General features: G+C 43.2%; 1 pseudogene across 1 annotated transcript; it reads left to right on the top strand.

The window, feature by feature from the left end:
- Positions 1–64,790: 64,790 nt before the first annotated feature.
- On the top strand, positions 64,791–65,884 carry LOC307112514 (mitochondrial 2-oxoglutarate/malate carrier protein-like; annotated as a pseudogene). Its single transcript has one exon. The product of its transcript is annotated as a mitochondrial 2-oxoglutarate/malate carrier protein-like (transcript).
- Positions 65,885–72,089: the final 6,205 nt, after the last annotated feature.

The raw sequence follows: 72,089 nt of genomic DNA, 5'->3' as shown, positions 1-72,089 counted from the left end.
GCAAGTTAAGATTCAAGACCTCAGAACACATGGTAGACAAGAGGCAGCCAATCAATGAGTCTCATTATTGATGTTTCTCTCTCCCTCTCCGTTCCTCTCTGTGAAATGAATAAAAATGTATTTTTAAAAAATATTCAAAAAGACCAAGAAATTTGCTCAAAGTCCCTAAGCTAAGTAAGTGTCTGACTCAAACAAAGCATATCTATTCTTGTATCTAGTCATCTGTTGAACATTTATTAGGTGCCTAGCAGGTGCCAGATACTGTGGGATTTAAAAGGTACTAGAATCAAAGAGATACCTGGGACAGAATAAATGCTGAGTAAACGTGAGTCAATATCATTATTCATATTTGAGGAGCTAATGGCCTAGTGGAGAAGAAAAAGCATAAACATAATTATGGAAATCTTTGGAAGGGTAACATTAGAAATCGCACAGAACATCGTGACAGTACCAAGGAAAGGTGCCTACCCCCAGCCAGAGGCTCTGTGCATCTCTGACACCAGTTCATGCTCTCTCTGTCCACTATGTCTGTAATTGGGCCCAGGGCACCCAGCTCAGCTATGGCAGAACTGAAGCCATATCTCAGTTAGATGAGTCCCTACTGGGACTTTATGCACTGGTGACATTGCTGTACTAGAACCAGGTCGTCACATATTTGGGGCAGCCCCAGAGCTATTTCTGTGACCTATGTTCTCCATTTAAAAATTCCATATTTCAGGATCTAGTCCAGTTCATAGGCAGAAATTTTTAAAAACTCAAAATACAATGAACAGCAGTAGAATCCAATATCCACAAAGGTCTATTATGGTTTCTACCAAAACAATTTTTCTCTCTGAAAGCACCCCCATCTTTACCAAAGATAACCAAGTCAAGACTAATTTATTTGCAAAATAAGTCTAATTTCAATAAACTTGGCCTGAATATTTGTATCAGTTCAGCAAGAATAGTAATTAACCACATAGATTCTTTTCCATCTGGTTTGCTAGAATTTTTCATAAGGAATCTTCATATTGAACTTAAAAAGGCCTCTCAAGGCTAAGAAGCCAAGCCACATACTCGCCATCAGACTTCACCCGCATTACCTATAACTTGGGTTAAATCCTCTCTTCTTAACATCCCCAACGTATCCTGAGGTTCTTTGCATCTCCCAGGAAGCAACCTTTGTTTCTTACCTGGAAAGACGGCTGGGAACCATGTAAGCAAGGTACCAGGCTGTTTTACAGAGGAACTTTTCTTGGCTTCCAACGTCAATCTTAATTCCTTAAAGCAAGCATGTCAAACTCAAAAGCTAACATGGGCCAAATAAACGAGGCATGTGGCCTGCAGGCCACGAGTTTGACATGCTTGCCTTAAAGCTTTCTGGTCATATCTGAGTCTATGCATGTCTCTCTTAAATGTGACCTTCAGTCAAAACCTTATGTCCTGTTATAAAAACAACACATTTTTATTGAACTTATGCAAAGAAACAAGTTGCTATTATCTTCCTTTATCCTTATAACAAGCATGGGAGGTAAGTGAAATTATTAGTCCCTTTTACACATGAGGGAGGAGCCACGATCATCTGGGGTCCAAGGTGGTTAATCCAGGACAGGAACCTGGCAGTGCAATGCAGAGCCGGCATTCTTGATCACGACGCTGACCACTGTGCTCTGCTAAATGGACACCAGGAAGAGGCATCATGTTCACCCTCATGGCTGGTGTCCTTTCGCATACCAGCACTGACACCCAAGACAGAGTCTTCCCTGAGGAGCACATCTCCCACCTGCCGACCACTGCTCAGCCCACCTTCCGCCTCACCACCACTCCCTCTGCCCTCTGCAGGCACTCCCCAGCAAGGCGTCCCAACTCACACAATGGCTTGGCTTCTCTGCACAGACCTGATTTATACTGTCCAGAAACCTGCATAAAATAATGGATTCTTCATAGATACTAGGAGCCCTTTCTGTTCTGCTGCCAGTTTTATGCCATTAAACTGCCCACCCATCTGCTGATAAAATACAATAATGTGATTTATCTCCAAGCACAGAAACATCTCAACAAATTGGATTTACTTTATCTTCTAAAAAAATGTTGTTTGTGGATGTCCTATGTACAGCATTGTCCTCATGATAAGTTGAGATGACTTTGAGAAAAAGAAAAAAAAACTTCATTTATACTCACTCTCCCATCTGATTCCAAGAAAGATGTGTCTGCCCCATACTCTCCCTGGAGCCTTTGCACAGCTCCCAGAGAGCAATATTTCATCCCCTTCCACTTCTATCCTAACCACGGTTCTGCTTCCTAGAAGAGGGACTCAAGGGCCAAGTGAGAAAGTGGGCCATTTCCTCATTCCTAACCTGTGCCCATCATCCCTAGGACTGTAAAGGCAATAATGGCCCAGGGTCTTTATGTCACTTATTCCCAGTCTCTCTCACTCTGCTCTCATCCTCCTGCAGTTCAGAACCTCACCCATTTGCCCAGATCTTAATCCTTTCTCAACAGCCCATTGAAGCTCATAAGTTATTTCAGCCAAACACTCCTTCACTCTTTTTTTTTTTCTGAATGGTTCCCAAACTGCCCTCACTTAGCTAATCCTGTCCAGTAGAGCTCTCTTCGTAACTCTGTCTCCAGGAAGGATGCTCTTCCGGCAGCTCTGCTTATTATTTTAGGGCATATTTTATAGTTTGCTTACAGGACTATAGACAGATGGTAGTCGATGTAGGTAGAGAGAATTACTGTTCTCTTCATGCTGCTTTGTCTACTCTTAGACTCTTCCATTACAATCAAAATCCCCTCCTCCTGGGCCTCCAGCTAGAATCAGTCCTGCCCTTCATCCATTATTGTTGTAGCCTGATTATTCTGTTGCATTTAAGGAGAACTTTGAAGCATGCTTTCCTGTATCCACCCCACCCCAAACACACCACATCCTGGACAACTTCATCAAGAAAGAAAAAAATTTACTTTCTTCCCATATGAGGGATTCCTTCCCATGTCCACATATTACTTTTTTTTTTCATCTAGAACTGTGCTAGCTCTGATTCTTGAATTCAGAGATCATAACCTTCTTGCTTAATTTAGTCCTTCTCTCTCACTAAACAAGATTTATTCCAGATATTTCCTCCACAGTCACTTCCTTTTTGCCTTGTTTCTCTGTTGACCACTACATTTCCCCCTTCATTTCCTTTGTCCATGGCCCTGGATCATGGAGCCAATAATATCAGTGTAATTCTTCCTCATATCCTCATTCTTACTCTCTCCTGTCCTCCTACTGTATCCTTCAGGCTAACAGCATGGTCCCAGAGATGATGGATATAGGCTATTGGGGAAGGGATGATAAGTTGAGCTCCATATAACTTGACTATATAATCATAAGGGTTACTAAATGATTGGGCCTTTCTACAGGAAACTGTTCTACTCACAACTTTTGCAAATGAAGCCATCGACCTTCTCCCCGAAACCCCAGCCATGGTCTATTATACTAAGTTGGGCACCTGACCAAATATCAATAAATTCCTAGTCAATGAGTCCAATACCCAGTAGATGACCCATGAGGTGACCTGGTACAAACCACACTGCCAAAACCAGGACAAGCTAAGCTAATCAGATTTGTATTCTCAGAAAAGTGAGTTGAGAAATCAAGTACCTCATAATTGGAAATAAAACCAGATGTATAATAAAGAGAATAAAACTGATTCTGAGAAGTCCTAAAGTATGAGGGCAATGAGGAACCCTGAGAGACCAAGAGCAAGCTAACAGTGTAGGAAATTGAAGTTATAACCAAACAGAAACTCTAAATATGCTATGAATTTCTTACACTAGAAAATTCAAACTCATTGATAACCCTTCTCTCTTTATGCCTCATATCCAGGGTACCAAATCCAGTCAGTTTTGCCTGTAAATTCAACCTCTTTTCTTTCAACTGCCATTATTCTACCAAGGCTTCTCTGCTTTCAGATGAACTTTTATTCTCACCCATCTCCAATAAGTCTCCCAGCCATTAATCTCTTCTCCATACCCTCCACACTTGCCACTAGAGATATTTCTTAGAAAATAAATCTAATACACCTCAGTTGGTTCTCCTTTGCTTTCCTGACAGTGTTCAGCTTTCCTAACACAGAATAGTTGTTGAAAGTCAGACATAGCAAATGCACAATGTACAGGCAATTATACTTATGTCATCATCACCTTTACCACACTACTATTATATCAGCACCATGGTCATCATCATCTCCCATCCCTTCTTCCATGCACCTTCCAATTAACACATGTAATTTTTGTCTTTTTAGTATTCTTTTTTTTTACTTAATTAAGTGTATTTTAATTTATTGTATTTTATTAAATATGGTTGGCATTCAATATTATTTTATATTAGTTTCAAGTGTACAGCATAGTCATTAAACAACACACATAATTTCTTATTTCCCAAACATGGCAGATTCATTTGTGGCACCATGACTTAATTCTTTGCCCTCTTAAATGCCTGACAAACTTACCTTCTACTTGAATTGAGTATAACTCTAAGTAAAAATGGTTCTTGCCTTCTCTAGGCTTACATAGAACATGTTCCCTCCCCTTGAATCAAGATGGGCTTGAGTCAGCTTTCTTAGATAGAACATGACGGAAGTAATTGCAGGACTTCTGGTAGCGTCTACTTTCTGTTCACTTAGGACGCTGTCTGTAGAGTCCTGAGCAGCAATATAAGAAGTTTGTCTACTCTCGGGCCTTTGTGCTAGAGAAACCGTGTGTAGGTGCTCTGGCTGAAGCTAAGCCCAGCCTTCCAGGCCTCGCAGCAAGGCACAGCTACCTGTGCCAGCCAAGACAGTCCGTCCAGCAACCAGTGTCCACTGAGTGACCTCCATGGACACCACTAATTGTCCCTGCTCAAATTCCTCACCCACAAAATTGAGATATATAATAAAATGATTGTTGGATTAAGCTGCTAAATTTTGGAGTGCTTATTACATAGCAGTAGCAATTATTACATACCTGGAATAGTCTCATACACTAGAGTGGAAGCATCAAGACTAATTCTTTTTAACTGCAGAATTCTGTAAACTACCTGTGAACAATTTTTGTTTGTTGAATACACAGATCACCCAAACTACTCTACTCTGTGATGTGCCTTTCATGGCCAAAAAGGCTTTAAGACACATGCTTATATACTACAAACTCCACTTCTGATACACTTGGTCAGCAGTATGAGTCAACTGAGTCAGGCGAACACTACAATTACACAAATCTTCTTTCACATGTTTTAGATGGCTCCCAATACAGATATCTCAGGCATGGGACTGTCAGTCAGAACACTTCGTTTCAAGTCCTGACTTACTTCGTTCACCAAATCTCTATGTGACCAGGCACATGATGTATGAGGTGGCACTGAGTCTGCGTCCCGGAGAAATCTGCAGGCTTGCTCCTAAAGACCAAATTTGAAAGAGTATTTAAAGTCCCATTTCCTGAGCGTGAGTTCAGATTTGGTTTATTGCTTTTCAGAGTATAACGACCAGGATGCAGTTTTCAAGACTAGGTTAAAACATCTTGTGCAAAAAAGTTTTAGGTAAGGTCCTAGCTGGTTTGGCTCAGTAGACAGGATGCCTGCAGACTAAGGGGTCCCAGGTTTGATTTCGGGGGTGTGCAGGAGGCAGCTGATCAATGATTCTCTCTCATCATTGATGTTTCTATATCTCTCCCCCTCTCCCTTCCTCTCTGAAATCACTAAAAATATACTTTTTAAAACATAAAGTTTTAGGTAAGGAATTCTCATAGCTCTATTCTTTTAGTAATCAACAAAAAATACTGACATGTCAGGCACTGTTCCAGAGGGTCGTGGATACAGAAATGAGTAAGATGTTATCTTAATTGAAGTTCACGGTCTAGCAAGGAAAGCACACTTGTATAAAAATAGCAAAATGTGAAGATGGTTTTTTAAGAATAGACTCAGTGGAACTCTGTCATTCATGCTGCCCATATCTCTTAAACATTTTACAAACTTTTTTATAGTTCTCCACATTTTGAATTCTACCTTCTCAATGCAGAATCAAAAATGAAAATGTTCCAAGTTTCCCTACTGCTAGAGTGTAGGCAGGCGGTTTTGTTTCTACCAAACAAAGCCTGGGTGTGTACATGAGCTTCCTAAGGAAACAGAGGAGAGTGCTGGCCACCACTCAGAGGGTATGAGAGGCAGCAAAGGTAGAATGGTACCTAAGGAGACTCTGGGAACAGAGGCAGAAGTAGCTGCTTGGCCAGGACTAGACCACGGTATGGTTCTAGAAGCTACTGCTGAAAAGTAAGCATTTCAACAATTCAGGAAGCTTTCTAATTTCCTCAATTAATCCATTCCTGCTTAAGCTAGCTAGAGGGATTCTATTGTCTTCCACTAAGCACCTGGCCGATGCATGGGAATATTCAGGGTTACCTAGGATTAAATGATGCAAAAATACTTCTCAGAGGCAGTGATATTAAAGATGAGTTGTTCTAGAAGGACCTTCTAGACTGAGTAAACTCCATCTGCAAAGGCCTTGGAACATAGGAGAGCATACTTTGTTCTGGGATGATCGTGAATGTAGCTGAAATATTTGGAGCATAAGAAAAAGTGATGGTGTTGAAAATGTAGGCAGGGACCATGCAGGTTTTTCTATGCCTTGATGAGGCATTTGTATACTGAGTAAATGAAGCACCATTAAATGAATTTAAGCAAGGGGTTGTCAATATCATGTTTGCATTTTAGGAAGATCCCTCGGCAGCAGTGCGGAGAATTGAATGCAGAGATGGGAAGAGACCAGAACCGTGAGTACTACTAGGAGACTGTTGCAGTCCTCCAGGTGAGAGGTAATAAGATGGAAGTGGAAGCTGGTGGTAGGAATGAGGGAAAAGAGATTGATTTGTTCTGCTGAGATTGTTATTTAATCAGGAAAGAAGAAACACAGCAGATTCACCAATAGGTTGCCCCTCTAGTAGAGAAGATAATATTTCTTTAAAAACAACTAAATGACGACCTTGGACCTCTATTTCCCCAGGGCAACACCACAAGGAGCCAGCGTGTGCGAAGCCCTGTGGACACTGTGGTGAATGTCTGTGCGTCAGTAGAAGTAGACTGGAGTGGTGAGATAAAAAAGCTTTATTTTTTGACTACTGCCCAGAGCATCTCTTTCAGGAGGAGAGGTACATCTGGGATTAGCTGTGAGATAAATCTTAGAAAGGTGACATGGTTATTCATTTTCTCAGGGTCCCATTTTTCATTGGGTTTCTATATCCAACTTCCATTCCCTTATCTAGGGCAACTCATCAAGAAATTCCCCTTTCTACGGAAGGAGAAGTTATCAACCATATATGCCTCCCAGCACAAGGATTTCTGAGCAGTTTTCTTCTTGGAGTAGAGGAAGAAGGAACAGGAGCATGGGGTTCCAGGAACAGGAGGGTGAGAGAAAGTAAGCAGGAGAAAGAAACAACAAAGACATCCTCAGGTAGCCCTCCCTGCCACACCCTTGCAATGCCTTTCTCCCCTCACTCTCCCTGTATTCATTCCTTCCTGTACTTTAACTTGTAAATTAATGCAACTTTCTTCCACTTACTAGGTGTGTGTGTGTGTGTGTGTGTGTGTGTGTGTGTGTGTGTGTGTGTTAATATATCTTTATTGATTTCAGAGAGAGGAAGGGAGAGAGAGATAGAAATATCAATGATGAGAGAGAATCATTGGTGGGCTGCCTCCTGCATGCCCCTGACTAGGGATCAAGCCCGCAACCTGGGCATGTGCATGACCCCCAAAATAATTGGCACAAGACCTGCTCTGCCTCTTTTCATTGCCTTGAGTTTGTTTCTCCTTGGAAGGGAAGCTGTTCTGTCATAAAATGGACTTTGTAATGTCACTAGTCACAACAATCTTGGCTCAAAATCTTTCAAGACAGCGGCAGTAGCCAGAGCCCAATTACAACCTGGTGCTATTTTCACCCCAAGGCCATCAGGCCTCTGCGAAGATGTCCACAGGAACACTCAGGGAAGCCTTCTCCTCGTGGGGACCAGCCTCTCCCGATGCCCACAGCACAATGACCTGCTGCAGTTTCTGAGAACTTAAACTGAGAACTAAGTCCATTGCTTTGTTAATAGAAAACTTGATTGAAATGGAAATTCCATGTACCTTTCCACTTACCTAATCGCTGCTGCATTTTCCCCCTTCTATTTCCTTTGTGTTAAGGAAAATTCACACACGCACACAAAAAATACATTTAAACTAAATAAGCATGGGGGAAGGCTCAGCCAAATTCAAGCGGGAAATTTTGCAATCTAAATAGCAAAGGAGTGCAGGGCCTTAACCTGACAGCCATCTAATCAACTCCACTTTCAAATGTACAAAAAAATGGAAAACACATTACACTGCATGCTCTTCATTTTGCATTTGATAACTTACGAAGACTCTCAGCACGGCTCATTCCTGCTCCTCACGGAAAAGGAAAATGGGAGCCACACTAACCAAGGAGCTGATCAGCACAAAGGCAAGATCACAATGCAAATCACTCTTGCCAATTCCCTCGGTAGGCACTGAGTCAGAGACCCGCAGGCCGTCTTCCAGTAATTCCAGCCTTGTCCGTTGTCCCTCCAGCTTTGCAAGAAATGGCTGTTTCTTCCATTGAACTCGAAGGTGAAGCACTTGGCTGGCATGTAAGGGCCATGTTGTGCAAAAACCCTGTGTATTTATAAAATGCTGGAATCACACTGAATGCACGAGAGTCTTCCCCCACGAGGAGCCCTGAGAAAAGGGGCCCACCAAGGGAACATCTGCTCTCATAAGGACTTTCAAATATATAATACAGGATTGCTAACTGTGGTCACCATGAAGTGTGACTAATAGCCCTCGTACGGTGTCTCCCTTTCTGCAGACCTTACATAGAATTCACATGCACACCCTTCCTTTCTCAAAGCCTGACCTTAGCTTCCATGGTTGAACCCTACTTGTCCAGGATGGACGTGTCTGCTGCGTTGCTGTCCAGCTGCCCCTAGGACTTGGAAAGAGGTGTGTGCACAACCTGCCATGTCTTATGAGCTCCTTGGAAGACACCAGGTTATTGAGTACCAGCCAGCTCTTCCATTGCTTTAGACATAGTGATATTCTTTTCACACTGGTACACAGACAACATCAAAAATTATAAATTTGTATTAAACATCGGGCCCATTTACAGAGGTTTCAACAAGAGATATATCTCATTCAGCCTTTATTTCAACTGGCAGTCTGGAAAACGTTTTATATGACTATTTAAAGGGTATGTTTAAAATGTACCCTAACATGTTGAGATTGGAATGATTCCGTTTAAGTTCTAACTATAATATGCAAATAGTTAAAGCATACCTTTAAGATGAAGATACAAAATTACCATCATTTTCTCAGCACAGTACCAGTTACTTCACGCTGGGTAGAATCTAATCCAAAATCAATTCTCATCATCTAAGAATCATCAAGCACATTGACATAAAAACTGTCATCAGGAGGACAAATAATTTGGAGTGCGAAAAAAAATACATTGAAATAATACAGCTTCTCTGGGAGAAAGATAAACCCATGTTTCCAGTTGAACAGGTCTGCCTGGAATCTCCCAGAGTTTGGACGAAGATGCCAAGCACCATCTCAGCTCAGTAGACACTTACAATAACAGTAATAAAACATTACAATCAGAAAGCTCTTCACCTGGGAACTGAGAGGAAATAAGTTGATAATTAGCCCAAAAGTATAGTCTAATTCCTAGAGATTCCACTAAAAATCAATGCAAATAATAGAGCTTAAAAGCCAATAGATAAAAATTAAAATAGAATTCTAATAAACATTTAAATAATCCAAAGACAGGATTAAAAGAACAAAGAAACAAGAAATAGACTAGATAAGCAAAAATGAATTGTAGACTTAAATAATCTCCAAATCATTATGCTAAGTGAAAAGTGTCAGACACAAAAGAGTGCCTACTAGATGATTTCATTTATATAAATTTCTAGAAAATAACACCTAATATATAATGACAAAAATGGATATGTGGTTATCTGGGTGGGACTGTAAGTGGAGGGGGTGATGGACTACAAAATGACATGGGAAACTTTGGGAGCAGTGAGAAGAGGGGCCTTGTCTCCTTTATACTAGTGCCACCAGGGAACTGGATGACCATAGAGGGACACCACAGGAACACGGAGCCTTCCAGAGGCGAAGAAAATTGTCAGCATCTGTGTGACAGAGATGGTCTTCAGAACAGCCTGCTGGATGGCCCAGAAGTTCACAAGAAGGTGCAGGCAGGCTGGAGTTGGTCTACAGGATGCAGCCAGCTGGAATGGTGGTAGGCCTGAGCTCATCAGCAGGAAGAGCCTCCTGAGTGGCAGAAATGATCTGAAGAGTGAGCACCGCCTGGATCTTCCTCGTGCTGGTAGGCTGGCAGCTATGCCATAGGAGGAAAAAGAACTCAAGAAGCAGAAAAGGAAACCCTCTCCTTGGCCATAGACTTGCAGCCCTCTAGTGCCCTCTATTGGCAAAGCCTAACATTGCATCAGCAGGCATAGAAGAAATACTGCTGTATATACAGGTTCCAGCTCCAGTATCATATTATGGGGGGAGAGGGGGGAAGAACAGGCAGGGGAGAGAGGTACATTGGGAACTGAGAGGAAATAAGTTTATAATTAGCCCAAAAGTATAGTCTAATTCCTAGAGATTCAACTAAAATCAATGCAAATAATAGAGCTTAAAAGCCAATAGATAAAAATTAAAATAGAATTCTAATAAACATATTTAAATAATCCAAAGACAGGATTAAAAGAACAAAGAAACAAGAAATATACTAGATAAGCAAAAATGAATTGTAGGTTTAAATAATCTCCAAATCATTATGCTAAGTGAAAGGTGTCAGACACAAAAGAGTGCCTACTAGATGATTTCATTTATATAAATTTCTAGAAAATAACACGTAATATATAATGACAAAAATGGATATGTGGTTATCTGGGTGGGACTAGAAGTGGAGGGGGTGATGGACTACAAAATGACATGGGAAACTTTGGGAGCAGTGAGATGTTCTCTATGTTCTGTGTAGTGGTGGTTTCATAGGTATACACATTTGTCAAACTCATTAAATTATAGCCCAGCCGGTGTAGCTCAGTGGTTGAGCATCAACCCATGCACCAAGAGGTCACTGGTTTGATTCCCGGTCAGGGCATGTGCCCAGGTTGCAAGCTCGATCCCCAGTGGGGGGCCTGCAGGAGGCAGACAATCATTAACGTTTCTATCTCTCTCCCCCTCTCCCTTTCTCTCTCTCTCTCTCTCCTCAATAAAAACACATTTTAAACATTTTTTAAATCATTAAATTGTACACTCTAAATGGATGCAGTTTTTTGTACATGATTTTTACCTCACTAAAGTTGAGTTTCTAAAAGGCAATAGACAATATATTCCAACAGGGACATTTTGAAGAGGGTGGGGACTTAGAAAATTGGGGAAAGAGCTGAATGGCCATCCAGTGGACCCAGTGCCCACTCTGTGCTGAGCAGGTTTCTGCATCACCAGTGGGGCCCGATGTTTTATGAAGCTCACTCCTACCTAGAGTGATAGCCTCAAAGATTTGGCTTCCAGACCCAGGCACAGTGGAGCTAAGGTGGAGTACTGGTTCGCTGTCCAAGGTACCTGCTGTTTGACACAGCTGCCTGCAGTAAAATGAGAGAAACAGTGTAAGCAGGGCCTAGATAGAGACATCTCCTGGACAGGCCTGGGCTCGGGCTCAGCCTCCCGGAGCTGGTTTCTGCTTTGATGGACAGATAGCTCCAGGGGCCCAACAGCCCCCTCAGAGGGGCGCTGAAACGTGAAGGCACAGTCAGCAAAGACAGGCTGCTGAAGCCAGAAACCACACTGAGAGTTAGGACTGTAATAAATAACCAAACATTCACTTTCCTTCTCCCCCTTGGATGTCGTTTAAAATCAAAGCAAATAAATTTTTCCGTGTGTGATTCACCAGTGTGGCAAAGGCTTCTCTCATGCCTGCCAGCTTCCGAGAGCTTGAAATTGGGTAATTTGAGGAAAGAATGAGCAGGGGTTTTCTGAGCCTAATAAAACAGACAATGAGGATTTCTTTAGAGGAAACAAAAAGGGAAATACTTCATAACAAAAATACTCATTTTAAAACAAAACAGGAATAAAATTAAAAAAAACAAAACATTTTATTTTGCACATATAATGCACTGAACTAATTGCTAAGTGTAATGGAAGTCTTTTGAAAAGACTAACCTTTTAAAGCACAGTGATCTGCTTACAATAATACAAATAGAAGTATGCAAACTGAAGCCACAAAAATGTTTTCCTTTTAGTGGATAAAATGTTAAAAGATCTAAATGAGAACCATGTTCTTCAAAGTCACCAAGTGGCGAAGCTGTGCACTTATTCCCAAGTCTGTTCAGAAATTCTATTTGACATTGAATTATCCAATCATCACCTTGAATGTATTTCAATTAATTTTTAATTACAGTTGACATACAATATTATCTTAATTTCAGGTGTACAACATAGTGATTAGGCATTTTTATATCTTACAAAGTAATATTCACAGGGCTACCTGCAATCTGAACACAGCTACTCTATATTAAAATGTGTACATATAATGTCATTGTTTGGATACTAGCAACTGTACAGATTTTAACCACAGCCCTGTCTCTTATTAGCTCTGTGTCATTCAGCAGCTTTTCAATTTTTCTCAACCTCAATATTCCTCCTCTTTAAAAACAGAAATAAGAACACTCATATAAGAATAAGAGATTTTTTTAAGTCCATGAAAGTATTGATAGTCAATAAATGTTTGAGTTCTATATCTTTCCTCAGTAGTAATAAACTTTTTTCAGAAGATACTATTTTGGGAAATAAACAGAATTAATTTTGAATCAAAAACCATTTGCTGGTGAATGCTTCATTAACTCTGTGCTCCAGGCACTGGTCTAGATCTGGGCAAGGTACAAGGGCCTGATGTTTTCGAGTGAGTTCCAGAACCTGTCCTGGCAATGTGACCTTGGGAAAGTTACTGAGCCTTTCTGGGTCCTAGCTTCTTCATCTGTGATAAGAGAATAATAAGAATAATGACCTGAAAATAGTCCCCTTAGGATACTATGTATTTATGGCAAAATGAAAGATATTGGGGACTGAATTACATTCCCCCAAAATTCATTCACCCTTAGGTACTGAAATCCTAACCCCCATACCTCTGAATGTGACTATATTTAGAGATAGGTCATTTAAAGAGGTGATAATGATAAAATGAGGTCACATGGGTGGGCCCTCAGCCCATATGACTCCCGTCCTCGTAAGAAGAGGAGACTGGGACACAGACATGCACAGACCAATGGAAAGCCATATGAAGACACATCAAGAAGACAACCATCTGCAAGATAAGGAGCGAGGCTTCAGATGAAACCAACCCTGCAGACACCTTGATCTTGGACTTCCAGCCTCCAGAACTCCTTTCCCTTGTTTAAGACATCCAATTTGTGGTATTTTGTTATGGTAACCCTAGCAAACTAATACAAAAGGGGAAAATATTTATTTTGGTCCTGCATTCTCCATGTAAGACTACTCATCCCAAGTTTCCCTAATACTATTCTCAGGAGGGAAGAGGAAATCCTGGGATGGATATATATATATCACACCAACTCCTCTCCCTCCCTCATCCTCCAGACCTTCCCAAACAGTCTGTCTTGCTTCCAGCAAAACTGATTCCTTTTGCCATTTCTCTGGTTATTTCAAAAAGCCACAGATGTTCAGATATCTCATCACGCTGATTATCTCCTTCCAGGGTTCTGTTTATACCTACTTTATCCAATTCCTGAGCCTTTTCCTCTATGACCTGTAAATCATAATGCATCGCCAGCAAAATCCGCATTTCAATATTCTTCTTCCTCAAAGTTTCCTTTGTTTTTCTGTTACTGAAACCTGGTTCCCCCTGAGAACACTGCTTCCCCTGCAACCCACTCAGTGCTGGTTATTTTCTCAACCACTGAGCTTAGCAAAGGGTAGGTATCCTCTTTGTTCTTGGTTGCAAATTCCAAACCAATTTTTCTTTCTCTTCCCTAAAAACTACACTCCTGGAGCCCACACCATCAGACAACACATCATTTCCTCCGGTTGCCTCATCAATAGGTGTTGTCACTCCTAAATTCAGTCTCCTCTTTCTTTGTCATTCTCTCCACCATAATCCCTAGTGATTTTGAAATTCTTGGGAGTCATCCTTCCAGGCTCCATAGTTTCTTCACCTCTTCTCCAATGACTCTGACCTTACCATCTACCATCTCCTCTCAGGGTCATGCACTAGACTTTGGCATGCATTATCTATAACTGCTCTTCCTTTCTAAGCTTGGGTTCAAGTTTTACACTTTCTGTTCACCATCCCCTATATTTCATTCACTCATTCAACAGATTACTGTGTACCAGGTACAGTTCAAGTGGTGGGTGACATGGAACTGATTAAAAAGTAAAAATTTCAGCCACCATGGAACTTACATGAGGTTGATGGAAGACAATAAACCAAATATAAAATATTTAGTTTGTGATAAGGGCTATAAAGAAAAATAAAGCAATAAGGGGGTTAGGGAGTAATACAGAGGGCAACCTTTTTTAAAAAAAGTGTGGCCAAAAATAGACACACACACACACACACACAGAGAGAGAGAGAGAGAGAGAGAGAGAGAGAGAGAGAGAGAGAGAGATTTGAGCAAAGATTTCAATGTCATGAGACTGAGCCATTAAATATATGACTTAGATAGATATTTGGCCTGAGCCATGTAGAAAAAAGAACATTCTTCAAAGAGATAACAATATGTGCAAAGGACACAAGATGGGAGGTTATCTGGGTGTTCAAGGAACAGAGAGTTGACTCCTGTGTCTGGAGGGGATGGAGGGAGATAGCAGTAGAAAATGAAGCTGAAGAAGTGGAAAGGAGAGGAGGAAGCAAGTCTTGTAGGGCACCTTTATAAGTCATAGTAAGGGTTTTCTCTATCATTCAGACGCAGTGCCATTGTGAACAGAGAAAGGATGTGACCTTTCCAATGTTTCTCATAGTACCCCAATTCTCAGACCCTTTTAATCCCACTAATTATTGTTCCCTGCCCATTGTCATTGTCTCTAAGTCCTTATCTCCTCTTTTACCAAGCTTGGACTCTATGGCTTCATCCTCTAATCACTCACTTGTAAATTCCCTCAACTCCTTTACCTCTCTCACTCTGTGCTATTCACATGGCAAAAACAACCCCTAGTTAAGTCCAACTCTATACCTACTCTATACCTGCATCCACACAGTTAACCACAGCTGAAGCCAAGCCACAGAAAACCAACTAATCATGCTTCAAATTCACAGCTATGAATCTCAAACAAGCCTTTAGTAGTGTGCCCAGCAATCCTACTACATTTCATTATCTCATTATCCTATAAGACCATTTCATACCTTCTCCTCCCTTGGCAACCCTTCACCATCTCCTATCAGGTGATAGTCTTGCTTCCATGTCCTGGCAAAACAGAAGCAAATAAAAGAACACTTCCACATCATCCCATTGCTGTGTTTACCAACCAACTCCACATGAACCAGTATATCTGCCTTCCCTCTGTTACTATGGATACTGTGTCCTCACTCATCTCTCAGACCCAGGCTTCTACTTAGGCAATGGATCTTTCACCCTTTTGCCCACTCAAGGACATCTCTCAAGCAATTGTCCCTGTGTATCATGAATCACAATTCTTCCCTTTTCTACTGGGTCACTAAAATTAATATACAACATGATCCTCATTATCCCATCTTTTAGATAGATGGTAGATAGGTAGATAGATAGATGATAGATAGATAGATAGATGATAGATAGATAGATAGATAGATAGATAGATAGATAGATAGATGATAGATAGATAGACAGGTTGATAGATAGATAATAGATAGACAGATAGCTTCAATATCTTTTTGTAGCAACTTTTATTTATTTGTACACTTTATACCTTGCCTATATTTGCTGTTATGGGTTGACTTTTGTCCTCCAAATATTTATATGTTGATGTGCTGACCCTTACTGATTTAGAATGTGACCTTATCTAGAAATAAGCAATTTATGTGTAAGTTCCTAATGGCATCCATGCTACTGAATTCAGACATTGATATTCAATCTTTGTGTTAAATTATTTATCAACAGCATATGACACAGTTGTTCATTCATCTTCCTTGACATATTTTCTGTAGTTGTCTTCCAAGACACTATTTCTTTATGTTTTCCTCCTACCACACCAGTCCCATGTTCTCAATTATTATGCAGGGTGCTCAGGTTTCTGATTTTTATTTGTTTATTTAATACTAGAGGCCTGGTGCATGAATTCCTGCAGAGGTGGGGTCCCTCGGCCTGGCCGGCAATTGAGGCTGATCAAGGACCATCTCTCTCAGTCCGGGGGGAGGGACCGCGGGAGGTTGGCCAGCCATGGAAGGTTGGCTGTGGGAGCGCACTGACCACCAGAGGGCATCTCCTGCATTGAGCGTCTGTCCCCTGGTGGTCAGTGCGTGTCATAATGACCGGTCGACCGGTCGTTAGGTCGACCACTCATAAGGTTGCTAAGGTTTCTACAGTATATAGATTTATATATTAAATGTAATGCATGCAGGAAAGTAACACCTATATGCTTAGTTCAATAAATAATTGTAAAGTCTATGTGTGGTCATCACTTAAACTAAGATTTATAACATTCTGGAACTCCACTTCCTCTCCCTCTCTTCACATGCCACTTCCTCTCCCTCTCTCCCAGAGGTACTGATACTCCTAAATTTATAGTAACAATCTTCCTCCCTGAGAGAGACACCAACATGGTTGTATATTTAAACCTCCCAATATAGTTGTATATTTTTCTATTCTCCTGTAGGTCTATCAACTTTTACTTTGTATATTTTGAAACTATATTATTAGAACCATCACAAATTTAAAATTTCATATTATCATGGTGAACAAAGCCTTATATATTTTGAAGTGATTCCCATTACCTATAGTAACTTTTAGGATTAAAGTCCATTTTTGTTCTAATAATAATTTCGTTATACTAACCTTCTTTTACTTAAAGTTCTTTTTTTCATTTAAAACCTTCCTAACCTTTACATTTTAGGTATAGCTCATGTAAATATATGCTATTAGACAGAATTTTTAAATGCAGTCTAATAATCTTTGTATTTTAACTGGAACATTCAGTATATTTACATTTAATATTATCACTAATACTGTAAAGTTTAAATTTATCATCACATTTTTAAAATCTGTTCTTAATTATTTCAGACAGAGGAAGGGAGAGATAGAAACATAGATGAGAGAGAATCATTGATCAGCTGCCTCCTGCATGTCCCCTACTATGAATCGAACCAGGAATTGAATTAGCAATCTCTCAGTGCATGGGATAATGCTCAATTAACTCAACCAAAAGAGCCATACCAACCAGGGCCCCTTTCATCATATTTTTAGAATTGTATTTGTTCAACCCATTTATTTTTTGCTTTCTTTTGCTCCTTTCTCACATCCAATTGGATTAACAATATTTTTTTAAATTTTATTCCTTTGCACCTTCCATGAGTTTAGAGATTATATTCTATTTCTTCAGTGATTGTCTTAGTCTGGTCAGGTTGCCATAACAAAATACCATAGAGTGGATGGCTTTAAGAACATAAATTTATATCTCACAGTTCTGGAGGCTTGGAAGTCCAGGATCAAGTAGTTGGCAGGGTTGGTGTTTGGTGGGAACTCTTTCCTTAGATTATAGTCATCTGCCTTTTCATTGTGTACTCATATGGCCTTTCCTAGATACATGCACTTGTGTGAAATCTTTCTCTTCTTAAAGGCCACTGACCCCTCCCAGAGGGCCCCAGCCTCATAACCGATTCTAACTCTAATTACCTCTCAAGGTCCCATCTTTAAATACCATCAGAGTGGGGATCAGTGCTTCAATATACAAAATTCAGGAGTGACACAAACATTCAATGCATAATAGTGATTACGCTAGAAATTACACCCTGCACACTTAAATTATCAAAGTCTAGAGTTAATAAAAATATTTGTAAAATATTCTTCCAACTAAAATAAAAACCTGAGAATTATAATATTTTAATTCTCTTTCTTAACACCGCCATGTATTATCATTACTACATCATACACCTGACATTTCTTTACATTTACTCACATATTTTACACTTGCTTTGTACTTAATTCCTTCTTCTCCTGTGAGATCACTTTCTTCCACTTGAAGTACATCCTGCAATATCTACCAGTGATGAAAACCTCAGTTCTTATTTATCTGAAAATGCCTTTATTTTGTTTCCATTCTTGAAATATATTTCTGCTGGGCATAGCTACATTAGCAATTGTTGTATCTGCACATTCAACATATCTTCTGCTCTTGAAAAACCAATTGCCAACTTAATTGCCACTTCTTTGAAAACAATTTGATTTTTTTTTTCCCTCTGGCTGCTTTTAATATTTTTCTTCTTATTTAGTTTTTACATTTTTTTCACTCTGATGTGTTTATATGTGTTTTATTTTTATTTATCATGCTATTTCAATGAATTCTGAAAAATTATCAGTCTTATATTTAAATAATACTTCTACCCTATTCTCTCTATTCTTCTGGAATTCTAACCTCCAACTCCATCCTCCATGTCTCTTCCGTAGTTTCCATCTTTTTCCCCCTCTTTATATGCTACATTATGGATAATTTTTTCTGACATATATGTAGCTTGCTAGTTATCTAATAAGTCTAACCTGGCCAAACCTCTCCACTGAATTTGTAATGTTAATTTTTGAACTTATCACTTTTGGAAGTTCTATGTATTTCTTTTGCAAATCTTCTCTGTAATTTTTATAGATTCCTGTTCTCTGTTAATTTTTTAAGCTTGTCGTTTAGTTTTTTTAAAATAGGAAGCATAATTGTTTTAGACTCTGTGTCTGATAATTTTGTTGCCTTGGGTATTTGTGGTTTATTTCTAGCATTTATTTATTTATTTATTTATTCATTCATTCATTCATTCATTTTGGCTGATCTCACTATGTTGCCTTATTACTTACCTACCTTTGTGCACTGGACATTGCCTTTGAGAACTTTTTTGTAAAGACTGTCCGAGGCCTGGGATGAAACACTCTCCTCCAGAGATGATTTGAGTTTCCTCTGTCAGATGTCTTGGTGAGAGGGTTAACTTGACACGCAGGCAGACAGGCCAGGGGTCCATTGGGGAACAAAGGCAGGTGGAACATAGGCAGGAGCAGACACGGCAGTTTGAGCAGCCTAACCACAGGAACCAACCAAGCAGAAATAATAAAATGTTTCTGGACTCAACATGAGAGGCATGGGAAACCAAGGGAGGACCTGCAGCAACAAAGTGTAGGAATGCATAGAAACAGAAAAGGTCCAGCATGGGAACAGAGAACACATAGAGACAGGGAAAGTTCAGGTCTATTGCTGGGCAAGAACAATTGAGGGAATCAATCAGGTGACGACACAGGTAGACATAGAGCAGGCTTGTAGCAAATACATACCTGTGGACTACAAGGCTTGAGGAGGGGGGCAGTCCATTATTGGGTCCTCCTCCCCCTGAGGGGAGTCTGAATCTGCTTGTAATAAATTTTCCACACTTTTGCTTAAATCTTCTGGTCTCATTCTTCGGCGTCGCGAGACACAACCCAGGGAAAATGCCTTGGCTCACTGTTCAGGTCATCATTGGGAAGAGGACCACTTCCAACCAGCTTCACAGCTTTAGGTGGCCAGCCCTCAGCATGCGTGTGGACTCAGGGTGCATGTCCACACAAAGACCAATCTATTGTCACAACCTCTCATGAATAATGGTGTTTTTTTCTTTACTTTTGGGCTTTTGTTTCCCAATGTCCCCTGTCATTGGGTAACAGGGAGGCCATGGGTTTAGTTATACTTTATCCCTACCTCTGATTTAACCCTTGGAAATCTCAGCTTAATGTGGAGGACTTCTTTGAAACATCCCACCTGAGGTGGGCCCTGCACATCTGTCGTCTTTGCTTTTGAAGCCACTTAACTGAAGCCGTCCAATGCAGTAGCAGCAAAAGCCCTCCAAATTTTGGCATTGCAATCATCTATTTACCTAACTTGAGGCTTTCTCCCAGAATTTAGACTACGTTTTCATTACTGGAAATGATCATCTCTCTTGTCTTTACCTCTTCATCTCCAAGTGCCCCAGGCCCCATCTTTGGATCCCTCCTTTTCTCTATTTACACTCAGTCCCCAGTTCATCTTATCCAGATTCATGGTTGTAAACATCTATGAGGTGGTTTATGAATAGCTCTAGAACCCTCCCTAAACTCCACACATACATATATTATGCATCCAAATAAAGATGTAGAGTTGATTTACAAGTACACATATATGTGTAAGTTGACTTACACCTCCATTTGGATGTCTGACAGATCCCTCAAACCTGGCATAGCCCCATCCTTCCACTCCCCATATTCTCTCCATCTTGAATGCACACTCCTCCCATGCAAATGACTTGTTGATCTCCAAGTCTGCCATACTTCCCTCTAGATCTTTGTACGTCTCCCTCCTCTACTTGTTCACATACTTCTATTTGCTTTCTTCAAAGTTCATTTGAAGAACCACTGCTTCAAGTTAATTTGGGTTGGGTGCCCCTCCTATTTTTCCCCATAGCACTCTGTGTGTATGTCTACCGCTGCATTCACCAAACCCCAAATAAAACACCGGTTTACTCTCTAATCCCCCAACAGCTGGTAAAAATCTTGGGGGAGCTAAGACCAACACACTCATCATTACTTCCCATGTTCTAGCACTGTACTTGAAAGACACTTGACACCATATTTGACATAAATGTTTTAAGTGAATACATGGATAAATTGTATCTAAAGAATATTTGAAAAACAAAATTTTTAAAGCAGTTCTAAAAGTCTTCAACACAGAAATTCCATTTGATTACATGTACTATCTCTCCAGGAGATTCCTTTGAAAGGGGAAATTAGACTGTTGTTTGCAGATGGTTGCAAGTATGTTGTTTGTATAGTTTCCCCCTCTTCCACAAACTTCCACTAAGGTTTAATCTTTAGTGCAGAAGAAAAATCAAAGCCAAACCTACAGGACAGCAGGGAGTTTAAATAGCTCGTTTATAACTGGGCAGTGGGAAAGGTATTATTTATGACTTCCACTCTTCATCCTATCATTTTCCAAAGACAGACAATTGGATTACCAAATAGAATAATTGCTGTCCTTCCTCTGGCCCTTCAGATACTGCATAAGCCTCAGGACCTTATCTCCCCATCATTGCTTTTTATCAACTTTGACATTGCCTCTGCTCCCCTTCAAATAGAAGCCTCAATGGACATCATAGATCATAAGACTTTCACAAAATGCTCAAACATAAACAAGTACACTAAAAACATTGATAAATGGCTTTCTTTATGGGAAAGAATATGTCACTTCACATGGGATGTTTGTTCTAGTTAAATGAAGTGCCTTCAAACACAACTTTTGTGACCTACAGAGGAGGGATAAGCAAGCAGTGATAGGAGAGTCAGGACTGTGCACCTAAAAGACATCACATCTAGGCGGAAAGTAAATAAATCATTTCATCATTAAGGAGCAGCTTTTCAGTGCCCTGCTCTGCTCTGTTTCCAAATTTCTATGTCCAGGATCCACATCTACTGCATCCTAGAAAAATATTATCCAATAAAGAGATGATAGGACAACCAAAAGCAAATTCTTTCCTGTCAACAGAGGCTCTCAGGTCAGCCAAAATACCCCATCCAACACCTTCGGGATATGCCTCAAAGATTTGAAATGTGATTCCATCAAATTACCTTTAGGATGACTTGAAATGTATAACTCTAGCTAACCTGATTTTTAGTGACTAGATCAGTCAGGATAAGCTGCAGTAATAAGCCCAAAACTCCAGGGCTGACACACAACTTTGTTCCTCACTCACACTGCTTTTCTAACACCAGACAAGGGCAGAGGGAGCTGGGATTGTTTTCGTCACTCCAGGACCCAGGCTAATGGAGAATTCCTCTCCACATGTGTTTCTCCAACACTGCAGCAGGTGGGAAGGAATGTGGTGGACACGTGCTGAATGTCAAGCTTCTGCAGGAAGTGATGCACATCATTCCTATTCACAGCTGTCATTGAATAAAGCACACCTATCTTTGAAGCAGATGAAGAAACTCCATGTTCCAAGAGAGAGAGGGGGACTGGGATATCTGTGAGCAGCATAATATTCAACCACAGCGACCCCCTTCATACTTTCACACGCTCTGCTCTAAACCCTTTTAGTGAATACTATCTTCAGCAGACCGCCCCCCGCAAAGCCAAAGATGACCAGTGAGCCACCTTGAAAGGGAAGTGGCGGACTTGTCTACTGCAAAAGACTACCAAACAAGGATACGACATAGGGGATTAAAGCACTGGAGTGAATACTGAGCTTGATCATCCTACAAGTCCTTCAAAAAAACAGTCTATGGTTCCAGGATACATACCGATGCCAACTGAGGCCATTTGGTCAATTTAGGCTAAAGATAAAGCAAGTAAAACCAATGTAAAGAATGAAGTACTTACTATATGTTATAAGAAAGGAATATATTACAGGGAAAAGAATTATTAGGTAGTTACTTATAATCTGTGATTTGTAAGGAGAGTGGATACTGAGAAGGATCTTTGATTTTGTTGATCTAGGGTTAAAAGTAGGGATGAACACTGTAAAAGAGAAGACTAAATTGAAACATAAGAAAAGTGATAAAGAAATATGGAGGGAAAGTTCCATATAATGGCGAAGACACTGAAACCCTTGTGCCCAAGAGCGGGCTGGAGATGGAGAGAAGAAAAGAGGGGTTGGGAAAGGAGGAGGAAGAGCAGCAAGCAGGGCAATTTCCCAGGGTTGAGACATTTGGAAAGAACCCAAGACATTAGAAGAGGCTGAAGGGACAACTTTTGCTGTGCAGGATGCAATATAAGCCTGTCCTCACAAAGCCCTGCTCTGTGAGTCATCGCTGTATTTCAATATATAATTGTATTTAGAGAGGAATTGATGATATAACTAAACTGGCCCCATAGGTTGCCCAAGGAGATGTAGGCCTTTGTAGGTTACCCTGTAACAGCAGCATGGATAAAATAAGGCAAAAACACAGGTGCAGGGAAATCCAACTCTGTTGAAGAAGAGGAGTAGAGAACAATTTAGAGAGGAGATGGAATGGGATGAGACTTTTAGGCGCCTTGAGATGGAATGACCACATTTTGCATATGGGAGAATGTGAATCATTGGAAACCATAGAGTGAACTTCGGGCAGACACACCCTTAGGGAACTTCCAGTGAGTTACACCCATGTAATCCCAGCCCTCAGGTGAGTGTGGAATCTGTGACTTCTACCCACTAGAATGTGGTGAAGGTGATGAGATAGTTACTCCCCTGGTTGTATTATGCTATACTAGAGGCCCAGTGCACAAAATTTGTGCATGGGTGGGGGGGGTCCCTCAGTCCAACCTGCACCCTCTTCAATCTGGGAGCCCTCAGGGGATGTCCTACTGACGGCTTAGGCCCGTTCCCCGTGGTTCTCTTCTCTCTGCGGACCTGCCTGCTCCACGCCGCCACAGGCCCTGGTGTCTGCTCTCTGTGGGCGCCTGCTTGCACCTCACCGCGGGAAGCACTAAAAGACTGGGGGACTCTGGTGGAGCTGAGGGGACAGGGCACCACCATCTTTGTGGTGCAGTGACAGTCAATTTGCATATTCCCTCTTTATTATATAGGATAAGACTGCATATTAGCAGATCAAAGTGAGTGAGCCTCCTGCTGACCTTGAGAAATAAGCTGCCGTGTTGTGAGGGGACACATGGCAGGGAACTGCAGGGGCCTCAAGGATCTTCAGTGGCCCTGGCTGACACCCAGCCAGAAAGCAGGAACCTCTGAGCTACAACCACAAAGAACTGAATTCTGACAGTAACCCCCTGAGCTCAGGAAAAGGCCCTGAGTTCTAGAAATGAATGACTCCCAGCCAATATCTTGACTGGAGCCAACCAAGTTATGTGCATTGTTTTAAGCTACTAAGATTGTGGTAACTTGTTGTGCAGCAATTGTAAACCAATACAAGAGATGAGCTTCAAGGACTGAATATGAGCTCACCAACTGGGAGAAGGAAAAGCACTACAGGCAGAGAAAATAACTCAGGGGCAAAGAAAATACCAGCTTGCCTGGGGGACCATGAGAAGTTAGCTGTGGCTAGACTAGAGGAAGGCCTGCCAGAAAAGAGGGGGCAGTGGCCACAGAGAGGGACTTGGACAGGAACATGGAGAGTCTGCTCTTTTGCCACAGGAGGAGCTTAGGCCTTATTAGGTTATAGGGGACTTTTAACAGACATTTTTTAACCTGTTTTCAGATTTCTAGGACTTACCTGAGATAGCGGACAATAGATAGCACTATGGAGCATAGGTACCATTATTCCTTCATGTCAGCCTACTGCCACATTCCACTGAGTCCCTATTCAGTGGAGCGAGGACACATGGTGAGAAATTGTTCCTTATTCCTCAAGAGTACACAACATTTTCTTGTTTCTGAGCCCAACACCTGAAATTGATTTACTATCCATCTATCCACTCATTTAACATATATTTATTGAATATTATATGAATCCAGCACTTTTGCAGATGCTGGAACACAACTGTGAATAAGACAGTGAAGCATAGATATAAGAATGTGTGATACTGTGGGGACATTGAGAAGGCAGGGAGAGTAACTGGTAACTAGAATTGTTCCTTGCTCGATTCTGCTTCCATTTCATGCATGTATGTATAATTCACCTCTAATTTCCTTGGGATAGCTTGAATTAAGTGTTGATTTAAAAACAAAAGAACCCAATTATAGTATCTGGAGTAGTTAAAATTATTTTTGTTTACAAGCAACAGGAAACTGAACCTAAACTGGCTGAGGTTAAAGGGGTCACATTGCCAGAAGCCAGTTCCAGCATGTCATAATTGCAAGAGTTTCATCAAAAGGTTGAGTCACATATGTTATCGCCTGTTGGGAATGGCTAAAGGCATTCCCCAAAACCTGAAAAGGATGATTGTTTACTGCCAGACAGCTCAGGGCATCTTAATCTACATGTTATTGCCTCCTCCTGGCCAAACACCTGAACAGCCGGAAAGTAACTCTTCCAATCTGACAATGGACTCTGTACCTAACCCTACCCTTTGATGTGTATATCTCCACCTTGCCTTAGGTCAAATTGTGTTAATAAAAAGCAAGGGGTCCTGAGACATGAAGAACTTGGTTTCTTCAGCCAAGCTCCTCTGCACCACCACCGCCCTCCCCCCCCCCCCCCCCAGCCCGTGCCAAATGCCTTTCAAAATTATGTTTCGTCTCTGGACTCTTATTTAATTTATGAACAGCCCCTTCTCCAGATTCCAGAACCCTTCTAGATGCTGGATCAAGACCACCGGCGTTATCACATGACTAATTATACAACCTGGTTTCAACCAGGCCTGACCTCCTTGCTCCGCTTCATCTGGACATGCTCCACACTCAAGCTCCTCACCATGTTTCCCAATAATCCAAGCTCTCTCCTCATGGGAATAGCAACTCTAAACCCATATCAACACCCCAGTGTACAGAGTGTGTGTCCTAGCATTCTCTCTACATGTCCTGAGGTTCACTTTGATAGAATTAGCAAAGATCACTTCCCCAACTCTGATCACAATGATGTCCAAAGAGATGATATACGCTGATTGATCTAAACCACACAGGGATTTCCTCTGGAACCCTGGGTTGGGTCAATCCATTTAATCTCATGACACAGACTCTGCCTAATTGTCTACCAAAGTGCTTCCCTTTTCCTCAGCGACACAGTTTCCCCTGAGACCAAGTGACTGAGTTCTAGTCAGAATGCAGAAGTGAAGTGTACCCTCTCCCAGCCTGGCCCTTACAACTTCCCACACAATCCTCCAAGGTCTAAGCATACTTAAAAGTTCTTTAATAACTGAGTTAAATATTCTCAAAATTTAAATTTAAATAAACTAAAATTTGAAATGTAGTTCATTGATTGCACTAGCCATGTATCAAGTTTTCAAAAGCCACACATGGCTAATGCTGCTCAATTGGACAGTAACAGTCTCTAGATTTCCTCCCTTCAAATTCTTCACTTTGCTTTGACTGTGATAATGAAAAAAAAATTGGCTGAGTTTCCTGTTTAATTGTCTCAATTCTCCTAGTACTTCTTTGGCAGTGAACAATTAGCGCCAAGTGTATTGTGCTAAATTTTGATCATTACACTAAGTACTCACATCAGAGAATGTACTAAAATTAGAGTAAGTTCTAGATTTTACAATTCCCTTTTTGTTCATCAACATGTACCATAATTGTTGTTTCTTGGTGTACAGTGAAATAAAGGAGAAAAACAATGATCATTAAGGGCATGCCCCATAATGTAGTAAAAGGATGAGTGCACTAGAAGGTAAAGGAACTAAGTCCCAGTGTTCTCTGTGCTAGCTAACACTTCCTGCCTCTCGGCTCCAAATCCACTCTCCCACTGCCTGGAATGCAGGAATATTTCTCCGCTGCCTGCTGGCACAATGCTAACCTTTGTCAGTAGAGGGCACTGGAGGGACATTGGCATTAGAGCAGCCTTGCCTTGATGCTGTATGTTGTTCCCCTCCTGCTCTTGGCAGTGTTGGGCTGGTGTGAGGACACCAAATGAAGTTCCCTCCCAACAAATTCAAGTGGCACTTGTGCAGATGGAATCCCATTAGATTCCTGGGTGCTCCAGCTAGCTTCCTTGCAGCAAGTTCCGCAACGGCCTCCACCGGGAGCTTTCTAGGCAGATTTGAAGGAGGTTTTAGCTGCACTCCGGCCCAGCAGGTGGATTCCCAGCAAGTTCCATGGTTTCCTGGTGCTGAGTTCAGCAGCATGTCTCCAGACGTAGCTTCCCAGGAAATTTCCCCAGGACGCCAGCAGGCGTTTCCTGTCAGTCTAGGACTGCTGGCTCCCTGGGGGTTAATTCCAGGCCCCAGCCCCAAACCACAGCTTAGAATCGATTATAGACCAGCTCTGACCAGGCAACCCAGGGAGCTCTTCTCCCATCCAGTGGGCTATAACCACACCCCTCTAATGGGGTCCGAATCCCAGGCATGGGAAGCTCCCCACACCACCCCCTTCCAGGTTAGTCCTTCCTTGGGTACTCTCTCAGAGCCAAGTAAAGTTCCTGAAAATAGTAATTCTTTATTTGTAGCACCCTTATTGAAATTACTGTTTGGTTTCTGCCTCCTGACTGGAACCTAACTGATACATCTCCTATGCAATTCCTTGCCCAGGTGATGTGTGTGAGACATGTCACTTCTCCAGACTTTGAGAGTCTTTGCTGTAAAATAGGAATATCTGATTCGCTCAAGGCTAGGGAGAGAGCTTACCATCCTCAGCACCCCTGAAATGCCAGTTGATACCTATTAAACAGCAACTTCACCACTGTTCACGCAATTATTAAAACCACCTTCCTCACTTTGAGAGAAAGAAAAACACAAAAACTATCACAACTCAAGGTTTGCTGTAACCTGCGGAGAAATATCTTGCTGAAGTAAATAGTAAATGAAACTCTTACATTCCCCCACTCACTATCCCTTTGGCAGCTTTTCCCATATTTAACACGGCTGAGTGTCATTTCCTCCGGAATGGTCTCCAGAGACCGTGAGTAGGCAGTGTGGGAGGCACTCCATGCAGGACTAAAACTACCCTGAGTCTTGTCCTGCTAACAGGCATCAGGCCAGACAAGTGTCTTCAGTCACTCATGCTGGCTGCCCTGCAAGACAAACCTCACGTAGGCGTAGGCGGTGAGCCTGCCCTCCTGGAAGGCCCAAGCGGAAACCCTCTGTAAAGGCAACGGTGCTCTCTGGGCCGCGGGCCTGCGTGGTGCTTGGGCCTCAGGCTTGGAAAACTCTATGGGAATTTCAAAAGGAAATCTTACTGCGGTAAAAGCACCACAGAGCTCTCAACAACAGGAGTAGGGAGATGCCGAAATCACACTACTATCAAGTAAGAACCACCAGTCCTGGTCCACAGTGAACAGACTGGACCAAAGAAGAAAGACAGAAGGAGACAATTGGGGGCCGGGGTGGGGGGGGGGGGGTGCTCTAGCACCATGCGTCAGGCTGGACTGGACGCCTGAGAGAAACCAGCAAATAAAAGAATCTGCTATTAACAGAGAAAGAGAGAGATTCAAATCAGGAAACTGGAGAGCATTCGGTCATTAGATGTAATCCAAATTAATGGAAAAGAATACAATTTAAAACAATATAAATTTTTACAATTTTATAAAAATTAGTAAGTTACTTCAAAGGTGTTTTTATATGTGGTCCACATTTTCTGGTTTTAACTCCTTGAATTTTAGAACCCTGGTTATCATGGTGACAGGGAGGAAAGTACTTTTTCTCAACCCTCTTACGTTCAGTGAATGAAACATTGCAAATTGAACTGGACAAAAGACAGATTATTAACAAGAGGAAAAGGTTTCTTTCAGATGCATACAGAGGGCCTCACAGAAATGAAATGAAAAACCCGAAGCAGGGATCAGACCTGAAGGTCTATATCATTTTAACACAGGGCAATACATTTGTGAACAAATTACAAAAGAAAAGAGTTTCAACTTCTAGGGGCACTAAATTGGGGGAAGGTAAGTAGATGGGGAAACTGATGGGAAGTAAGTTTTAATCAGTAAAGTTTGCACAGGCCCATCTGGGTGCCCACTTTCCATCTTCAAGACCATAGAACTCCCCCCCGCCCCCGGGAGAGGGGTGCATGGCAGTCCTCATTCCTCAGAAAAGCCTGCTCCTGGTAAGATAAGGGAAGCTTTGAGAAGGCTTCTTTCTGTATCTCAGTGACCTTGACTCTCAATAGCCTTCAGCGCAAAATAACCAGAAACCAAATATCCTATTTTGGGGTGGCCTATGCTAATCCCTTTAGCAAGAATGATTACAACAACACCTTGCATTTAACTGGAAATATGCAGACCTGTTAACAAGTGCCTTTATCATTAATATAATTGCTCTCCTGTCCTGAAGTAAGTTTTACCTAAATATTAAAAGTTTTATAAATACCAATTCCTATTCAGAAAAAAAAATGCAATCCAGGAATTAACCGCACCAGAAAGTAACATAAAAAATAAAAAGTTATTCCAAGATGACACGAAACATGCCCCAACTATGCAGGTGCTATTATGCTTCACAAAGCACTTCCATGTTTAGTCAACAAACATATATGTAGTACTACTAAGCGTCGAGTAGTATTCTAGGCACAGTGAGTAAAACACACAACACGCTGGCTGTCACAAGCTTGCATTCACTATTCCCCAGGCCTCGTGGTCCTGCCTTTTTGAGACACGTGCCCAGCGTCATAAGCTGCACTACGGGGCTAGAAAACTGAGACCAGAAGGAAAAAGGAAGGTGTTCGTGTGTTGAAAGATAAGTTGCAGGATGTTGAAGAAGGGGACGAGTATGACTGCAAGCCTTGAAACCACACATATCCTGATTCAAATCCCACCTCCCGCTCTTACTAACTGTGATCTTTGGTAAATAACTAAATTTTTCTTGATCTCAGTGTTCTGTTCTATAAAATGGAGATGGTAACAGTCTAACACACCATGTAGTGGTGAGAACGAAATCAAATTATGGACACTTTGTGAAGGACTTTGCGACAAACATGGTTTGTGTTGTTGTTACCTTTTTGGTACTTTCCATTCTATAAAAAAAATAAGTATAATTAATTAAATTAATAAGGAGTGGAATAAAGACAACAGGAATGGGAACATTCTTGATCATCTTATTTATTGCCTAAGAACCATGTAAAGACTGGGCTCAGGAGATTGGTACTTTGTAAACTATGTGTATAAAACCAAATCCTTGTTGATACTAATGGTAATACTGAAAAATAATTGAGCACGTATTATGTGACTGGCATTTTCTAAATTAGGTTCTTTATGTGCACGATTTTATTGGATCATTCAGAATTCAAAGACGTGGACACTGATTTAGGGAACAAGAAGATAGATAGAAACAGTTGTTAAAATGTAAGGGTCAAGTTCTGTTTTCTGACAGCATTGCAGGTGCCTGCGCTTTGCCGTGGCTGATGAATTCCCGCCTCCTGCCCAACGCGTGCAGTGTCTCCTACATAGACCATTGCTGCGGCCTCTTCCTGACCCCACCACTACCCCGTTGGTCTATCCTCTGTATTGGCTAGAGTGCGATAAACATACTTACTCATGCTTTTAATCTGCTTTAAGCCTTGTAATAGAGTGTTTCTCAAACTACAAAGTGCACACAGACCACCCAAGGGTATAATTACAGTGCAGATCTGACCCTGGGGGTTTGAAGGAAGGCTGAGGCTCTGCTTTCTGCCCAAGCCCCCGGGAGATGCCAATGCTCTGGCCCAGGGACATGCTTTGGTTAGCAAGGCTACCACAGGTCATCACCACATACGGCAAAGCACCCAAATGCCCTGGTTCTATGAGCTGGTACAAGCACACTTCCCATCACACTCCCAGCTAGCTCCAGGCTCCACAGAACCACTCCGTCTCTCTAGTAAGTTTTCTTTTTGCCTTGTTGAATATTTCTTCTTTGGCAAGATGACCCTTGCAGATGGTCTTCAACACTCACTCTTGATTCCCCACCCACCCCCAGCCTGTTAGGCTCCTCCCTACCCTTGAAGATGCAGCTCAATGGAAATTTTGATGAAGCCTTCTCTCAGGCAGAATTAATTACTCCCTTCTCAAAATTAGCCTAAATGACTGAATTTTGAAGTGCCTATTTCCATCTCCAGATATGTGGTCCTTGCCAGCCTCACTCATGTTTGTATTTGGGGTTTGCTTCATGCCAGACATCAATAAGTGCTTGTCAAGTTGGCATGTGCTGGGGAAATTTAAATCACTTTTAGAATGCTGTCATGGACTCCAGGACTATCTGTAGGGGGAACTGCTTCCCATATCAGAGTAAGCTAATTGATTATCTAAGATCTGCAGGTGGGAGCCTCCAGCACCAAAATACTGAAAGATGAAATCTCTTGAGCCTAAACCTTGTAGATAGCTACATGAAATGGAAGGGGTAGGAGGGATCCACTTGTAGCACCTCAAAGAAAGAAACCTTGGCGTATAACTTACATTTTTGTTTGGGGAGTCATTTGTTCCACCCAATGTGAACAGGGGACTCCAGTGATTCAAAGAGTCTTCAAGCCACATGTCACTTAGTTTTCCATTCAGTGGTGACCTTGCTCTTGCCTCTCTTTCATGTTTTTCTTGCACAATTTATTATTCCAGCCAGAAAGCTTTCTCCAAAATATGGCACTAAAATGCAATAAGAAGCATTTTCCATGACTCAATGACAACGTGATTTTTTTTTCTTCTTTTACCTCTTACTTTATTAGATCTTAAATTACAAACGTTATGGATGTAACAAGTTGTACAATGAAAATACGGTGTTCTATGTTCTTCATCTCCTGACCAGTCATCTAACCTTCAGTGGAGATGGCTTTAAGATGCATTTTAAAGGTAGAAACGCCGAGCTTTGCTAATACATAAAAGGTGAGGGATCAAGGAGGGCTTGGTCAGAGTGGGGCCATTCACTCTGGGACAGCAGCAGGGAAGGATCAGCGTAGAGGAGGCGGGGAATCAGGAGTTCCAGTGCGCCTGGCCATAGGAAGCTTGCGAATCATCCAAGTGCAGATTCTGAGCAGCAGTCAGATGTCAACCTGTTGTAAAGAGAGGAGCCCAAGCTGAAGGCCTTGCTGAGTCATCAGCACTAAGGCAATAAGTCTGGATGGAAAAGGACAGGAGGTGTGTACTCCTGTCAGTAATGTTGTTGTTGTTAATCCTCACCTGAGGATATTTTTCCATTGATTTTTAGAGAGAGTGGAAGGGAGGGGGAGAGACACAGAGAGAGAAACATCAATTGGTTGCCTCCCACACACACCCCAACCAGAGCCAGGAATCCAGCCTGCAACCGTGGTACGTGCCCTTGACCAGAATCAAACCCAGGACCCTTCAATCTGTGGGCTGACTGCCTATCCACTGAGCCAAACTGGCTAGGGCCTGTGGGTGATTTTTTAGAACAATAGCTTTACTGTTTCATGACATATAGTGATTATTCTTAGTCACTAGTCTGTGTCCAATACTAGGTTTTTTGGTTTATTTTATTTTGATTTTAGAGTGTTTTTTATTTTTATTTTATAATTAGCTGTTTAAAATCTTATTAAATAACTTTCTAGCAACTGGAAACATAATCACAATTTATTGATATCATGATTATGTAAATAAATTTTGTAATATTAAACCATCCTCACACTGATTTAAGAAATCCTATTGAGTATAAGTCTGCATGTAACATTATCTTACATTTTTTAATATTTTTCTATACTTTAATTACAGCCTCTTCCTAATATCATATCTCTCTCTTTCTCTCTCTCTCTCTCTCACACACACACAAACACACTCACACACACACACACACACACACTCACACACATACGAGGAGTTTTCTGTTTTATTTTTTTAAGAACTAGTTTTAGTTTTATTGATTCCTGCTATTATTTTCTTATCTATTTCATAAACATTAGTCCATTCCTATTTCCTTATAGCTTATTTTGCTGTTCTTTTCCAGTTTCCTTCATTGAAAATTTAGTTCATTTATTTTTAATTTTTTTTCAAGTTATGAAAGCTTCTAAGAATGAGTTTTCCTCTCAATATATTTACCTGTACCCCATATGTTTTGTTTTCCTTTCTGTACATTTGTAAGTACTTTGTCATGTCAAATTTATTTTCTCTTTGAAACAAAGGTTATTACAACAGAGTTCCTTCATTTCCATGAGTTAGTTCTTTCTACTTTACAGTTTTTGTTACAAAATAAATGTCAAAGCTATGGACACCTATAGCAACAAGTATTTTTTTTATAGCAACAAGTATTAATAAGGAAGCATTGTGTGTGGTTGCTTGGGATCAGAAACAGCTCTGTTCAATTTAACTCCACTCTTTACCAGCAATGGTTTTCCAGACAAATAATGCCATGAGACTCGGTTTCCACATTTACAAAATGGCAGGAAGATGGTTAACTAGCTGTGCTACCACCCAACAGAGTAATCATGGGGCTTGATGAGGAAATAGATGTGGCCACACTTTGGCAATAGTTATTCCTCACCATGTCAAGTGAATGTTTAAATTTAAAACTAGGCCATTATTCATTCTCTCTCTCTCTCTCTCTCTCTCTCTCTCTCTCTCTCTCTCTCTCCTCTCTCTCTCTCTCTCTCTTTCTCTTCCTCCCCCTCCTTTCCACTCTCTCTAAAAATCAATGGAAAAATATCCTCGGGTGAGAATTAACAAAAAGGCTACGCCATCAGGATGTGCAATGGGAAGTGACTGATTTTAATCCCCACTGTCCCTGCAACAGAACACCAGAGCTGCTTTGTGGACACAATGAAGCACCCTGGGAGGTTCCAGAAATGTGCAATGACAGGACCTGAAGTGGTCAAGAGGCAGGGGCAGAGCTAATGAAAGGCCATTGTCATTATCGATGTATACTCCCTGAGCAGTGACACCTGCAGTACTTTTTTAGAGACTTTTAGAGAGAAAGGTAGAGAGAGGGAGAGAAACATCGATGGATGCGACAGCAAAACATCGATGGATGCCTTCTGCATTCCCCTTACTGGGGATCAAGCCTGAAACCTGGGCATGTATCCTGACTGGAAATCCAACCAATACCCTTTTTTGTGTACAGAACAACACACAACCAACTGAGCCACACCGGCCAGGACCACTTGCAATATTTGGATCACACTCTTACCTGATACAGCAGAGTACACTGACCTAGAGGTTGAATGCTCACTGTGGCGGAAAGCCTGGATTTAAACCCTGACCCACCACTTAATATCTGTGTCACCATGAAAAGCTGCCTACCATCTCTGGGCCATGTTTTTCTCATCTGTAAAAAGAGAATAACATGTATGTAGCATTTAAAATTGTGTGTGACACAAAGCAGTACTTAATCAAATCTTAATAATTATTAACTAACAAATCATTTATAAAATTACCTCTCCTCTCAAATATCCCTGAACTGCAATAAGATATGTATTTGAAAGTGCTCCATGAGTTATTTTTGTTTGTTTGTTTGCTTTTTCGCTGAAAACCCATCAACCATCCCACACAAATCACGGTTTGATTCCCAGTCAGGGCACATGCCTGGGTTGTGAGCTTAATTACCCAGTGTGGGGCCTGCAAGAGGCAGCCGACCAATGATTCTCTCTCATCATTGATGTTTCTATGTATCTCTCCTTCTCTGTTCCTCTCTGAAATCAATAAAAACATTTTTAAGTGAAAACAAGATGAAAGAAAATTATTTTCCCAGGCTAAAGAAACAAAATCTCATCCTGCTGCTGAACTGTTGGATAAAAACAGGAAGACTGGTAGGTAAAGGGGTGTGTCTGAGCCGGGGATGAAGACAAAGGTCGGCAGGTGCTGAAGTGGATCCGCCTCAAACACACCAAAAGGAAGAGGCCAGTTCCCAGTGCAACTGCTCCCCTCTCCAAGGACGCCCAGGTGAAGGGCACTAAGGGGGGGTGCAGGCTGAGCTCCAGAAGCTGGTGACTGCTTTCAGCCACAGAGCCCTCCCACTCATTCTCTTGACATCCCAGTCCCTGCACCTCCAGTGTCTTCCTTCCCCCCACTCTGGCCCATCTCCTCACATTGGCCAGTGCTGGGCTGGCAGGGATCATTCAGTGACTTCAATCGCTTGAAAGGCCTCTGACAAGTCACCATCAGTAATGGGCAGGAAGAGCTGCAGGCTTTGGAGCCAGTCAGTTTCCAAGTAGCTGGCAGATCCTAATCACATCACTTTGAATCAGGATTCCATGTGCTCTCTCTCCTTTGCCAGTTTTGAGTTTGCTCCCACTGCTATGTTCTGTCCACACACACACACACACACACACACACACACACACACACACACTCACACACACACATGCATTTGCACACCCTCTCATACCCACCACATATCCACACAGTCCCACATTCCTTTTTTCACACTTGTACATACACTAATACACGCTCACAGGCATGCAAACACACACACACACACACACACACACACACACACACAACAACAACAGCATCTGGAATAGGCTGCTTACAAGATGCTCTGGACTGTGAGAGGCACATGGGTTCTAATGTCAAGGGAGGCCCCGTGTTTGTGTGGGCACTGGGGATGGGGAGAGAGGTCTGCATTGTTGTTAGGAAGGGAGCAGAGTACCTAAAGGTCTATGTGTGTTTTCATGTATCATGGTGCTGTCTTTAAACCACTTCCTCTAACTTCTTTTCACCGCAGCCTTAACAACCATTATCTATATATATAAAAGCCTAAGCGACTGGCCAACCAGCCAACTGGTCAGTAGCTATGACACACAGTGAGCACTAGGGGGGCAGACACTCAAGGCAGGAGCTGCTGAGCAACCGCAATTTTCCAGAGTGCCCTCTCACACTCCAGGACCCTTCCAGGGACGTCTATATCGGGTTTTGGCCCGATCCCAGCAGGCCAGGCTGAGGGACCCCACTGGTACATGGATGGGCCTCTAGTCTATATATATAAAAGCCTAAATGATAATCCAACTGGTAACTATGACACACACTGACCACCAGGGGGGCAGATGCTCAACACAGGAGCTGCTGAGCTGTGGTGACTTGGCAGATGCGGTTTTCAGGTGGTGCACCCAGAACCAGAGAGGAGGGAGTCCAATTCCAGGGTGCCTCACCCGAGAACTTCCCTCTCGCAATCCGGGACCCCTCAAGGGATGTCAGAGAGCTGGTTTTGACCCGATCCCCACAGGCCAGGCTGAGGAACCCCACCTGCCAGAAGGACCCCACTCACTCTTCAGATGCCCTTTGAGCCCCAGTGCCACCCAAGGTGTGGCCAGCTGGCAGAGGAGGGACTGTAGGAGGTTGGCTCCAGGGCGTGTCTGGCCCCACCAGCCACCTTCTACTTAATTTCCTTTCAATATGCATGAATTTGTGCACCGGGCCTCTGGTGTTAACATAATACAGTAAATATTTTTTTTAATAAATCTTTATTGTTCAGATTATTACAATTGTTTCTCCTTTTTTCCCCCCATATCTCCCCACCACCCGGTTCCCACCCCCACTCTGCCCTTACCTCCCCCCCGTTGTCCTTATCCATAGGTGTATGATTTTTGTCCAGTCTCTTCCCGTACCCCCCACACAGACACCCCTTTCCCCCTGAGAATTATCAATCCACTCCCACTCTATGCCTCTGATTCTATTATGTTCACAAGTTTATTCTGTTCCTCAGATTTTTAATTCACTTGATTTTTAGGATCACTTGTTGATAGATATGTATTTGTTGTTCATAATTTTTATCTTTACTTTTTTCTTCTTTTTCCTCTTTTTAAAGAATACCTTTCAGCATTCATATAATACTGGTTTGGTGGTGATGAACTCCTTTAGCTTTTTCTTATCTGTGAAGCTCTTTATCTGCCCTTCAATTCTGAATGATAACTTTGCTGGGTAGAGTAGTCTTGGTTGTAGGTTCTTGGTATTCATCACTTTGAATATTTCTTGCCATTCCCGTCTGGCCTGCATGGTTTCTGTTGAGAAATCAGCTGACAGTCGTATGGGTGCTCCCTTGTAGGTAACTAACTGTTTTTCTCTTGCTGCTTGTAAGATTCTCTCTTTGTCTTTTGCCCTTGGCATTTTAATTATGATGTGTCTTGGTGTGGTCCTCTTTGGATTCCTCTTGTTTGGGGTTCTGTGCACTTCCTGAACTTGTAAGTCTATTTCTTTCACCAGGTGGGGGAAGTTTTCTGTCATTATTTCTTCAAATAGGTTTTCAGTATCTTGCTCTCTCTCTTCTTCTGGCACCCCAAAAATTCGGATATTGGTACGCTTAAAGCCATCCCAGAGGCTCCTTACACTATCCTCACACTTTTGGATTCTTCTTTCTTTCTGCCTCTCTGGTTGGGTGCTTTTTTTCTTCCTCATATTCCAGATCTTTGGTTTGACTCTTCGGGTACGGTGGTCTACAGTTGAGTGTCTGTATATTCTTTATTTCAGACAGTGTATGCATAATTTCTGACTGGTCCTTTTCCATTTTTTTTGGTATTCTCATTATGGTCCTTGAAGTTCTCTTCAAGTTTCTCAACGGTTTTTAGAAGATTCTTGAGTAACCTTATAAATGTGGTTCTGAACACTGTGTCATTCATTAGTTTGATTTCCTCCATCTCTCCTACTCGTGACATACTTCGGTGTCTCCGCATTTTGGCTGCCTCCCTGTGTTGATGGAGTGGCTTTGTGTGGTCAGTGACCTATAGGGGCCGATAGCTCAGCTTCCCCAATCACTCTAGGTGGTCGCTCTTGGTACACCCCTTTGTGGGCTGAGTGGAAAGTCTTGGTGTAGTTAAAAGCCTTGATTGCTGTTGGTACACTGGGAGGAATTGACCTCCAGGCCAATTGGCTGTGAAGACCTGCTGTGTCTATAACGGAGGAATTGCTGTGCTGGAGACACAGTAGGGCTTTGATGCTCACTGAGTCTGCCTCTTGAATGTGTCCCTTATGAGAGTGGTTGAAATCTGGTGTCATCCACACCGACCACTAGATACCCTAGTGTCTGGATCTCCAATGAGATGCAGGTCTGAGGCCTCCCAGCAGGAGCTACAGCAAGAGCTACAGTTTTCTCCTCTTTTCTTGGGCGGTTTTGGAGCAGTCTGACTGGAGCTGCAGTTAATTTGGTTGAGCTGCCACAGAACAGGCCATTTATATGTAAAGGCCGCTGTGTGGAGCCTGGGCGGGTTTGTAGAATGTGTGGGGCGGGGTCTCAGGGCGTCACTAGGCTGGGGCGTGGCCAACAGCCATGGCTGCCTTCAGCCGTCTCTGCCTTTTCGCGTTTCCAAGTCCCCATATCCCGTGCTCCAGCACAGCAAACCCTGATTGCTGGGCGCATCTCTGCAGAAAAGTCACTCTCACTCTCCGACCAATGGCCGAGAGTCCAGCTTCTCCCCGTAGGCATTGGGGTCCCCGCATGTCCCCAGAAAGTGGAGTTCAGAGTGATCGGGAGTTTGTCTCCCTTCGGTTTGAAGAAAAGCCGTGCGCCCAGTCGCCCGCCTCCAGCCCGCTTCGCGCTCGCCTCCGTACCTCAGCTCTCCAGCGTTTGCGCTCCCTTCTCTTCTTAGTTGTAAATCTACCACTCAGCCAGCTTTCCCGTGGTTCTGGGTGGTAGACGTTTTGTTTTTCAGTTGTATTTTTGAAATTGTTGTGCGAGGCGGCAGTTTAGTTGTTTAACTTTGCTGCCATCTTGGTTCCTCCTCCAGACTATCATTACAATAAATATTTTTGAAAAGGTGCACTTTTGGAGAAGGGGCTCAGGAGATAATCCACTCAGCTGCCTCACTCCCAGAGCCCTGGGCATAATCCCAGCCTGTTAATAACACCTGTTTCTGTTCTGGCAGGTGGCAGCAATGACATCTCCCTCACGTAGGATTTGCCAACATTCACTGCTGGTGGTCAAGACAGAACTGGGAAAAGGGTAGTTAAGTTTATGTCATGATTTTCATGGGTTAATGATGACCACAGATTCCTTCTTCTCCCATCAAGTCATGGAGTCCCTTTCCTTTGAATCTGGGCTGACAGGGACTCTCTGACACAGCAGAATGTGGCAGGAGTGACCACGTGCCAGTTGCATATCTAGGCCTTAAAGAGTCTGGAAGGTTCTTCTTTTGCTCTCAGCTGCCCTGAAAGGTGGGCTATGGTGCTGGAGAGACCACATCAAGAGTGAAAGCCATCTGGCCAGCACCCAAGTTAGTCAAGCCATTTTGTTTCTGCCCCAGCCAAGCTCCTGCTACATGTAGCCACAAAAGTGACCCCAGTCCCCACCACCTGGACCCCCCATCCCCACCAGCTGTCCCTACTGAGCCCTACCCAGGTTGTAGAATCTTGTGTTTTAAGGTTTTACATTCTGGGATGATTTGTTACACGACAATAGACACCTGATATAAACGCCTTCTGGAACTAATGAGGGTCTCCAACTGAAGGGTCGATGTGTATATTGACCTCTGTTCTAAGTGACACACCATTGTGACACCTTATATCTAAGCCACTTGTAAATATTTTAGGATATATAGAGATATACAGCGATAGAGATATGTCTTCTAAAATCTCCTCTTTAAATAAGTTATAATTCTTCCTATTATATAGTTGAAGAAACTGAGTTCAAAGACAAATCTAGGGTCCCACGTCTAGAAAATAATAGAAGCAGCCATTGAATGACGCAGATGAATCTGATTCCACAGCCCATGTTTCTTCCGAGAGAGCACACTTCCCGTTAATTTTGGTGTGATTCCTTCAGTACCCTGCAGCCTGACAATATGTCTAACATCTGAACTGAGTGTGAAGTGCTGGATAAAAGAAATTGTCAAGGAAACAAATGCTTCCCAGATCCCTAAGGGAAGCCTCCCAGTGCCTTCGGCCTCTTTGCTGCAGAGCCCTGCAAAGGGCCTGGGTACTGCTTCTGTCAAGACCAACCATAGCATTTATTTCTAGCTGTGAGCCTGATCTTTTATCCACTGTTACACCACCAGTGTGTTGTGGAGCCTCGGCTTCTGCTTTCTTTGTTTGATTTTAATGGCGCATTCCTTGGGTTTTAAATAGTGTGAAGGTTATTAAACTTGATTTAGACCTTTCTTCATCATTTCCCAGTGAAAATAAAAGGGCTACAGTATTGTGATAAATTTATAAGTTAACCATGAACAAAAGCCGAGAGAGAGAGAGAGAGAGAGAGAGAGAGAGAGAGAGAGAGAGAGAAAAGAAGAAGAAGAAGAAGAAGAAGAAGAAGAAGAAGAAGAAGAAGAAGAAGAAGAAGAAGAAGAAGAAGAGGAGGAGGAGGAGGAGGAGGAAGAGGAGGAGGAGGAGGAGGGGGAGGAGGAGGAGGAGGAGGAGGAGGAGGAGGAGGAGGAGGAGGAAGAGGAGGAGGAGGAAGAGGAGGAGAAGGTAACGACAGCTACAGGGAAGAAGGAAAGGAAGAGAGGGAGGAACAAGAGGAGAGAAAGAATATGAGCATTGCATTCTGAAAGATGAACCACTGTCCCACTTTCAAGGTGAAAGCCAGCCCTGGCCGGTGTGGTTATAGTGTTGGCCTGTGCACCAGGTTTGATTCCCCGTCAACTGGTCAATGTATCTCTCACATCTATGTGTCTCTCTTTCTCCTTTTTACCCCTCCCTTCCAATCTCTCTTTTTAAAAAAAATCAATGGAAAAAAGATTCTTACTCCTTGGATGAAGATTTAAAAAATAAAAATATTATGCCCGCTGGTGTGGCTCAGTGGTTGAGCTCGACTAATGAACCAGGAGGTCACAATTTGATTCCTAGTCAGGGTACATGCCTGGGTTGTGACTTGATCCCCAGCAGGGGGCCTGCAGGAGGCAGCGGATCAATGGTTCTCTCTCATCAATGTTTCTATCTCTCCATACTTCTCCCTTCCTCTCTCTCTAAAATCAATAAAAACATATTTTGTTGTTAAAAAGCCAAAATGCTCCTTTAATAACCACTCAGAAAAGCCCTTTGTCTTGTTTTGACTCTCAGCATTCCAGGAGAAGCTTCTGGAACAAAAGTTCTCGCCTCTGAGTCTGGCCCATTTGGCCCACATGCACCTGACCTGCCACTAGATGAGCAGAGGATGTACAAGCCAACGAGCCATCATTCTTCATTTTCAGAGAAAATTTGCCTGGTGCACACACGTGCCAGTTTGGGTGGCCTCACAGCATTACCAGAGCCTTGCCATCTGCTCCTGGCAGCAGCTTCCTGGTGGACAAAGAAGCTCTCTGCCAGTCGGACTGACCTGGGCTCACATCCTGTCTCCACCACTCACTGTGGCATCTTGGGGAAGGGACTTGGCGTCTCTAAATTCCAAGTTTCTAATCTGGGCAGAAACACCCTTCAGTATAGCAGTGCCGTGTGCCTGGCCAGATCTGCTGCGTACCAAGGGCAGGGACCTGTGACACACTATTCATTGCCCCCAGTATCCATTTTCCCTTCTTACTAGTAAAAGAATCCCCTATGTTTCACTGAGCACAGGGCCACCTGGAATAAAGACTAAATTTCCAGCCACCTGGTGCTAGGTGTGGCCACGCAACAAGCTCTACACGATGGAATCTCAGTGGAAGTATCCTGTGGGACCCTAAGGGGATTCCTTAATGGAAGAAGCCCTGCTCTTATTAGTCCTTTCCTGGCTGGAATGTAGATGTGGCTGAGCCTAACCTGCCACCCTGAGCCACGGGGGGGGGGGGGGGGGGGGGGCAGAATCCTAAGGGAGACACAGAAGAGCAACAACAAGAAAGGCTGTATAGCTGATGATCACAGAGGCACCAACTGGCCAGGTTCCTTTAGTTAGAGAGAAACAACCCTTTTCTACTTCCATTATTTTAATATTTTCTGTTATCCACAACTAATCTTTGGCAGTACCGGGACTTAACATGTATACTTAAGAATTATGTTTTCCAAGAATGTGATTCCTGATTCCTTAGAAGCTGGATGAGTTTGACATGTTTTCTTAGCTGTTCTTTATCTCCTTGAAGCAAGGACTCTGCAGGACCTTCACCCCGCATGCCCGTTACAGAGGCCAGGGTGTTCCACACTCTTCAACTAGCCCAGGAATCCCATGGCTTCTGAGCTGAAAGTTAAATTTAAAATGAAAGACATAACTTTGGGGAACTCGCCACATCAAATCATAATTACGTTCATTCATTAATAATAAAAATAATGACTATGTCTAGCATGTCTTAATATGTGTAAGTACTAGGTACCTTACATGGAGCATCTCATGGAATCCTTCTAAAAGACTTGTGATTTGGTGCTGTTGCCATTCCTGCACTGCAGATGAGAAAATTAAGGCTCATCCACCCAGAATGGCTCAGTGGTTGAGCATCGACCTATGAACCAGGAGGTCATGGTTTGATTCCCAGTCGGGGCACATGCCTGGGTTGCGTGCGGTTCGGGTTCAATCCCCAGTGGGAAGGGGCGTGCAGGGGACAGCCAATCAATGATTCTCTCTCATCATTGATGTTTCTATCTCTCTCTCCCTCCCTCTCCCTTCCTTTCTGAAATCAATAAAAATGTATTTTTTAAAAAAAGAAAATAAAATGAAGGCTTTCACCAACTGCCTCCCCAGAACACCGCCCTGACGACTCAGCCCTTCAGCCAGGCCCTGAGAGCGCCCTGTCCCTGTTTCCCGACATGGTCTGTATCAAAATAAAGGTGAAGGGCAAAACCTCTCTCCTTCGTGCTGCCATGTGGACCGAGAGGTGCGCTCTCTGTGCACTGAGCAGCGGGCTCTCAGGGAAAACAGGGTCTTTTCTCCTGGCGGCCTCTTCCTCCATCTCCCACCTCACTGGTAACCTGCCCAGCTGGAGGCAGGATTTGCATTAACCTCTGCTCACACTTGACTGATGATATCTAATTCCAAACCCCATGGCTCTGGCTAGCATTGACAACGCTCTGAACTTCATGTCGGTTCCTGAGATTGGTTCATACTTTCAATCACTTTAAAGGGCCCAACTGCAGGCTCAGGGATAAATTCTATGCTGTTCTCTAAATTTATCACCAACTTAATTTAGAATCTGTTCTTGTCTGCACCTGAGTCACCTGAACCTCTAGTCAGATGCCATAGTCCAGATCCTGGCTTGGGTTCTGATCTCTGAATCCCATTAAAAAATCCAGCTGCACAAAAATATCAGGTAAGATAAATATTTGGCCTCTACATTATAGTCTAAGATGATATGGCATTAGACAAAATTGATCAATGTACAGGTTTTCATTCTAAAGTAAAATAAGTTATTTCTCAAAACAGTGCTAGTAAATAAAACATCTGACAAGAAAACATTTCTCTTATGCTGAAACCAAAGCACAGACTGAATATGTTAATGATGCCCTAGGTCCGTGGTCAGCAAACTGCGGCTCACAAGCCACATGCAGCTCTTTGGCCCCTTGAGTGTGGCTCTTCCACAAAATACCATGGCCTTGGCGAGTCTATTTTGAAGAAGTGGCGTTAGAAGAAGTTTAAGTTTAAAAAATTTGGCTCCCAAAAGAAATTTCAATCGTTGTACTGTTGATATTTGGCTCTGTTGACTAATGAGTTTGCCGACCACTGCCCTAGGTAATTAATGGGAAAGGCTTCCTGAGCATTCACAATTGAGGAGTTAAATGCATTTTGGTGAATGGAAATGAGCGGAATCCCCTGAGGAAGGCTGGCTGCGTAGGGTCTGTCTTCCCTTGTCAGTAGCAGTTTCAGGCATCGTCCATCTGTAATAAATGTGCCCAGAGTCCTTGGGCCAGAACAGATGCTACCCTCAAAATATGAGCAATCTCAAATCTTGTGTTGGTTGTCCAGAGCAGTATCAGACGCTTGTGCTGTGGAAAGGGAATGTGTGGGCCGCTCTGAAAGTCTCTGTACTCACCTCCTCTGCTGTCATTTGGTGCAGGACACTGCCACCTCCTTCCTAAGGTGACTGTGAGCGCTTCCTAACGGCGCTCCTGCTCCACCCTCACTCTATTATAGTCTCCTCCCACAGCACCTGGCACGATCCTTTACGATGTCAGAGCTCATGGCCCTCTTCTGTGCAAAGTTCCGCAATGCCGCTCAACGCACTGCGAGCAGAGGCTGGAGTCCTTGCACTTGTCTGCCAGTCCCTCCGAAGTCTGACCCCCATCCCTCTGACCTATCCACACTCCCTTATTCCTTTCCATCCCCAGGGTCTCCTTGCCATTCCTCTGCGGCATCAGCCGGGTGAGTTCCTGTGTCTGGGATATGACTCCCCCAGGTATTCTCCTAGCTTTTGCTCAGCTGTCAGATTCTTCAACAGGTCCAGCTTTACTCTCTGTGATACTGCAACCTGTCTTCCCCTCCATTTGTGCTGCTCTGTATCATCTCTGACATGCTATGTGATTTTTTTAATTTTATTTTTCGATTATAGTTTACACTTAATATTATTTTGTATTGGTGCTTAGACAATCATATACTTTATAAAGTGTTCCTCTTGGTATTTCCAATACCCACCTAGCACCATACATGTGTGGACCAAAGGGGCTAACCTGACAAGCTCATGGGGAGGCCTGCATGGCAGTCTTGCAAACTCAGAGACCTAAAGTAACCACAAAAGATGGTCTGAAATTAAACTTCTACTAGAAGCAGTTATGGTGGGTAGTTACATCCTAGGCCGGTATCTTAACTGAGCCTATCTGTCTTTTTGCATCTATAGTAACATACCCTTTGAAATGTCTGGGTAACTTGTAACTTCCCTTTTTCTGGACCCTTTGGGGCACAACCTAATGTGCTGGGCGCCAGGACAGATACCACCAATTCCTTCATTATCATGTTAATTGTTCCTACACCCACCTAAGTATGTGTCTATCATTTTACTTTTTATCCAATCCCAAAGGTTTCCCAGCTTTGCTTTCTCCTGCCTCTCTAGTCTATCACCAATGGATTTCATGTAACCTACCTACATCCCTTTCCTTTGATTGCAATGTATAAATACATTCTCCGGAGCATTATCTCAATTTGTTGAGGTTCTGCTTCCTGGCATAGGTCGACAGTTTGGCTCAAATAAACTCACAAAACTTCTTTATAGGTTTCAATCGTTTTTTACATTAGCACATGGTTATTACAATATTAGAGGCCCAGTGCATGACATTTGTGCACTGGAGGGGGGGGTCCCTCAGCCTGGCCTGCACCCTCTCACAGTCCTGGACCCCTTGGGGGATGTCCCTAAGTGGCAAGTGAATATTTATGAAATTAAAATAATTAATAATGAGGACTTCCGGTCAAGATGAAAGAATAGGGAAACACTACTCACCTCCTGCCATGATCACATCAAAATTACAACTAAATTATAGAACAACCACTCTTGAGAACCACCTGAAGATTAGCTCAACAGAATTCCTCTAAGAATAGAAAGAAGCTACTTCAAGACTGGTGGGAAGGGTGGAGACGTGAACAGGCTGATCCCAAGCCCACCTGTGGAGGTTAAGGATTAGGAGGGATGTATCAGCTGCGGAGGTCCCCCCTGAGGAGCAAGGGGTTCAACCCCACACTGGCTTCCCAGTCCAGAGCACTAGGTCCAGGAAGAGGAGTCCCCACAATTTCTGTGAAAAGCCAGCAGGGATTCTATTCCAGTAAGACAGAGGACTGCTATAGATTCAGGTTTTCTCTTAAAGGGTCAGAGCAAACACTCATTCATAAACACTAGCCCTAAGCTCCAGTAAAGGACCAGCAAAGTCCCAGGGACATACAAGGAGGAACTGAATCATCTGGCTTCAGGGTGCGGGCTAGAGGGGCAGCTCTCTCCAGGACAGAAGTGCTGTTGGGCACCTCTGACCATGGTTGAGCCGCCCCACACACAGCCTGGGAGGTGCAAGAGGAAGTGCTGGGAGGCACCATTATTCCGTTGTTGAGACCGCCCCACATCCACCTGCAGGTGAAGGCAGGCACCAAATCTGCATCTCCATCAGCCTAGTGAACACTGCTCCCTCCAGATACCCAGACACTGCCCCACCCATTCCCATACCAGCCTGAACCAATTTCAGGCTTTTCCACACAAGCAGCCAGCCCTGGCCCAGGCTGCAGACATTCCTAATCTCCCCAAAACCCACAAAGCCCAGACAAGCAGCAGTTGGCCTCAGCATGCCCAGTGCCTCTTGCTAAGCAGCCCCAAGTCCGGCACAGACGGCAGCAGCATCAGATCTAGCATAGCCTCTCCCAGGTGCTTCCAAGCCCAGCACAGGCAGCAACCAACCACAAATCACTTTTCAGCTCTCACCAGGCAGTCCCTGGCCAGGAAAAGAAGCAGCTGGACTTAACCTGCACCAGAGCCCCACCAAAAGTCCCCAGCTTAGCAAAGCCGACTGGCAAGGAGCAGAACAGACCACCAAGGCGCAGAGTAGAGCTGTCCAGTCACAGAAGGGCCTGGTCCCAGAGCCACCTGGCCCCAGGGATGCCTCACAGCCCCGGGGTTTTCACAATTGCGCTTTATCACAATTGAGCTGTTTTGCACTCAATAGTTTCTTTCCTCACACTCCCCAAGTTGGGGAATCCAGTTGGCATTGAATTGGCGCCAACAAATTGGTGCCAATGACCATCAGTTGACAATATGAATAGGTCAAAATTTAAAACAGGGACTTCTGGTTTCAGCCAAATGGAATAGCCCCATTTCTCCCAAGTCCTCCCTCCTATAACTAAAAATTCCTGGAAAGAGTTGTGACTGCTGAATGGCACATGTCTGATTCCTTCATTTCCTCAAAGTCTTGGCTCCAAAATTTCCTATTTAAAATCGCACTGCCATCCCTCAATCCCCGACTCAGCTCTACTTTCTCCATAACACACATCACCTTATAACACACTATACCATTCTTTATCAAAATTACGTATTGCTTGTTTCCTCCACTATTTACTAGTTGTACTGGTTAATAATGGCAGATTTTGTAATCAAAGAAAACACGATAATTTCAAGAGAATCATCAAAAGTGCTTTATTCAAAGTAATGTCCATCGATAGCTACACATATATATTAACATATGTGTAACTGCATCTATTGAAAAAAAATTGCATTATTAACCGGTACATCTGGTAGTATGAAAAAATGTAAACTATCTCATTTTTATATTGATTATTTATATAATACTTTTTGGTAATATAAAGTTAAATCATTGAAATTTAAACATATAGAGAAAGCAATGGTTGCTTGTTCTGTTGGATAAAAATTCATCCCTTAAGTTAATTTCAATGCAAGCATTATAGATGTAATTTACCTGGCATCACATTATGCTATTTTTGCTTTTTAGTTAACACAGCTTTAGATAACTAAATATTTAGGAAAACTAGTGTATTCTAATTCCAGATTTAGTTATTCTAAGTAAACTAAAGGGCCCAATAGTTAAAGATAATAGAAAACAGCTTTCCTGTTGTTGCAGATCATGACCTATCCCCTTTGATGGATAACAATGTAGTAATAGCAATAAACACTTAAAATGTTAGTGTATTTCATGACCCATCTACACCTTCTCTCAGGTAGCTTTGTATCTTGAACTTGCATGTTGTGCAAATTAGATAAGAGTTCTTCACACTTCGGGTGCATGAGCCCCTGGGAAATTTAGGTATATAATAACTGAATATAAAGGTTAAAAGGATTAACCACAAAATAAAAATGTATATACAAAGCAACCAACACCAAAACAATCTAGCAAAGATTTTAAATTATAAAGAATTCGAACAAACATCAGGGGGAATAAGTAGGGTAATAATACAAAGGAATAAAAGACAAAGATGGTCTTCTAACTTCTACTTTGAAACCTTAGCTATGGGGGCTGGAGGTTGTGGAGGTAAGGTGGAATGGAGTTTCATGTTCCTACCTCTGCATTGCTTCTGGTCTATTTAAATGTCACTCCTTCAGAACCCCAATGTAAGTTAATCTTCATTTTCTAGTATTTGGTCATTTCAGAATTTGTCATCAGACATTTATTTCTTTATTATCTATTTCTCACTTTATATAAAATGGCTAGTTTTCAATCCTATCACCCAGCTCCAATAATTACCAGTTATGGACAGTTTTCTCTACATCCCCATCTATTTCACTCAGATAATTTTGAAGCAAATCCCAGCCATCACACTATTTCATTCGCAAACACTTGAGTGAATTTCTAAAAAGTAATTCTTTTATTTTTACTGCATGTCTTTCTCACCCTAACTGGACTGCCATTTTCTAGAGCAGGGGTGGGGAACCCCAGCCCACAGGCCTTTCTAAGTCCTGAGAAATCATTGGTTTGGCCCTCCCAGAGGCATTAGGGATGAGTTAATTAATTGTTTGACCCAATAGAACAGGCTAATTTTTAAGTTGGTAATTTTGTATGCCTTCAAATAATATAAATATCCAAATGGCAGGAAAAAAGGTTCCCCACCCCTGTTCTAGAGGAAGATACTGATCCTCCCCCATGTGGCCATAAATTAATCCCTTGCTGGTCTTCAGCCTGCAGTGCCTGGGGGTGGGGTGGGGCCGCTGTGACCAACAGAACTGACATAGGCTTCCAGTGCAGTTTTGAATACACGTTCTATGCCATGGGAGCATAGAATCATAAGATTTAGTTTGTAGCAAGAGGAAGATCTTTTGGAACCGTAGCATATTTGCGCTGAGGCTTTAAGGATTAGTAGGATTTAGCTAGACAGAAGGTTGGGTGGAATACAGTTGGAGAGAATTACCACATGTGTCAAATCTAAGGGAGCCTGGCATATTTCAGGCACAGGAATAAACAAGATTTTAAAATTATGGGGTGATACCAGCTAGTAGAACCTCTTAGTCTTGTGGCTTGTGTTCCAATGTTAGTGGAAAGCCACCAAGACTTTGAATGGGAGAGTGACGTAAAGTCACTTTACCATGGAACACTTCAGCTGCAGATTGAGTCATTATGCTTAGAGAAGTTTAAGAAACAGATCCTGGTATGGGATATTGATAGAGGAATTAGAAATATGAGGGCAATGCCAAAAGAAAATGACAATTTGATCATTGAGATCACAAAGGAATTATTTAGCTCATTCTTTGCCATACAATCTGCTGGACTGTAAGAAGATAAAACTGTAAGAAGCTTTTACCAGGTGTACCAGTTAATCGGATTTTTTTCAATAGATGCAGTTACACATATGTTGGTATATATGCGATTTGATATGTATACTATTTTGTATTGACAGCAAACTTCAAAACTTCATGTCAAATTTGCTGAAGTGTTAACATCATAGATATTTTTACACTTAAAAATGTCGAATTTCGTGCCAAAAGAAGAGCATTTTCGGGAAGTTTTATTTCATTACTTTATTTTGAAGAAATAAGTTATCGTATACTTCGGAAAGCTGAAAGTTATCGTATACTTCAGAAAGCTTGTGGTGAACATGCTCCATCTCAAGATACTTGTGAACGCTGGTTTAAACACTTTAAAAATGATGATTTCGATGTGAAAGACAAAGAACATCCAGGTCAACCGATAAAGTTTGAAGACCAATAATTACAAGCATTATTGGATGAAGATGCGTGTCAAACTCATAAACAACTTGCAGAAAGATTAAACGTTACTCAGCAAACAATTTCCGATCGTTTATAAGCAATTGGGTCTCTGAATGGTTTGTCTCAAAACAAGAAAAGTTATATTGTGATGGTATCCACAAATTACCTGAAAGATGGGGGAAATGAGTAGCTAGCGATGGACATTACTTTGAATAAAGCATTTTTGATGTTTTCTTTGATTACACAATCCGCATTTATTAACCGGTACACCTGGGTACCTCTGGAGCCGTGAGCTAATGGTCCAGGTACACCAAGGCCATTGATGCGTACATCCTCTCCTTGAGATCCATGAGAAATCGACTTATTAGCTCACTACAAATGAACGGAGCCCATGCTGTGCACTCCACATTGTTCTGGCTGCAGTGTATGAACCAGACCAAACTCCTGCCTCATAAAGCCTGCATTCCAGTGTGGGGTCACAGACACTATATGCAGATGAGCAAGTATATACTGAATGTGACGAGCACCTGCTGCCGATGCTTCAGGTGCTGCACCCCTATCCCTGGGGCACCTACCATTTGTTACAAACACAGGGCTTCTTATCTCAGGCCAGTGGATGGAGGGCTCTCTCTGGCCACAGGAGTCTAATTAGCCCTTACAGGACAGGGCCAAAAGTGCTGGTGAAATAATGCCCAGAAGTGACCCTCAGCCAAAGTGGGAGCAGGAGTTAGTGTAGTTGCCTCTCAGTACCAAATCCACCCTTTGTCACTTGGGATGTCGGACCATATTCTCCTTGTCAACTGGCAGACTGCTAAACTTTATTGGTAGAAGATGTTGGGGTGGGGAACCTAGAGGAGGAAAGGTTTCTCCTGGTTCTGGTGTACTCTCCTCCATTTGCTCCTCTGGGGCAGCAGCTAGCATTGCAGGGGCACTCACGTGCTCCCCACCCCCATCTCCAGGAGTCCCAGTGGCACCATCTCACAAGTAGCCCCCCAGAGCGTTCTTGGTAAGGCACACCCCTGAGGACAACTCCCCCAGCTATCTAGAGGGTAGATTCCCCGGGAGTCTTACAGGTGCAACACCTCGCAAACATGACCATCCTTCGGGCACAGCCATGACCTCTCCAATTAAATCTAGATTTCTGGGAAGACCTTTCCAATTCATTCCTTTGTTAGCTCTTCCGTAGCCCTAGAGATCAAGGTAGTGCCTGTCCCTTTATCATTAGTCCTGTGTTCTTTATAATCCTTTCTTACACATCAGTGGGTAACACCATGACAGTTAATTCTTTATATAGTGTTCAAATTACTGTATAGCTTCTGTCACCTGATTGGACAGTGACTGATACACAATATTACTTTTTAGTGACTCCTTCATAGCTCAAAATACAGACTCCTCAGGTTACATCAGACTTGAGTCGGACTCGACATACGCTGTTTTGTGGTTACGTCGCCATCTCCCATTTATTTATTTTAAAAAAAAAAAAAGTTCCGTTATTTCAACCTACAGCATTTGCACGAAGTTCACCCGAGAACTAGATGGCAAGCAGAGTGGGTGAATAGGATGAATACGTCGTCATGTGGCGCTATATGAGGAAGACGCTGTTGTTCAGTCACCATTTATAAGCCATTTGGGCTGTGCTTCATTCGCTCTCTTTCGTTTGTGTTGTTATTTTGAACACTTTTTGCTCTTCTTTATGACTCCTAAGCGTAAGGCAGATTCTTCTGATGGCAGTGCTATGAAAGGAAGGAAAGCCATCACAATGGAAGTTAAAGTAGACATAATAAGACGCTCAGAAAAGGGCAAAACACCTACGAACATCGGCCGGTTGCTTGGCCTAAGTCGTACGACTGTCTCGATGATCATCATATACTTGAACATGTGAAAGGATCTGCTCCTATGAAATCAACTGTGATTACAAAGCAGCGTAGTGGTCTCATTTGCCGGGAACCAATTCCAGCATGTAATAATTACAAGAGTTTCACCAAAAGGTTGGTGAAGTTTGGGGGGCTCAACAAGGGTAAGCCACATATGTAGTTTACCTGTTGGAAACGGCTAAACAGCACTTTCCCCAAACCTGAATGGTGTTGTTAGCTGCCAGACAGCTCTGGGCATTTTATTGCCTCCTGTTGGCCAAACACCTGAACAGCTGGAGGCTATTCCCCAAACTGACAATGCTTCTGTACCCTACCCTTTGATACCTTACCCTATGAAGTGTATTATCTCCACCTTGCCTTAGGATAAATCGTGTTAATAAAAGCAGGGTCCTGGGTGAAGAAGGAGAGTCTTTCAGCTCCCTTAGCTGAAAATCCTCTGACCCCCAATGCCTTTCAAAATTATCTTTCGTCTCCGGACTCTTTAATCATCTATGTGCATCCCCTTTCTCCAGAATGCTGAACCCTTTGTAAGGTTGAGAAAAGAACCCCAGCACTCATTATTGAGATGGAAAGATTATTAGTGCTTTGGCTGGATGACCAGCATCAATGGCGTATCCCAGTTAGCCTGATGTTGATTCAGGAAAAGGCTAAAAGATTGTTTGAGGCCTTGAAAAAAGAAAAGGGGGAAGAGAGTGAAAGTGAAGAGTTTGTGGCTAGTAAAGGTTGGTTTATGTGTTTTAAGGCTCGTGCTAATTTGCATAATCTTAAGGTGCAAGGGGAAGCTGCTAGTGGTGATGCAAGAGCAGCTGGTGATTTTCCTAGTGCATTGGCTGAGATACTTAGGGAGGGGGTTACTGTGATATACAAGTGTTTAATGTGGATGAGACAGGCTTGTTCTGGAAGCGTATGCCTACATGTATGTACATTGCCAAGGAGGAGAAGACAGCATCAGGCCATAAAGCCAGCAATGAGAGATTGACTTTGCTACTTGGGACTAATGCTGCTGGTGACTTCAAGCTGAAACAGCAGTTAATTGAAGAGGAAGACACACCAACCCCAGAGCCCAGGAGATTTACAAGCAAGGAATTAGCAGGGACCTTTGCCATGATAGAGGATGCCTTGGCAAGATTTGAGGCTCAGGACCCCAACATTGACAGGTACACTAAGGTTGCTAGAGGGGTCATGGATAGCCTGCAGTGTTACAAGGAGATTTGGAAGGACAAGAAGAAGTTATCCTTCCAGACTAGCTTTGAACATTATTTTAAAAAGGTAGAGAGGCCTGCAACAGATCCCGTACCCTCTCCTCTCCAGACTCACCTGCCCCAGTATCTCCAGCACCTTCTGCAGGTTCTGCCTCTCAAACCTCCTCCCTGCAGCAGCCTAATGTAAGCCTGTCTTTCCCTACTTTGTAACGTCCATTGTGCAAGCCAACAACAGTAGAAAAGGTAAGGATAATACAGTATTTACCCTTGTACGTACATATGTGCTTTATGTTTTTTAGTATTTACTTACCACAAGTAAAGGTCAGGAATTGTTATCTTTTTAAATTTTTTTTACTGTTTCACTTCACTACTGCTGTATATGTGCTCCATGTGAGTGACATAGGTGCTTATGTAGGTGGGTTCCGACTTAACGGCGAAAACGAAAATGGCGTTACATCGCACTGTAGGAACTGATCTCCAACGTAACCTGAGGACCTACTGTATTAGGAGCATGCCCCCAAACATCCTAAACGTCTCTGAATTATTATCTCCACCTAAAACCCCTAAAAATTATGTATCCAAAAGCTGGAAATTGGTCACTTTTTTCCTGAAAATTCTACTTTTAAGAATCTATAATAATCTGAAGCAAAATAACCTTGAGCAAAAAATGTTCAGCCCTAGCTTGTTTGGCTCAATGGATAGAGCATTGGTCTGTGGACTGAAGGGTCCAGGTTCAATTCTTGTCAAGGGCACGTACCTTGATTGCTGGCTCGATCCCTGGCCCTGGTTGGGGTGTGCACGGGAGGCAACCAATCGATGTGTCTCTCTCTGAGTCTCTCCCCCTCCCTTCCACTCTCTTAAAAAAAAAAAAAGTTAATGGGAAAATATCCTGGGATGAGGATTAACAACAAAAAATGTTCATTATAGCATTATTATAATATCTCAACTTCTCTCCTTTTATAAACACATGTTTCCTTGAGTAGTCTCTTGCCATTTGAATTTCTAACCCCAAGTGGAATGTAAGCTCCTTGCGAGCAGGTACCATGGCTTTCCTGTTTGTCATTGATCCTCATGAGACTGGATGAGGTCACCAAGGCAGCCAAGGTAAAGGAAAGAAGAGATCTAAAGCAAGTAGGAAAGGTAAAAAATAAATAAAAATAAATAAAAATTAAAAAATAAAGCAAGTAGGGAAGGGATGGAGAGAAAATGAGTGGAGAGTATGAGCTTAAGTCCCTGTGCGCACACCCTACCCCATTGGGGGATACTGGCGTGTGGCTAGAGGGAGCTTTACTGAGATGCAGCCCCCACAGGTGTACCTGGTACTGACAAAGCATGAGAAAAGAAGAGAGCAGAAAGGTGCCGCTGGGCAGGAGGGGCAAAGACAGCCCAGACCCTCCCACGGTCCCGCAGAGTGAATTGACTTAGAGAAGATCCATGAAGCCCTAAGGGTCCTTTCAGGAAAGCAAATAGCCTGTATCAGAGGTCTGTGTGTGAATACCCACTGGCAGTGAGTGTGTGTGTGTGTGTGTGTGTGTGTGTGTGTGTGTATGCGCTCATGAGGTGAGAGGGGAGGCCACTGCACACCCAGGAAGTGCAGTTGGCAGCCTGGTCTACCCACACCACAGGCTGGACTTCGTGGTCCACCTGCGGCAGGGGTGTAGACACAGCCCTGGCGGAGGAACCCAGGAGGCTGAGAGGAAGCCTGCACTCCTCCCTCCAACCTGCAGTCATCCCCAAAGGGAACTCCTTGGAGGAAAGGCAGCTGGATGGGGCCACAATGAGACTGAGAAGAGAATCCTGAATCCACCTGGGAAAAGCACTGGATCATGCTTCCTACCCGTGAAGGGGCTGAGATTAAGTTCCTCCCCATTCCCAGGAATGGAAAGTCATTGACAGCTGCAAACTAACTGTGGGTCCCATTGTCATGCTCTCCAGTTGCATGACTGTCACAACTGCTCGAGTTATACATGTGGCCTTGATGAGTATCCCAAACTGTAGTTGTGTGTGTATAATGTTGAATATCACTGTTCCGATTTTTGAAAAGTTTAGGGTACTAGTTATGTCATTATTTAATATTTTCTTTAAAGCAACTTGCTTTTTTACTTAGCTTCATTCCAAGCAATAAAACGTTATGGGTTTATTATACTAATTATATTTTATTAGATATTTGTTATATTCATTAAAATAAATACCTACTTATTTCTACTATAAAAATAAAAGGTCTGATCTTTATACTACTTTAAATCATCTCACACACCACTGATAAGTGTAACACATTTAGGGAAACACGGTTCTATAAAATGTGTAAGGTCCTTCATTATTTCTAAATTGCTGTGTAGTGTCTGCCTGGTTCTCTGGGAAATGTCAGAAGGCTAAAAAAGACTTGGAGCCGTAGGCATTTCTCTGATGGAGAGGAAGATACTCTGCCCTATTTTAAGCTTTTCACTTCAAACAAATGCTCGTTACTGGAGACATTTGAAAATATCAAGAACTTAAAACAGAGCTGCTAGATAGTTTCATATCCTTGAATATCAACATCCCAAGTGATGCCAGCAGTACAGAATGAGACCCTTAATCTTTGGTGCTTTCCAAATAGACAGGGGAAAGAGGATATTCAGGCAATTAGAATATGTAAACAACTTGCTGTGCTTAGTGTAGTAGAAAGGACACTAAAACAAAACCTGCAGGGCTTTGGTCCCTGTCTCACCTCCACCACCCACAGGCTGAGCTGGGAACCTGTGGGTAACTGCTCCCCATCTGTGGAACGCATTTTTTTCTTCTATAATGAGAGGGTTGGATTAGATGAAAGTTTCCCAGGCTAACATTATTAGGTAACACCCTCGTATCACCCTAACAAGAATGCAAAATATACAGTAGCACTCGTCAATTTTTTCTAAATTTTGTTATTCTGAGAAAAAAATACAAACACCACCACTGGACAGGGTGGTCTCTAAGAAATATTCAGAAGCCAACATTCCATCCACAGTTTAAAGTAAACTCTCTGTAAAGAGCACTTCAGAGGGAGCACATTCTAATTGAGAATTTCTGGGGAAAGAGATGGGGGCAGCGGTGGAAGCAGTTGAAGAAAATCTGTGCTTGGCACAGACCAAGTAGCTCAGTTGGTCAGAGCCTCATCCAGATATGTCAAGGTTGCAAGTTCGATTCCTGATCAGAGCACATACATGAATTAACCAATGAATGCATAAGTGGAACAATAAATCTTTCCCTCCCTCCCTCCCTTCCTCTCGCTTTCTAAAATCAATCAATAAAAAACCCCTGTGCTCACCCAGGACAGAACTGATAGGGACCTCTCTCCTGCCCTGAGCAGGGGAGTCTGCCCTTGAATATATGAACGCCAAAGGCTCACCTCAGACACTTTCCCCGGTCGTTGCCCCAGGCTGGCTTCCTCTGGGACACTCAAACTCGGCCCCAAGGTCCTCAGACGTTAATTCATCCTGGGCTGCTCCATCTCGGTGCGCCAGCAAGCCGAAGTGTGTACTTGGTAGCCTCTTGGGTTCCAGGTACTGATTCTCACTGAGGTCATCTCACTTTTATGTTTCCTGCAAAACTTTTTCAAAACAGCAGTAGAAGGCTTTGCATTAAAAACGCAATGCTTCATGATGCACAAAATAGCTCAAAGATCTATAGTCGCCTGAATTTCACTTCTTACTCCTTTAACCACGGTCTTGGTCTTTTAAGTTTAACAAGCATATCTCCCTGTACGTGTACTTGCATCTTGTGATCCCTCGTTGCTCATGTGATCTGCCTTAGGGATGAGTCCTTAGGAGCCACCTTTATAAGGCCCTCCTGCCATCAGCAGGGTTACACACTCCGCTGATTCGGTCTCATGTCATTGCACTGTGTGACAGATTTATGCAGGCACAGGCACATTGGGTCCAAACCAAGGGCCTCCTCCAGAGCAAACGCCCAGGTCCCCTGCAGCACGTGTGAAGGGCTAACATCACTCCCAATCATCTGCAATAATCTCAGGCTCAGAGATGAAGACCCTCACCAGGCCACGCCCAGGTCTTCCAGCCAGCAGGGCTCTGGCCTCAGACTCCTAGCCTTGGGCTCAAGGCTGTCCCAGGTCAGCCCCAGCACCCCTTCCCCACCCAAGGCTCCCTCTGCATGCCTTGTTGCACCAGTAAAAGCTAAAACTCAGTAGGCATCAATCATTGCAGGCACTTTATACCTATTAACTTACATGTAATAACCGAGAAAATAGTATGTTAAACCCCCCTCCCCATTTACAAATGAAGCAACACTGAGGCAGGGAGAATGGGCCATTTGCCTTAAACCGCACAGATTCTAAGCACTGGAGCCTACATCCCAACCGAGGCAGACTGCCCTCTGCTCCCTAGCACAATGGGGAAAGGCATTCATTCGCATGCTAAGCTCTTAACCCTGCTGCAGCTGATGTGAGCACAAGACTGCAAGCAAGACCCCGCTGCAAAGCACTCTGACTCACTTCTGGTTTAACACCTTTTCTGCCTGTGAACATGTCATAGCTAGGGAGGTGCCGTATGTAAGGCCATGAGAAACGTGAGTAAGGCCTGCTGGTGCAGCCTGTGAGCACTGGTCAGGAGGCCTCCCGCCCACAGCACCCCCACTGTGACTGCCTGGGCCTGGGCCTGGGCCAGGTAGAGCTGTGCACCTCCACCAGGCCTTGCTAGCCAGGAAGCTGTTATGTGACAATGACTGTTTCTCTGTACAGTTTTCATTGCTTACCTTTGAATCATCCGTCTCTTGTAGCTTTTTCTAATAAACTCTGAAATGTCTTGTTTTCTGCCAGAATATCACTGGGGGATGCTGTTCTCTTTCTTTACACACACACGCACACGCACACACACACACTCATACACATTCACACACACCAGTTAAGATCCGCAGTTCCTACTGCCTGTCTGCACTTTCCTGAATGTGCTTTCTACATATAAAATGTCCTCATACTAGATTAAAAGTCCAACTCAGATGTCACCTTTTCCAGAGAGCCTTCCTTGATCTCTCCAGGCAAAACAATTAGACTCTTTCCCCTCTCTCAACTCTAAGAGGCTTTTCCTTAGCTCTTCTCCATGCCTTCATCTCCCATGTTCACACCTTATCTTCCCTGATCCCCTTGAAGATGAAGTACTTGCTGTGCTCCTCATCTCCATAATGCTTAGATCAATACCAATCAATAGATATTTGTTGAGTGTATTTATTTTGATAGTTTTGGTCCCCAGTGTCGTCTGATGTTAGAAATTAGATTGTGATTATCACTCATGGTCTCCGGTGATGATGAAGATTAAAAAACAATGAAAGACAATAAGAAGTGCAAATGAAGGTGAACATTTGATTCAAAACAAGAAGATAAAGAAAAATTATGCATCCCACTTCTCATACAAGGAAATGTTATAAATTTGCATCAAGTACGGATCCTACCTGGTCGAGCCAAGAGCCTCTGGTTATCTCCGTCTTACTCCTGGAAACTCTATAGTCCATAACCTTAATTCTCCTTCTGCTATAATATAAACACGTTCACTGATCAAATTTTTAAAATATTGCAACAGAGAAAATCATCATTTTAACATTATTTTCTCACCCTCAAGTGATATTGGTAGATGGCTTAAAATATGTAAAAATATTCAATGTCTCAGTCATCCTCTGGGAAATTTAACTGTTGTTTTCATGTACATTAATAATTTCTTGGTGTAATTTTTCCCAAGAGAATGTATCAAGAGAAAGTGTGCATAGATTTACATATGTAATTGCTAATAAACCTCCCAAGAAGAAAATAGCCTTCCATCCAGGTGGAAACCATATCACTTTAAATCAAAGCTTAATGACTATCAAAGTATCTTTCTGAAGTTATAGGAAAATGCTAGGCTATAAGTCAAAGGAAATTAGGAAATTAAAATGGCAATTTTGACAAGCAGCTACTCATCTGATGGTTGTATGAGCACGTCCCAATCCCTATGATGCCTCATCTACCACTTTGTCTGCCCAGGCTGTGTACACCCTTCTAATGTGGAGGCAAGTCCACGATAGTAGGGAGGTGTGGCCCTTCTCCATCACAGATGCCAAAGGGACAGACGTTGCCTCCCCCAGCTTCCTGGCTCTAAGAGTGTAGGCATGTGATGATGAACCTTGAGGATTAATAAAAAGAATTGACTAACAACTAGAATCCTGCAAATATTTAGCTTACAGGAAAGATGGCATCTCAAGTTAGAGCAATAGTGTTGTGGGTACCTTTTTTAAAGTCAATAGTGATAAAAATATTTAAAAGTTACTTATGATATTTGGGGTTGCTTCAAAATCCTCCAGCAAAAATAATAATCTATAATAATCTATAATAATAAAAGCATAATATGCTAATTAGACTGGACATCCTCCTGGACGACCTTCCGGACGAAGCCGCAGTGGGGCCCAAGGCAGAGGCAGCAGAGGTGACTGCCACAGCGGGCGGGGCCAAGGCAGCTGCCCTGGTGGCAAAGACCCAAGCCCCTTGCACAAATTTCGTGCATCTGGCCTCTAGTAATAATAATAATTGTGAGTGGGGGATAGACTCAATAAGGTGATTAGAGCTATAATAATCAGGGAGACTGGAAATGGATGCATGGAACTTCATTATACTCTCTTGTTGTTGTGCATGCTTGACATTTTTCATAATCAGTTTTAAAAAAACACAAAACTTTTTCAAATGCAAGGGTATTGCAGGGCTGTCCTGAGCAGTGTTGGTGCTGGAGGCAGGTGAGCACCCAGCGGTACCAGCGGGCCTGCCCATCTTACGTTGGTTGCTGCCCATTTTCTAAGCTTGGTTCTCCAGTCTTCCTGGAGAGTCAGTGAGCTACCTAATATCCTACAATACATTTTGTTTTCTGATTAAGTTCCCATAGTTTGCAACCGAGAACCTGAATAATAACACCTGGTAAATTAAAAAATCCTGAAGTCTTTCAGGTTTCCTCAGCGAGTGAGTGCAGCTAATTAACATGACACTGGACCACGGATGGCAAACACAGCTCAGAAGTGCAGCTGTTCTCCCCTCCGAAATCCATGACTGGTTTTGATAATTAAACTGATATGAATTAATTACCTTCCTGTTATACCTGCTTATGGCCTGAGAATCCTTCTCCTGACAGCTCTCCAGGCAGCCACTGCCTCACATAGCTGACTGGGGAATTAGAAGATATTTGCCATGCCCAATCCAGGCAAAGCAGAATAAGTGGGAAAATTTGCCCCTCTCCTCTAAGAAAACCACGTATTTTTAAGCTGATTAAAATGAGTTTAAGAATACTGTGTCTGCCCTCTCTCTTCTTCATCTTCCCTTTCTCAACTGCAAAGGTACATATGACATCTACATTACATTTGGTATGAATTAATATCAGAAACTCTCCAAAAGCAAACTTCACTGTAAAGGACTATCCTTGCCCCTGATATCTCTTGTTCAGTCTTATCTCTGTACATGCTGGTTCATAACCCTGGACTTCCTCAGATGAAATCTGAAACGACCCCATAGACACAAGGCAAAGAGACACCAAAGAAAGAGGCTTTGTCATAAGCTCCCAGACCTTGTACGCTTCTAGCTTTGCAAGATGGCATGCTAAAGTCTCCGACTCCTCCTGTTCTCCCATCTCGTCTGCCAGCCCTGAAGGTAGCAGAGTAGTGAAAAACCAAATGTTCTTTTTCAACCTCAGCTCTCCTTCCAATTTCCTAACTTGAACTTCAGCCTTTAGTTGTGCATCTATGCCCAGCCAAACTGCCCACAGTAGAGGCCAGCCCACTGCGCAGCCGTTCGTTTCCCTTCCTCAAACAAGTGCAGTGACCAGCTGGCATTTTCGGAGCATCCCGTACTCAGGTGGCAACATACAGGTCACGCCGGGATTTATCTTGCATATCCCTCTCTTCCAAGACCCCTTTCTTCCATCTCCTGGGTGGCTCACCAATTGTTAGTTCCCAAGTCTGGGAGTCAGTCTCCCAGGTGAAATCTGAAAGGGGGAAGGTAAGGAGAGGTAAGAGGCAGGCCACTCCAGTTCGGTAGCTGGCAGGTTGTATGCAAGGGAACTGACGTATGAGCCTTGCCTTTGCAAGACAAGTTGACCTCCACATTTGCTCGCCAGAATCTTAAAGTTTTAACACAGGCCTTAATGGGGTCCAGTCATATACACAGTCCAGAGGGTCAGGACAACACCTTCTCCCTCACGTCTGCGTCCTTGTGGCAGCTTCCAGCTCAAAGAAGGCACTCGGAATGCACCTTGCAAGGTCAAGGGAGGGCTTTACAGGAGCATTGCTCTGGTCCAGTGCTCAGGTCAACTATGAGTCGCCTTCTCTCAGTGACCTCCTCCAACATCATCTACCACAAACTATTTGCCCCACATACACCTCACACATGTTTCATAGCTGGTTTTTTAAGTCCTCCCAAGAACAGGAGAAGGGCACATGAATTTGGCATTTCTCAGCCCTGGAGGAGGTGCCAAATTGCATACTATGAATTCTGGCTTCTGGAACTTTCTTATCATAGGGGCAGAAATAAGTAAACAGGATCGAGGTTAACCCACACAGACCATGAAATTCAGAGAAACCACCACAAGCAAAAAGTATAAAAATAGTCACTTTTCCTCAAAAGTTAGTACTTCAAGAAGGAACAGCAGCTTTCCCTCCCACTCACTTACCCCTGGGACCACCACACCGTGTGAAGGGCAGGGAGAGAAGCCGGGCTCAGGTTTCAGGTCTGCTACTCAGAGCATGACCTTGACTGTAACCTCAACCTGGACCTGCCCATTCTGCTCTCTGAGCCTCGCCTGGGTGTAACAGGATGGAATGAGGGGCTTTGTGGGAGGTTCTTGTTTTCCTAGAATTGGTAACCAAAGCCCAAGGCCAAGATCAAAAGGGGCCAAGTACCCTGCGCAGCACATTCAAAACTTGCCAGCAGTGACCATTTCAGGGTTTATGGGGGAAGCATCTCGACTACCACTGCCCTTTCACAACCACCAACACCCGCTCTTCCACCCTGAGCAGTAAAAAAATTCTTGTGGAGAGACATCTGTTTCCTTAACCAACTGTAAGGGAGGGAGGCACTTCCAGTTCTATTTCCTGAAGCAGAGAAAGAGGCCCAAGAGACCCCCATCGCCTTTGCAGGTGAGAGGTTCAGCACACAGGTGAGTGGTAAGGTACCCAGGAAGGGGGGATCCACATCACGTGCTGTGGTCTCTGCCTGGCCACTGGGACTGCTAAGAGAACAGCCGGGCAGATGGGCAGGAATGGCTCCCAAGAGCTGCAGAGAATAGACTCGACCCTGCCCTCAGACCAAATGAGGTTAGAGCCCTCAGGCTTGTTGGAGAAACTGGAGGCCATAGGCCAAAGGTCAGGCAAAGGAGCAGCAAAGTCTCAGAGCTCCTCTAGACACCAGTGGGCCTGCGGATGCTGCCTGTCCTCTCTGAGCCCGTGGACAACAAGCAGGACCGATGGTGGTGACCAGTAGAAATGGGCTCCAGCACCAAATTGCAAGCAGAGGAGAGGGAACAGTGGAGGATGGGAGAGAGAGCAGGCTGTTCCCCACTCTCCCCCCTCGGGCCTGGCTGCACATCAGAATCCCCGGGAGGCTTTGAAACCTGGCCCCACCCCAGTGGCATCAGCGTCTCTGGCACCAGCGTCTAAGTGGTGGGATTTGTAACGCTCTGCGGTGATGCCGACGTGCCGCAGGAGAGACGAGAAAACTGTAGAATTGATTACAAGGCTGACGTTTTAAAATGCATGGGAGTCATAAAACTGGAATGAATTTGTCTAATGGTAAGTGGCTGAAAATGTATAAAACTGAGAAGAAATCTGGGGCCACACCTATCCACGGAGAAAATTTAACAGTATTTAGAAAGATTAAACTGTCTTATGTTTATATCCTCCAAAGAAGTGAGAATCCTCTATCACTGTAAATGGGGCTACAAATAACATCTAAGTCACATGGCTGTTGTGGGGTTTAAAGAAGCATGTGGAATGATCACTCAGGCATATTCCGTTTGTTCAATAGCCGAAACCCTGGCCTAGCACACCACAGGCTCTCAAAGCTATTGTTGAATGAATAGTCATGGACAAATATGCTAGTCAACTGTAAGCTTATGCTAAAGATCAGCCTACAGAACCCTCCAAATTCATTAGCTCTTCTTATTTTGAGTTCCCCAAAAGCAGGAACTAAGACAAAGACATGGGCTCAAGTAGTTTATGTGGGAAGCGATTCCAGGAAGCCAGAGAGAGAAGGAGAGACAGGGAAAGCAGCAGGCCCAACAACGGGTACTTACGCAAGCACCTTGCATGCTGGAGAAATCCCTGAGGCCAAAGCTGAGACCCATGAGCATCGGAGGCGAGAGGGGGTCTGCAGGAGAGCTCCCACCACGCTGCAGCTGGAAGCAGAGGTGAGCTGAGGGCATGTAGCCTGGGACACCAACAGCAGCTGCTCCAGGCCTCCTACCCAATGCAGTGTTAACAGGTGGGAACTATCAATGAAAGTTTTGTGAGTGCCTTGGGAGACAGCCATGTCTCTAATCACAGAACCATTTTATAATTTAAAAGGGATTTGATTCTCTTCTCTGTCTAGACAGGAACTAAGCTGGGAGAATGACTCCCACTCTGTATATTTAAACAGAACACTTCGTGTGCACCTTAAGTTAAGATATGTTAGTCTCTAGTGTGGAAAGTCAGATTAACACACATTACTTCGCAGGGAAACTAATTAAATTTTCTATCTTCTTCCTTGGCCTCTATCAATTAACTGTAATTTAAACTTTACCTGGGTCTTTCCATAGAGGAAATAAAGCACACCACCAAAGCCATAGAAAGCAAATACAGTGTTCTTAGGGGAAACATGTAAAGTATGAGATAAAAGCTGAGAACCTGGGTAGTTCAAAGCTCAACTAATTTCAAAGTCTATTGTTCTAGGAGGATAAAACCTCGATGGCACAAAGAACTTAACAAATATGCCGGCCCACATTATCCATTACAAGGAGATATTAATGAAATTCATATCCCCACAGATAAAGAAAATCAAACAGAGAAACAGACCAAATCACAGAGCAAAGAAAGCTATCCTACATAATATTGCTGCCTAGGTTTTCTCTCATAGGAGTTCTGGATGTTCCCGCAGGCTAATCAAAGGGCTAGTTGAAGGAATGATCAGAATCAGAGAGGACACGAAAGTATTCTTGAAAAGTAATCGGACTTTGCCCAGCCCTTCACAGCCTATGGGAGTTAATAGGGTGACGTTAGCAGAAATAACTCATTTCCCACTGGGCTATGCCCGACAGGACACTGAGTTTTTCATGGAGTCCCGGGTATATTTACGAACACTTCTGCTCCATGTGAGTGCTGCTGTTATAGCCTGCCAGGCATCCTCTCACACTGCAGCGGAACTCCTGGGACCCAGGATGTCAACACTGCACAGTGGTCCCTCTCCCTTTGTCTTATGCTCTGTTTCAGGAGCGTCAAAGCTGGTTCGCTCATCCCTAGTGTCTTAGAGACACAGCGCTGTCAGATTTTATGTACCGCACACCTGCTCTCTAAGGGACTCTGACATCTGTGAAATCCAAAGAGTAAGGACTTGGAACAAACTGGAATTGCAAACAGTTCTAAGTCCTACAACCACTTCCCATTGGCTCTGGATAGTTGAAGACTTCTCCATGATTCCTTCTCCCTGTAGGTGGCTTTCTTTCCCACAAGGCACCCTCCAGAACTGACCAGGTGGTCCTGCCCCAGTCTAGGACCTACTTGATAAAAAACAAAATAGGGATTTTTATTTATTGTACTCAATTTTAAATGCTTGTTCGCCTTAATGAGTACTTTCTTTACCCAGTTGCTCAATTAGTTTTCACTAAACATCCCCAGGAGATCATGTTAAAATGCAGATTCTGACTCAGTAAATCAGGGATGGGGCCAAAGATCCTGCATCCTACGTGAGTCCCTAGGTGATACCCTGCCAAGTGAGGCTTAATAGATTTACAGCGACACACTCAGGCCCCCTAGGAGGTAGTTGGACTAGAGAAATAAATGTATCCCTATACAGTCAGCCGTACATAGGTCTGAGAATGAGTACCTAGTCTTTAAAATACCCAGAATGTGATCCAGACCAAACTCATATAAGCATCCTCTACACACCAGAGGTTCTCAGACCTGAGTGTGCGTCAGAAACACCTGGAAGGCTTATTGAATGCAGACAGCGGGACCTACCTCCAGAGCTTCTGTTTTAGTAGGTCCAGGTTGGAGCCCGAGAATCCGCATCTCTAACAAGTTCCCAGGCGATGCTGATGCTGCTGGCCCAGGGCCCACACCTGCGCAGCCTCTGCTTTAGCAACACTGGGAAGCCTCCTGCTGAAAGGGAAGACAGCTGTGTGAGCATACATTACCCTTTGGTGCCTGCGCATACCCACCCCTGACAAGACTTTTAGAGAGTCCAGACCTCCTAACATGTGTACTACCCCCCACACCTGCAAACACGTTCACAAGCGTCTTTCAACATAAGTCTCCATCTTTCCATCTTTAAGTTGAGTCTTTGCATTTAAAGTGGATTATTTGTTGACAACACACAATTGGGTCTTTTTTTTTTTTTTAATATACTCGCCATCTCTGTCTTTTGATTGATGTATTGAGACCATCTAAATTTAAAGTGATTATTTGGGGGTGTCAAGAGCCATCAAGTAGTGATGGCAGCAACTGCAAGTCCCAGGGGAGAGGATGGATGAAAATCCCATACCTCCCCTAAGTCTGTCAAGTTCCTGTTTGGGGCCTGGCAGGATGGGAGCTACAATTTTTGTGCAACCCCTGGACTTCGTGAAGAACCAGATGCAGCTGAGCGGGGAGCCAAGACGGGAGAGTACAAAACCAGCTCCCATGGTCTCACCAGCATCCTGAAGGCGGAGGGCTCAGGGGCATTTACACCGGCTGTCAGCTGGCCTCCTGCACCAGGCCACTCCCACCACCACAGCCTTGGCATCTGTACTGGGGCTGATGGTGCACCGGCTGGCTTTCTGCTGAAGGCCCCGACTGGCATGACTGCAGGTGCAACTGGTGGGAACACCACCAAGGTAACTCTTATCTGCATGACCGCCAGTGGCCGGCTTCCAGCTGACCAGAGCCCTGGCTACAAAAGCATGTTTAATGCCCTGACCTGAATCACCCTGGAAGAGGGGGATCCCCACATTATGGAGGGGCTGCATCCCTACCATGGCTTGGGCTGCCATCGTCAATGCTGCCCAGCTCACCTCTTACTCCCAATCCAGGCAGTTCTGACTGGACTTGGGCTACTTCTCTGACAACATCCTGTGCCACTTCTGTGCCAGATTGATCAGTGGCCTGGTCACTACTGCTGCCCCCATGCCCATGGACATTGTCAAGATCTAGAACATGTGAATGATTGACGGGAAGCCGGAATACAGAAGCATGCTGGATGTGCTGGTAAAGGTCTTCACTAGAGGGCTTCCTCGGCCTGTGGATGGGCTTTACACTGCACTGTGCCAACTTGGGCCCCCACAACGTCCTCGCCTTCATCTTCTTGGAGGAAATGAACAAGGCCTCCAAGCGTCTTTTCTCAGTGGCTGAGGCAGGCGAGGGGCCTGGAGCTGGTGTGGTGGGCTCCCACTCGTTCCCACTCACCTTTTGTCCTACAGTCAGGGTCCTCTGGGGGGCCTGGACTACTGCCCTGGGTCCTCTATTTTCCCTCCACAGTGTGGTTCCTGCCTCTGCACTAAAGGACTTTGGTCTGTCCTACCCCTGCTCTAGCTCACCCTGCTTGTCGTGATCCTCACCTCTCTGTCCCTGGCTGTGCCTTGTGGGAAGCTGAGGAACTCCCTGAGGATTTCCAGGGTGTTAGTTTCAGGGCACATAGGGCAGCAGAACATTCCCCTGCTCAGGAGGGAAACCAGGGCAGAGCTGAGGGGACCAGGGAGAGCAGAAGCTGTCAAGATGATCAAAGGGTCTGCAGTGGGAGGATGTGGCCCTTCCTCCCACCACCTCACTAAGGACATAATCAATAAAGTGGATTGATAACATCAAAAAGTAAAATAAATAACGTGATTATTTGTATTAATATCTACTATATTTGTGACTGTCAACCTATTGGTTGCATTTGTTCTTTGTTTCTTTTGTGTCCTTCTTTTCCTGCTTTCTGTGGTGTTAATTGGAATTTCGTGTGATTCAATTTTATTTTCTCTCCTGAGTATCAATTATGCTTCTTTTTAAAATTTTTTGGTTGCCCTAAAGTATACAATAAACATATTTAACTATTCTACATCTACTCTCAAATAACACCATGCCTCTTTGTATCTGATAACAAAGTATTTCCAATTTCCCTCTCTGGCCCCTTGAGACAATGCTGTCACTCATTTCAACTACCCACTCGACATGTTGGCACTATCATTGCCTCAACAGTTATCTTTTAGACAAATTAAAAAGAAGAAAATAAATTATTTTATTTTATCTTCATTTATTCCTTTGCAAATGCTCTTTCTTTCTTTATGTAGATCCAACTTTCTGACCTATATCATTTCCTTCTGCCTGAAGAATTTTTTTTAACATTTCTTACAGGGCCAGCTTGATGGTGATGAGTTTCCTCAATTTTTATTGTTCTGAGAGTCTTTATTTCTCCTCCACTTTTGAAAGAATATTTTACTGGTTATAGCATTCTAGATTAGAACCCTGGTGTGGCTCAGTTGGTTGGGCGTCGTCCCATGCACCAAAAGGTTGCCAGTTTGATTCCTGGTCAGGGCACATGCCAGGGTTGTGAGCTTGATCAATGTTTCACTTTCCCATCAATGTTTGTCTTTCTCCCTCTCCCTCCCTCTCTCTCTCTGAAAAATCAATAAAAAATATTTTAGAAAAGAGAATTATAGATTTTTGATCAACACCTTAAATATTTCATTCCACTCTATTCTTGTTTGCTTCGTTTCTGATTAGAAATCCAATATAATTCTTATCCTCGTTTCTCTGTAAGTAGGTGATTTCCCACCACCACTGCCCACCCACTGTTCCTGGACTGAAGGGTTCTATTTGCCTACACTCACCAAAGCCCCTGAGACACAAACAGGAGTTTGTAGCCAAGAAAGTAAGGATAAATTATTTAAGGAGATGGCGCCATGCCCAGAGTTACAGCTAATGCCCAAAGACCTAGCTCCCCAATAGCTTCCATGGGATGGATTATACAGGGAAACAAATCATTAATCATGGTGACTAAAGAAGTTAGTCTATACTGATTGGTTGATACTACGGTAGGAGGCAATCGGTCATTGCATCTGGTCCTGATTTCAGTCATGGAGTTGTTCTGTCTGGTTTGAAAGAATTCGCTCGATGGGATCATTCTACTTTCCAGGGTCTAGAGCTAAAATACAACTTTAGCTTGATTGAAAACTCTGTCTCTGTTTTCAATAGATCCAAGACCATGTTCCTACAACTACTGGATGCTGACCAGAGCTTTGTTATCCTGAGGACTTAATGATTAAGCAAGGGTGCGGGATAGGGTGAATCACGGTGCTGGGTAGGACCAGCTTAAATCAAAAGGGCGGAGGGAGATCAAAAGAAAAGGCCAGCTTAAAGAAAACAAGGTTTTTGTGCAGTCACACCACCAGTTTCTTTAAAGATTTTCTCTCTGTCTTTCCTTATTTACAGTTTGAAAATAATATGGCTGGGTGAGAGCTGGTTCTTGTTTGTTTGTTTGTTTGTTTGGTCATTTAAACTGTTTGGTGTTCTCTGAGCTTCCTGGATCTGTGATGTGTAGTCTGTCATTTTTTTTTTTAAATGAAACGTTCTCATCCATTACTCAAATATTTTTTCTGTTCCATTCACTCTTTCTTCTCCTTCTGTTCCAATTATATGCATATGCTATGTCTCTTGATATCGTCCCTCAGTTCTTGGGTGTTCTATTCTGTTTTGTTTGTTTTTCCTCATGCTCTCTTCTCTTCACATTTCAATTTAGGGGGTGGGGGAACAACACCTGTGTTTAAGCTCACTACTCTCTCTGGCAGATCCTAGTCTGCTGATGAGCCCATCAAGGCATTCTTCCTCTCCATTACAGTGCTTTTGTTTTCTAGCATTGCCTTTGGATTCTTTCTTAGAGTTTCATATTCTCTGCTTACATTACTCACCTGTTCTTCCATGTTGTCTACCTTTTATATTAGAGCCCTTACCATATTAATCACAGCTATTTTCAATTCCCTGTCTGATAATTCCAAAATCTGTGTCATATTTGAGTCTGGTTCTAAGGATGGTATTTCTCTTCAAAGTGTGTTTTGTTTTTCGTTTTAGTTTGGCTTGTAATTTTATGTTGAAAGATAGACATGCTGGCAATAAAAACTAAGATACATAGACCTTTTGTGTGGAGATTTATGTTCACTGGTAGGAGTCGGGTTATACTGAATGTTTTCTGTAGCTCTAGATGCCTGAGGCATCTCCCTTGTTTTGGTCTCCCCTCTTGAGTTTAGGCTTCCCTAAGTACTCCTCCACAGAGAAAGTGTGTGTCTTGCAGCTCTCTCAGCAGTAATCACTATTATCATACTGAAACCCTCTTGGTGTAGTTGTGAAGTCGGAGGGTGGAGGTTGTTCTATAATATTCTGATTAAATCTCAGTATCTCAGTGGGCCTATGACTCAGTGCTATGACCTTCACAAGTATTTCTCCAACAATATAGCTTTTTCCCATCCCACCTTACCTGGCTGCAGCATTTCCAGGCTACTCCCTTGAAGTCCTGACTTCCATTCACTATGTTTTAGGTGAAACAGGAAGGCTGGAGGAGACTGGAGTGGGGGAAATATGTTCCTCCCAGGTGTGATAGGCCCTGCAAAATCTGTATCTCTGGAGAGGAGGTATTTGTTATGAAGAAGATTGTGGGTATATTTCACAATAGTCCCCTGCCAGCACTGCAAGACCTTTCTCAGATATCCTCCATGAGAACCTGGTAAGGTTCTTGGAGCTACAAACCATGAAATTGTAAGGGATGCCTAAAACTGCAATCCCTAAGAGCTCCTCACTGTCATGCTAGTCCACATCAAGCAATTTTCCAAAATTACCAGCAAAATATTCTTACCAATTTATGGCTCCAGCAACTGCCCCTCCAGGTAAACAGCTCTCAGCTGTGTCTCTCTGGATGCACCCGTCTCCAGATTTTAGGGTGATCTTTTTCTCAGCATCTTCATTTCAGCAATAAGTCCAAGGAAAGTCATTGGTTTTCAATTTGTCTGGCTTTTTCTTGTTGTAAGAATAGGAGGGACAGCTTCCAAACTATTCACATGCAAAAGCTGATTTGGAAGTTCTTTTAATGTTAATCTAAACACAATCTATACTAATAAAAGGGTAATGCTAATTAGACTGGAGACCTTCCAAGAGACCTTCCGGACATTCTTCTGGACAAAGCCATGGTGGCGGGGCCAAGGTAGAAGTGGTTAGAGGCCAAGAGGGGAGGACAGTTGTGGGTGATCAGGCTGGTGGGGTGCGGGGCTGTTGGGGTAAGCAGACCAGCAGGGGGGACAGTTGGGGGCAAGCAGGACAGTTGGGAGGGAAGATGGGGCGAGCAGGCCAGCAGGGGGGACAGTTGGGGGCGAGCACACTGGCACGGGGGACAGTTGGGGGTGAGCAGGCCGGCAGGCAGAGTGGTTAGGGGCAATCAGGCAGGCAGGCAGGCAGGTGAGCAGTTGGAGCCAGCAGTCCCAGATTGCAAGAGGGATGTCCGACTGCCAGTTTAGGCCCGATCCCTGTAAACCGGCAGTAGGACATCCTTTGAGGGGTCCCAGATTGGAGAGGGTGCAGGTTGGGCTGAGGAACACCCCCTCCCCTGTGCATGAATTTCATGCACCGGGCCACTAGTAGATTCATAAAGGATAGTACTTGATAGAAAAAATAAATTCATATGGCATTTCAAAACCAAAGACTACCTATGCCACTGAATCATCTTCCTCAAAACTTTTGTTGGAAAGCATGACTATGAACATGGAGACTTAAGTGCTTGGGTGTGGTATTTCTGCACAAGATATCCACAGCCTTCACATAGTGGGGCCTGGTTGCATCTTCAGCTCACTCTACTATAAGGACAATATTTTCTTATCTATAACTAGAGGCCCGGTGAACGAATTCATGCACCAGTGGGATCCCTCGGCCTGGCCTACAGGATCAGGCCAAAACCAGCTCTCTGACATCCCCTAAGGGGTCCCAGATTGCAAAAGGGCGTTGGCCAGGCCAAGGGACCTCACCCGTGCATGATCAGGGCTGGGGAGGGACACGGGAGATTGGCCAGCCAGGGAGGGACCACAGGAGGGCTCCAGGGTGTGTCTGGCCCGTCTTGCTCAGTCTCGATCTGCTGGAACCCAGCAGCAAGCTAATCTACCAGTCAGAACGTCTGCCCTCTGGTGTTCAGTGCATGTCATAGTGAGCAGTTGAGTGGCCTTAGCATATCATTAGCATTTTATGCTTTGATTGGTTGAAGAGCCGACCAGTCGACCAGACACTTAGCATATTAAGCTTTTAAAATATAGAATGGTTATGTTTGAAGAGAACTGTTTAATGTACAATGTGGCCAGCACACTGGAATAATAAACCATAACTGTGTACGTTTTATTTCTAAACATGGAATATTTACAATAAATAATAGCCATAATCTAGGAAGCTCAGCCTCAAGCAAGCATTATTGAATCTAAAATTTGAATGCCTTCACTTAGTTCTGTGCTGACTCAATACTAATTTAGAAAATGTTCACCTCCATGTCTGTGAGTACATTTATCAAGTATATAAACAACCCTATTATTCACTTCACAATTCTTATATTAAAAGTGTCTTATTCAAATATTAAACATGACTAGAAACCAGAGAAATATAAATTAAATGCAGAATGAGGTACCCAGGCTATGTTCACAAAAAGTAGAGACTCCAGGAGAATGGAGAGCATGGTAGGGCAATGTGAAAAGCATCAGATCACCTGACACAGCAGATCACCTGACACAGCTGACCACTGTGTCATCCTAGGAGTCAATTGTCTGCTCATCTCTAAGCCTTGGCATTCTTACCTGAAAATGGGAGCAATAATAGCACTTGTTAGCCCCAGCTAGGTGGTTCAGTTGGTTGGAGTGTCATCCCATGCACCAAAAAGGTTGCGGGTTCAATATTTCTCTTCCTTCCTCTCTCTCTAAAATCAGTAAACATAATCTTGAGTGAGGCTTAAAAAATAAAAAAAGCAATAGCACCTGTTAATGTTGTGATGATGATTAGATGGCGAAGTTCATGAGAAACTTAAGACAGTATCAACCAGAGAGTAAAAACTACTAGTAAATAAGTTATGATTATTGCCAAGTCCAGTTTCATTTTGTGTGTCTGAAACCTTCCAAATGTGTCTGTTCCTCACATGTATAGCCTATAACCAGAACAGGCTTCATGCCTATGGTCTCAGATTCCCTTGTACTTTACACCGCTTTTGGCTTCTCCCACCCCACTGCTTCTTCAACCCTTTCAGTGTCTATCAGACTTTTGGTCTTTTTTTTTTTTTTTTTTTACTTCCTACTTGGAATTCCATCTCTAGCTTGAAGTTCACAGCAGAATTTTAGTTTCACTAGACTTTATCATCAGCAAATCCCTCGATAGAACTTGCAGTGCCCTTCCACCTTTTTTCCACAGGGGAAGACCCATCCACTTGACCCTGCTCTGTCCTCTTGGATCCCCCACCCACTTGGCAAACCTTAGTTGCTTACATCGTAATCAGTAAATTCTTTTAAAAGGCAATATGAAACTCTATATGAAGAGCTTAAATGTTCATCATCCCTTCTGACTCAGTAATTTCACTTTTAAAAATGTAACAAATAATACAAAATCTATATATATAAAAGGCTAAGTGACCAACCAACCGTCCATCCTACCGTCTGACCGACTGGCCGGCCAGTACATATGACACACACTGGCAATTTAAAAATAAACTTTGACTTGCATATGTGTGATACATATAAAGCTCTTGCTGGCACCAGTCACACACATGT

Source organism: Cnephaeus nilssonii (assembly GCF_951640355.1).
Source record: "Cnephaeus nilssonii genome assembly, chromosome: 16".
NCBI lineage: Eukaryota > Metazoa > Chordata > Mammalia > Chiroptera > Vespertilionidae > Cnephaeus > Cnephaeus nilssonii.
This window is presented reverse-complemented; position numbering and strand designations above follow the sequence as displayed.